Genomic DNA, 60948 nt, shown 5'->3' on the forward strand with positions numbered 1-60948 from the left:
AAAATTTCTCGAGTTTTATTTCTAGTAAATTTCTTGTGTACTGTGCTGCTTTTGAGAAATTACATTCCTTTATGAACCTTGATCCTTGGTACAAAGTTGGCTTTTTTTATTTGAAATGTAAAAATACCTTCTCTCTCCATTAAATATTAACAAATGATAACTGTCTATCAATCAACCTACCAACAAAGCTATAAAACTAAAATATACTGAGCCCAAAAAGAATTCAAATCAATTTACTAGAAACCTTTATTTTAAAGTCAGATGTTACTGGGATTCACCTCCTGAACTTAACAAAGCCTTGTCTGAATTATCTTGGTCATAGTGGAATATATAATAACAACATAGGCTGTATAATAATGTCTTCACACCCCAGAACATCTACATCTTAACACTTAAAACTCATAAATGCATGAATTTGTTAATTTACATGATAAAAGGGAGATTGTAGATGAGATTATATCAAGGGTCATAACATGGATAGATTCTACTATATTATACTGGTGTGTCCAATGTAATCACCAAGGTGTTTCTTTCTTTATTTTGGGGGAGTTTTTTTTTTTTTTTTTTTGGATACCAGATGTTGAATCCAAGTGTCCTTAACCACTGAGCCACTTCCTCAGCCCTTTACGGTTATTATTTTGAGACAAGATGCTTAAGGCCTCCCTAAATTGCTAGGCTGGCTTTGAATTTGTAATCATTCGACCTCAGATTCCTGAGGCAATAATCACAGGAGTATACCACCACACCTGGATTCAGCAAGGTTTGTGTAAAAGAAAAATGAGAGGATATGAGGAGAGAGCAGATGTGATCATGAGGTTGAATTGATGTGACAATTGCTCAGAAGTCCAGGGATGCTGGCAGCCTCTACAAGATGAAAAAGTTAGGAAAATGATCTCCCCTAGAGCCTCCAAAAGGAACCATCCCGGGTGACAGAATCATCTTAGCCCAGGGGAGATGACATTAGATCTTCAAACCCCAAAATAATAAGATAATTAATGTAGCAAAGTGCAAAGGCAGGGTAGAGGAATCAGAAGTTGATGGGGAAGGTGGTGGTGAAGGGAAGATTATAGATTTTGTTAAGATACTTAGAGTAGCATTATTGAGAAATTGCTGTTCTGTCAGGATATAAGGCTGCCTGTTGTTCCTCCTTTTTGCCAACACATGATTAATATATCTTCCTTTACTAACCAAGATTGTTAAAAAATGGATACAATGTAGTTTTCATTTGTAGTTTTTATTTTTTATCTACTTCCATATGTTTTTGGTTGACAAGTAGTAATCATATGTATTTGTGGGGTACACTGTGATATATCAATACATGGTAGGATGATTCAATCAGGATAATTAACATGGTAATTATCTCAAATACCTGTCCTTTATATGTGGGCAGGGTATTTAATGTCTTCCTTTTTAGGAATTTTCAAGTATGCAACACATTATTGCTAACAATGGGAACCCTGTTCTGCACTAGACCATCACTACTCACTTCTCCTGTCTACCTAAACCTTTGGACCTTTAACTACTAATCTTCGTTCCCCATTCACTCACAAGTTCTCACAAGTCACCACATTCCAAGTTCTGATAACAATTATTTATCACTACTTGCCGCAGCCCGGCTGCAGCAGAATAATCGGGGGGTGACGAATAACTTGTGTACGTTGATGCAGCAGGAATGAGAGCCGTTTATTGTAGGATCTGAGCGATATTTATACATTTTGCACAGCTTATCTTAATTAGCATAAACTAGATACAGCAGTCAACCAATCAGGAATCTCCACACTTAATGGCTCCCTTTTGTTACTTTACAAACCACTCCCTCTGGCATTTTGCCAGGCGCCATCCAGACTTGTTTACAGACTCTAACAACTACTCTAAAAGCCTGAATTTTTTTATATTCACATAAAAATAAAACCATGTGGATTTATCTTGTTCTGCCTGACTTATTGCACTTCCCATGATTACCCCCCAGGATTTTGTCAATTTTACAGTGATGCCATAGTAAAATCTCACAACAGTGTTAAAATACAGAATGGGTAATGCAAGAGTTACAGAATATGAATAGGAAGCATGAATTTGTGGAAATTCTCTCTAATGGGGGTTGGATGGTCACTGGATTTCAAAGAAATAGAATGGTGAGAAGCAGGTCAGAGAAGACAGGCCTGACAGAGAAGGAGATGGAGCATGCCCCAAAGAGAAGATTCCAGATGAGAGCACAGCAGCAGCCAAACAGACTGCTCTTCTTCAGATAGGAATGAAGCAGATTTGGTATGCAGGTGGCACAGAAACAAGTCCATTGAAAACTGGGGTGGTATCAAGATCCTTTGGGTCAATCAGAGATTTCAGATGAAAGTTCTGTAAAATGGTGGTCAGGAATAAGAACAATTCCATGCGGGCCAGAGCTTCTCCTGCACAAATTCGTTTTCCTGAAATAACCAAGAGAGAGGGTAAATATTCCTTGAACAGTACATTTATGACTAGCACACAAAAAAATGCAGAGTCGCTATTTGATGAATGATTGGAAGGATGGATGGTTGGATGGATGGTTGGATAGATGGATAGATGTTGGATGGATGGATGGATGGATGGATGGATGGATGACAAAGAGTAAATATGGAGCTGGTATTCTATCTCAATGGTAGAGCGCTTGCCTAGCATGTGTGAGGCACTGGGTTTGATCCCGAGGACGAAAATAAATAAATGGATACAATGAAAGTATTGTGTCCATCCATAATTTAAAAATGTTTTTGAAAAGAGTAAATAAAAAATATGGCTGATTAAACAGAAGGATGGACACAACTGTCATCTACCTAATAATTTAACAGCACTCATCATTCAATCAATATTTATTGAGTATCAGCTCTATGCCAAGAACTTCATTAATGATGTCCACATTAAAACTGTTCTTTTGACATTTTATGATTCCATCAATCTTTTCACAGAAACACATACTGATTACTTGTGTTCCCTGTTCCCAGTCTGATGTGCCATGATATTTCCTCCCATTCATCAGATCCATTCAGTCTCATCAGCCTAAACCATACAATGCAGTTTCAAGCTTTATCTCATGCTGTTCCTTTGAGGAGAATGCACTTAGTGCTTCTCTCAGATTCTAGATCAAATGTCGTTTCTCTGCTACACTCTTTGTGATTCTTCTAGGCTGTAGATTCTCATCCTCTTTGACTTTAATCAACAATGAAGCTCAGATTATTTGAATCCTTATTCTCTATTTTTCTAGACTGCTAAAACATAGTTCCATTAAGGCAGAGTTCAGTTCTTGTCATATTAGTATCCACAATGCAAGACCTAAAAGCAAGCCTGAAGAGCCAAAGAACAAATTTAGGCAATGATATGCCAGAGACTCAGTCAATACTTCAGTGTAAAGGGACCTTGTCCCAAGGAGGAACTAGATATAGGTAGATCAAGGCACTCTGTTTTCCTTAAAGGAATCTGCATCACTCCCAAGGTTTGCCAATCCTCATTGATCAGTCAGAAGGCTCTGGTATCCTTGATCAGGAACAAACACCCTGCTCCTATGGTTTACTGTGTCTCTTAAAATGCCCTGCCTCTCTTCAGTCCTTTTTCTTTGCCTTTTACCAGGCGGTGCTAATGTCCTTTCTTCTATCTGAATGTCACTCAATCCATTTGATGCCTTACCATGTGGTATGAGAGAACAGGCAGGAGGCATTTTCTCCCTCTGCCATCATGAACAGCCAATCCTTTCTTCCCTCTCTTACAGGACTAGACATATTGGATTATAACAATCTATGCATCTGCTTGGCTAACTTGGGTGTGACACCGTTTTGGTGGCCCATTCTGTGCTGTGAATACTTACCATACCCAGAGCTCAGCAGGGGAATGAGAGGCACCATGTGGAAGATACTCACCAAAGTGGTGGAGTTAGATAAATTTTGCAGAGATTTGAGGACAGTGGAGATTAATTAATCTTCTAAGAAGCATTCTGGGAGTGCAGTGTTGTATTCTGAGGCATGACTCAATCTACCCTCTCTGTAGCTTTCTTACTTTACCAGGACTAAGACAACTTCCCCAATGCCCCAGTAATCAGACCCAGTAACCATGTTGTGGCCTGATCTTGGACAGTTTATGGGCTCCTGACCTGTGGAAGAACATTCCTACCAGCCCCCAAATAATCATTGTCAAGTTTAAGTGATCCCGTGAAGCTGGGTTTTTTTTTTTCTCCTAAAATACCAATTGAAATAAATTTCTATTACCTGTTGAGAAAGGTATGAAGTAGTCACTCTTCTTGAATTTGCCACTCTTATCCAGGAAATGGCCAGGGTCAAACTTCTCTGGGTTGGGGAATTCTTTGCTGTCATGCAGCACAGATGTCAGTGATGTCATTATGGTTGTGCCCTGCAATGAACAGATAACAGATATGGATAAACCAAATTGTAAAGAAGTCATGGAGCTAGAGGAAATGTTGGAATTTACTGAGTCCAGATGCTATGATAAGAAACCCTTGTCCAAAGAAGACCACTAATGTTTCTTTTTTTTTTAAAGAAAGAGTGAGAGAGAGTGAGAAAGAGGAAGAGAGAGAGAGAATTTCTTTTTTAATATTTATTTTTTTAGTATTTGGCAGACACAACATCTTTGTCTGTATGTGGTGCTGAGGATTGAACCCAGGCCGCACGCATGCCAGGCAAGCGCGCTACCGCTTGAGCCACATCCCCAGCCCACCACTGATGTTTCCAGGTAGGCAACCAAGCAATAAAATGCATGAGTTTAAGGCCAGTGCCTTATTTAGAAGAGACAAAGGGGAATACTCTTTCACACAAGTGACACTTCTTTTACCCTCTTCCCTACGTATGTAACTGTGTTCCTGATTCTGCATTATGGAGCTTCATGACCTAGCCTGGTCCTGCACTGAGTCCATCAAGGTGTTACATGGATGAGTTTTGTACTCTCTCATCTTATTTTGGCTGAGGACTGAAACCATACTGAGAATATAGGAACTTCAAGAGAACAGAAGGGCAATGTGGGCAAAATAGTCTTACCTTGGGAATCAAGTAGTTTCTGAATTTAATGTCACAGGTCACTGCACGGGGCAGATTGATTGGAATGAGGTCAATGTATCTCTGGATCTCGTGCAGGACAGCCTCTGTATAAGGCATACTGCTCTTATCTTGCATGCAGGGGCTGCGGTGTCTGCCAATGACTCGGTCAATCTCTTCCTGGACTTTAGCTGATAAGGTACAAATAAGGACCAATGGAAAAGAGAATAACAGAATATTTCTTGAAATAATTCAAGGTTATATGAAGCATTGTGTGTGTAGCCAAAAGATACTAGAGACGTGACTTATATGCTACAAGTACTGCTGAACATATGAAAAGATCAGCATGATATTATTTATATCTATCTATATCTATTTATCAGTATCTACCAACAAAAATTGATAGACATACAAATACATACATAGATATACCATGAGTCATATACATTTATGACTGTCCTATAAGCTTGTTATTAAAATGTATCCACAAACTTATATGTCTAACATACTAGCATATATGATATCAAATATAAATAGAAATGATAAAATGTTTCAAATTTAGAAGTTGTCACATAATTAATTAAAGAATTATCATTGTAGAAAGAAAAGTAGGAATAAATAGGAATTTTATATTGAAATAATATGACTTTAGAAAATTAAATTCTAATAAATCTATGCATGTCTGTGTGTGTCTATGTGTTAGTGTACCAACGTGTGTGTGTGGTTTTTAGTGTGACCCTTTCCAATCTCTCATTCCTTAAATGTAAAATTTTTGAATCATACTAATAGTTTCTTCTGAAATGTTTACATTTATAAATAATGATCTATTTTGGTTTCTTGATTTATTTTAGAAAATTTCTAATGACTCTTTTAAGGAAGATTAAGATCCATCTTTACTCATATAAACTACACACTACAAATAAATATGCACACCCACATCCCTCACATACTTCCCCTATCCACTGCTTTTTATTTTGATCACAATTTTTGATTATATCAATATGCTTTGTTTACACCATTATAACCACATAACTATTGTTCACTGGTAAGTGTATGTTTCCTTTATTGCATATGTTTAACTTATATTTGAACAACTTATACCAATATCTAATTCTCTAGTATTTTATCTTATATTGTATCCAAATGCCTAGGTTGATGTCTTAAACTCCTTGCAATAATTTTCTAAATGCTTAAACTTTAGATTCTCTCTATCATTTTTCATTTGTTCTATTACAACTACTTTATCCACTTAACATGGACCATTATTTTCTTTCCTAGGCCTAGTGCCCAGGACCCTCCCTTAAACTCTCATCCTTATACATAAGGTCTTCTGATTCCTGGAACCTGTGACTGCCTCTGACTTGATTTCAAATATTTGGATGCATCATATGCTTTAGTGTCTTTCTGTAAAAATGAAAAAGGGGAATAAATTTTTTAGAAAGCATGGATCTAAAACCATGTTTCATTTTATTGATTTTTTTGTTTGTTGCTGTTGTTGTAGTTTGGAGTTTGTTTTTTGTTTGCTTTTGGTGTGGCTCTTATTGTTTTATTTTGTTTTGTTTTGTTTGTCCTGAGATTGACCCAGAAGCATTCTACCTCTGAGCCACACCCACAGCCCTTTTGTTTTATTTTGAGACAGGCTGGCCCAGGCTAGCCTTGAATTTGCCTGAACTTCCTGCTTTAATCTCAGAATAGCTGGCATTATAGGTTTATGCCACCAACCTGACTCTTACATTTTCTATCACCCACACAATAACAGTTGCTCTTTAGAATTCTGATGCCCTTCTGCTTCGTAATTCTTTATAAAAGACCCGGTTTATTTCTGAAAGTTTATGTGATTTTTAACTTTGCTTTGATGTTTTAAAATTGATCACAGCATCTCTCAGTTTGTCTAGAGAGTAAACTTCTCTTCCATTGAGATGAAAACACTTAACTGCTCAAAGAGGTTGTAGAGGGCACCTGAGCATAGAGGGACCCCTATTTTTGCCTCAGTTTCCCCCAACTTGTTTGACATGTGGTGCTTCTAAATGCTGACCATTTAGAATATTTTTAGGGACACACTTTGGCTTTCTCACACTAATACTTCTTCTGACATATAAGGTCAGATAAGCCATCTTCTCTGCTGAGTTCTGTCCCTTCCTTCAGCTCTCTGTGTTTCTGAAATTTGTTGAAGGTTTGTTGGCTGTTTCCTGTACTCATCTTCTCCCAGTTCAAAAGAAATAATTCTCATTTGGGATTACTTTATGATAGTTTTGAAGGGGTTCTGAAACAGGAAAAGGTGGTGTTTGCTTCTAATCAGAGTTGCATTACTGAAACTTTTTAAAGGGACATTTCTAAATAGAGTTGTTCATAAAAGATAAAATCAATGGAAACATACTTCTGGAATAACAATATTCCTTTAGGCAATTCTTCTATGTAGCAATACCTTCCTTTTGACTATAACCTTTTAGAAAACTTCTCAGACGCTAGTAATATCCCTGCCACCTCATTACATTTCTAAAGCTTTCATTTATACTCCAATTAAGAGTTTTTATTTTTCCTATCTAGCATTAGAGCATGAAATTTTCAGAATAAGGAGAGATTTCCACAGAAATCTTGCAAGAGCACACCAAATAATCAAGTATCTTCTCCTTAGGAAGTGCAGTCTTAGGCCAACTCATGCTAGCTGTTGCATGCTACAAGTCACTTCCCATTAGAATCCAGACATGACCAGAGCTCTACTGCTTTGCTCCTACCCATTCTGTCCTTCAATTCTGTCAGTCACTGTTCCCTACTGTGCAATGTTTCCTTATTTTTATTCCTTAATTTATTGTGGACAAATTATAACTGGCAACACAGAAATTTCAATAAAGTTTATCCTCAAGAGAAATAAGATGGAGGACACTAGCAGTGTCTTGCCAAGTTTCTGTTGTGAAATTCACCCTGCTCACCATCTGAAGTCATACCTGTGACCTCTGGGTGCTTCAACAGGAGCAGGAGACCATATCTCAGAGTAGTGCTTGTTGTCTCTGTCCCAGCTCCAAAAAGATCAGTCACAATGTTTATTAAGGCTTCTGTGGTAAACTCAGTCTGCTGATTGCCCTTTTCCTAGGAATAAATCAATGCATTTATTTCACAATTAATTTAGTATTTAATTATAATAATTTCAAAAGAAATCAGATGGTTATAAAGTTAAGCTAACATAGAAATAAAAGAATATAGTATCATAAATAGTTATTGTGTGGTATGGTAAACTACAAATTAATTGACCAAATCTTCATTTCCTACTTTCTTAGCCCTTGTCACCTAAATTTTGTGTTCACCATCCTTTTTGTACCTAGGAAGGACAAGGAATATATTACTTATCAATAAAATACAAGGGAAAGTCTGTTGGTTCCATTTCTCTTTCCTTCTGTCTACTCAAAATATAGACACACAGTGTAGGTAAGACAGAAATTGTTTCAAGATTGCAAAATTTAATCATGAAGATAAAAGCTAGTATATTAAGTACAATTTTTTTAGTTCGTTTTCTGTTGCTATAACACACAACCAGATTCGTAAAGAATAGTTGTCCCAGGATCTCTCAACACTGTTACATTGGGGAACAACTTTCAGCATAAATTTTTGAGGGGACACACCACATGCAACCCATACATATGGTGAAGGAAAATGGAAGGCACCTGAGTCTCTGTTATTTCTGGGTTATTGTACTAAATCTAGTCTAGCCCACCACAAGTTTTCCTTGTATGTAAGATGACTAAATCCATTATTTTAAGCTCTGGTCATTGGGTTTTTCTCTTAATTGAAAAAAATATGTTTTAACTGATAAAAAATGGGTAAAATAGGACCATATCATGGAAGATAAAATAACTTAAATCAAAAATATGCAATTTTCTTCTTCCAATAAAGAATTTAGTTGGACATAAGATTTTCTATGTATTTCTACACTCATTAGGAACTGGAAAATATGCAAAAGATAATATGACAGCACAGTCTAAAATAGAGTAAACAAAAAGTGAATGAATTGTAAAGACAGAACGTATTCCAGATGAGAGACAACAAATAACTTAGGAAAAAATTACAAGAATAAATTCACCATGAAATTCACCCTGCTTAAGACACAAATGGAAAAAGACACCGCAAACATGTGGACAGAGGGTTTAGGACTTAACTGTTCATTTAAAGGACAGAGTAGGGATAATGCAGCCTCTGAGGATAAGGGGCTGACTCATAAGAGCTTTCATTCATTGTTAATTAAGAAAATACTTGATAAAAACAACTAATGTTGTTTTAGGACTGAGAGCATTATTTGACACGGACTTGACATCAACAAAGGTTAATTTTAAACATTGACTAGAGAAGATTTGAAAATATAAAATAATGATAACACATGAATTACATATAAATTAGGTAATTTTATAACCAATCCATAGGCAAGAATTTATTTTGTGGGGCTTGTATAATCTCCAGGTGGACTATAGGCTCGCCAATAAAAAGTAATCAATATTTAGACACAGTTATCTCAATAGACATATTTCCTGGACAACGAAACATTGACTTTACCTAGTTTTTGTTAGGTTGGTGGTGGCAACTTGGTGGCGACTTAGGACAAAACAGCACGCAGGGGAAAGGAACATCAATCAGGCACCGGCAGAAACGCCTGTCAATCAACGAGATCTCTTGACTAACACCTGTCAATCAGCAGGACCCCCTGGCCAATCCTGGAGTTCAGCCAACTCCCCTGACCAACTCCAATGGGACAAGGGACCCTAAGAACACCGTTTTCTTTCCCAAGCCCTTTCCTTCCTGCTGTAAGCCCCATAAAAGTCCAGTCCAGTCAAGCTTCCGCGTGGTTTCTCCTCAGACCCTTCTCCTGTCCCCTCTGTGGATCTGATCGAGTTCCACCTGGGAGTGATATCTCAATAAAGCCTGTTCAGTGGCCCTTTTAAATCTGCCTCCTTTGGTCGCTACCTGCCTCACCTGATCTGACAGTTTTCTAAGATTGTCCAATCAGCATTTCAAAGAAGACCCAAATGGGAGCATATTCCATGATATAGAGGAAAACATTTAGTAAACTTAAGATGGAAGTGCTAAAAATAATGAAAGTGAAAGACCAGAGGAACCCACAATATTGTAGCAGCTCCCAAGCATGAATTAAAACATTAGTTCTACAGGGATAAACTGAGGTAAAAAACTGAAATTTTTTCACAGAAGTAGCAGAGAGGTGAATATCAAAAACATCAGGTTCTTCAGCAGAAAGGGAATTAATAAAAGCAACAGAAATGAGCAGCGTCCAGTGCGTGGTGACTCAGGGAGGGAGAGGAAGCTCTCCTTCCATGAGACAAATGAATCTTTCCTATCCAGTTTAAGAAAGATAGACATCATTGTCCAACAAGTCCCATTGTGAGCAGAAAATGAGCTCAGATCACATCATAATAGGCCCTGACTTCCTTAACCAGATCCCTAAAGTGCAAGAAATAAAATCAAGAATTAATAAATGGGATGGATTTAAACTAAAAAGCTTCTTCTCAGCAAAGGAAACAATCAAGAATGTGAAGAGAGTGCGCATAGATTGGGAGAACATCTTTACTTCATGCACCTTAGATAGAGCACTAATCTCAAGGATACACAAAGACCTCAAAAAACTTAACACCAAAATAATAATAATATTAATAACCCAATCAATAAATGGGATAAGGAACTGAATAGACATTTCTCAAAAGAAGATACACAATTGTTCAAAAAATATATGAAAAACATGTTCAACTTCTCTATTAATTAGAGAAATGCAAATCAAAACTATTCTAAGATTTCATCTCACTCCAGTCAGAACAGCAATTATCAAGCATACAAGCAATAATAAGTGTTGGCGAGGATGTGAAGAAAAAGGTACACTCATACATTGCTAGTGGCTTTGCAAATTGGTGTAACCACTATGGAAAGCAGTATAAAGATTCCTTAGAAAACTTAGAATGGAACCATCATTTGACCCAGCTATCCCACTCTTTGCTCTATACATAAAGGACTTAAAATCAGAATACTAGAGTGACACAGTCACATCATGGCTGCTCAATTCACAATAGCTAAACTGTGGAACTAACCTAGATGCCCTTCAACAGATGAATGAATAAAGAAACGTTGATATATTTACACAATGAAATATTACTCAGCATTAAAAGAGAATGAAAGTATGTCATTTGCAGATAAATGGATGGAGTTGGAGAATATTATGCTAAGCAAAGTAAACCAATCCCAAAAAATCAAAGGCTAAATGCTCTCTCTGATAAGTGGATGCTGATCCATAATGGAGGGGGAGCATGGGAAAAATGGAGGAACTGTGATTGGGCAAAGTGGGGGAGGGGAGGGAAGAGGAGGGGGCATGGGAGCAGGAAAGATGGTGAAATTAGATGAACATCGTTACCTTAGGTACATGTATGATGACTGCACATGTGATGTGACTCTACATCATGTACAACCAGAAAAATGAAAAATTGTGCTCCATTTGTGTACAATGTATCAAAATGCATTCTGCTGTCATGTATAACTAACTATAACAAGTATAAAAAGAAGAACATTAAGACCAATGATACAGTACAAAAGACACAGAGACATCTACATAGATGCAGTCATCTGGTACTTGACAAAACTGCCAATAACATATGTTGGAGAAAATATATATTATTTTTAACAAATGATGCTGATAAAACTGGATATCCATATATAGAAGACTGAAACTTGATTGCCATCACTCACCCTCCACAAAAGTAAACTCAAAGTGGATCAATGATGTAGGAATTAGATCAGAAAATCTAGAATGGCTAGAAGAAAACCTGAGTCAGGAATCTAACAAATTGACACAGGTTCCAACTTCCTGAATACCTAAAGCTCAAGAATCAAAACCAAGAATCAATAAGTGGGATGGCAGCAAATTAAAAAGTTTCTTCACAGCAAAGAAAACAGGAGCATGAAAACCCCACAGAATTGGAGAAAACCTTTTCCAGGTTCTCTTCTGAGAGGGGATTAATATCCAGAATATATAAAAACTCAGAAGATACATTCTTAACACCAAATAAATGAATAACCCAATTAGTAAATGGGCAAATAAACTAAACAGACATTTATCAAAAGAAGAAACGTAAATGGCCAACAAATATATTAAAACATGTCCAGTATCCCTTGTGATCAACCACATCAAAGTTAAACTGAAATATCATCACACTCCAGTTAGTATGTCACCCATCAAAAATACAAATAACAATAATTGCTTTGGAGAATATCCTGGGAAAAGTACACTCATACATTCTTGTTAGGTAAAAATTGGTATGACCACTTTGGAAAGCAATGTGGAGATCTGCAAAAACCAGGAATGCAACCATCTATGACCCAGCACTTCCACTCTTTGGTATTTACTCAAAAGAACTAAAATAAAGTGTACTGTAGTGATATATGCATACCCATGTTTATAACAATGCAATTTACAATTACCAAGTTATGGAAACATCCTAGATGTCCCTCAATGGACAAATGGAGAAAGCAAATATGATGAATATACACAGTGAAGTTTCAATCTATCATAAGAAGAATGAGATTTTGTCACTTGCTGGTCAGTGGATAAAACTGAAGAACATCACGCTAAAAGTAGCCAGAATCAGAAAGTCAATAGTTGAGTGTTTTTGCTTTTATGTAGAGAAAAGAGAGAGAAGAAATAGGAGGGAAAAACCATATAATGAAGGAAGGTGATCAGAGGGAGAAAAGAGGGGAGGGCACATGGGAATTACTGGAGCTCAAAATCTACCGAATTATGCCTATATATACATATATGCATATATTTGTATATGTATGTGCAGGACACAATGTAGTGTGTAATACATGGAAATAGCATTATACACAAACACACACACACACACACACACACACACAAAATCAGCAAGCTGAACTAGAATGGGAGAAATTCCAAGCATCCACCAGTGGAAAGAGTTGAAGTAGAGAAACCATAAACCATGAAGCTTAGAAAAGCTGTTGGAACTTCTTAAAAGGTTTCAAACTAGAAATCCCTGCAATTTACCTTTGTCTTTCTTATTGCACTATTTTATTTTCACTCAGTTGTTTAGTGCCCATCCTGTGAATCAGTCTGGACATAGAAGGGACACTAAAACAGAATGGGAAAAACAATCTTCCTCTTAGAAGATGTTGCAATTGAAACTCAGAATACAACAGTTACTAATATGGCATTATGTAAAAATGTGGATGTGTAACCGATGTGATTGTGCAATCTGTATTTGGGGTAAAAATGGGAGTTCATAACCCACTTGAATCTAATGTATGAAATATTATATGTCAAGAGCTTTGTAATGTTTTGAACAACCAATAAAAAAAGGGAAAAAAAAAAGAAACTCTGGGAAGATATGGTTTCTATTTCAAAAATCTGAGCAAGGAAAAATTTATTTCAATAAGGCCAATATTGCGTCGACCACTTGATACTGTTTCCTAGTGTCTGCTAAAATTTTGTGGGTTTTTTTCAGAATTATCTCTAATTTTATGTATTTTCTCAATTAATTGGGTCATCTCTTAATATTTTTTTTCTCCTTGATGTCCATTCCCTTCCCATGTCCTTCATTTTTTATATTCACTTCATTTTAATTGTGTCTCCATTCTCTCTACCATTCTCTTTTTTTCTTTTTCATTGTTATTCTACTTTCTTCATAATTTTTCTATTTTATCCCTTTTCCAATGAAATTTAATATACTACTATTAACACTTAATCTTCTCAGATATTATAAACCAATCCTCTGTGATCAATAGAGTCATAGTGGTCACTAATAATAACTTCTGTAAACATTATGTTAATATAAGTTTGCTTTTCGATTACTTTTGTATGATTGGTACTCTCTCTTTTCAAAGGGGTTCCCACATTTGAATTAAAGTTTTTAAATTCTAATAGGATGTGCTGAAACTAAGGTATATATCCCTAGTCAAGGTCTTATTATTAGAGAGAACTACTTACAAAGGACCCCACATATAAAACAGAAATCCATCTCAACAGGTACACAAAACAAGACCTCAGATAACATGAGCAAACAGTCCAACAAAACATCTACAAAATATTTAACTTACCAATAACTGAATCCATAGATTTAGATTCTTTAATGTCAAAGAATTAAAATTTTAATGGTTAAAATGTTAAATGAACTAAAAGAAGGTCTGAGGAATGAAAAGGGAGAAAAATATAAGAAGTGAAAGTAATTTTCAAGAAAGGTTCTGAAAAAAGAATATATAAAAATTCTGAAAATGAAAGGTTAAGTAAATCAAATGAATATTCAGTTAAAAGTCTCACCAATAAATTAAATCACATAGAAGACAGAATTCCAGGGCTTCAGGACAAGGTGTATGTACGTTAAAATTCAGTGAGCAATAAACAAAAGAAAAGAAGAAACCATGATCACAATATAAAGAAATCTGAGACAACTTTAAGAGATCAGACTTAAGAATCATTGGGATTAAAGAGGGAACTGAGATAAAAGCTAAGGACATAGATAACCTTTTCAGTGAAATATTTCAGAGATATTCCCACACATTTGGAGTGAGAAGGGCTCCCAATAGGAGACATTCAGAACTCCAAATAATCAGGATTAAAAAAAAAAAACTATCCAGGACACATCATACTTAAATACCTAACATATAGGAAAAAAAAAAAAAGAATTCTAGAGACCTCAAGACCACAAGAGATAACATTATGTCTCGTTTACTGGTAATCCAGCCAGAATTACATCTGATTTCTTAGCTGAGACTCTAAAAGATAGGAGGAATTGGAATGATGTATTCAGAGCCTTGAAAGAAAATAATTGCCTATCAAGATTACCATATCAAGTAAAAGTATTCTTCATAATTGATGGGAAATAAGACCTTTCCAGATGAGCAGAAACTAAAAGAATCCATGACTAATATGTCATCAACTACAAAGAATAAAGAAAAAAAATTCTATACACAGAGGTTAAAAACCAACTTCAGAACCAGCAAATAGATAAATCTCATTAAAAGACTAGATCACCAAATGAGAAACAGGAATAAATTAAACATTAGAAACAAATCAAAATTAAAGTAATTAATAAATACTTCTTTATAATAACTGTTATAGTTTAAATATGAGATGTCCCCCCAAAGATCACATGTGAAAAAGTGCAATAATTCTCAGAATTAAAATGACTATATTATGAGAGATATAGCCTAGACTATAAATTAATCCATTGATATGGTTCACATGGGTAATAACTGTATGCAAGTAGGCTATGACTGGATGCAGTAGATTACTAGGGGATGTGCCATTGGGTTTATATTTTGTTTTTGGTGAGTGAAACTCTCTCTCTCTGCTTCCCAATTGTCATCTTTTGAACTGTTTTACTCCAACTTGCTCTTCTGCCATGTTTTGCCTCACCTCAGATCCAGAGGTATGCAGTCATCCAACCATAGACTGAACCTCTGAAACCATGAGCCAAAATAAATGTTTTCTCCTCTATGTTCTTGTCAGGTCTGTGGTCACAACAAAGAAAAAGTTGACGAAAAGAGAAACTGGTATTGAAAGTGGGGACCATTGATGTGACTAACCATTCCATGTGGTTCAGAAGTCTTTGGAATTGGTTTGATGGGGGAAAATTTTTCAAGTTTAGATGTGCAAGATGAAAAAGCTTTAGAATGTTGTAAATGGAGCTTAATGGGTGATTCTGGTGGGAACTTGGAAGACCAGAATGCTGATAGGATTGTGGACAGTTAAGACAGGGCTCATCAGGTTTTGAAGGATGGAACTCTTGGAAATTAAACTGGAGGATGTTCATGTTATTTTTAAGCAAAGAAGTTTTCTACATTTTGTCCATGTCCTGAGATTTTCTGTGAGGCTGAATTTAACAGTGCTAAACTAATTAATCTGGCAGAAGAAATTTCAAGACAATACAGCATTCATGCTGTGTCAAGGATATTGCTAGTGACCTTTAGTGAAGGTCACTGTGACAATCAGAAGCAGAAAGCAGAAAGATATGAAAATTTGAATTTTTTACCAGAAAAAATCCAAGTAAACCTGGGGCTACAGAATTTGTGGTTGTTAGACAGATTACAGCCACTAAATAGATGCTAAATCCTTTAAAAAAGGACAATAAGAAAGTTGACTTGAGGGCTTCTCGGTAATTGGCAAGAGTACACTCCTCTCAGGCTTAAGGGCGTAAAAGTAAAAATTCCTTTGAGAAAGGACCATGGGAACACCCTACTTGCACAAGGGTCTTGGAAGATATTTCAATGTACAGGATAGTACAGACACAAAGATGGCCACAACCATGGTTCGTCGAGGCTTGGTTGATGCTCCAGATGGTGGCAAATCTTGGTGTCCATCATCTAATGCTGGTACTGCATTAATGTCAGATGCTACAATTAGGGGGTCATGGAGGCCTCCACCAAGATTTTAAAGGAAGGTCTTGTAGGCCAGGCAAAGTGCAGCAGAATCAGATTTGGGGCAGACAGCCCCTGAAAATGCAATGCATGAAAATGTGAGCAGAAAGCTGAAGCTATAGTGGAAAGCCCAGGGCTTAAGAAACGCTAATAACATGAAATATCTGCCAAGGAATACCACAGGAGTTAAGCAGAAACAAACCAAGAGAGAGGCCATGTGGACTGCAATCAGCAAAACCAGAGGGGTGAAGCTGCAAAGGCCCTTTAGAGATAACAGCATGATGCCACATGCCCTAGAAGTTAGACATGAAGCTATAGGACTTATTTGCCCAAATGGATTTTGTTTTCTTTTCATTCCATTCCTTCTTTCTGGGCCTCTATTTCTGCCTTGTGCAATGGAAATATTTATTCTGTTCCAATACATATTGGACATATATAACTTCCTTTTTATTTTTTAGGGGCTCACTCCACCTGTTGGCCCTTGAGTCTCAGAATAGATGTTGGACTTTGACTTTTAGACAATACTGAAGTTAAGTTGTAAAATTGTAGAATTCTTGGAATTAAAGTTTACGTATTTTGTACTGTCAAAGGGCATGAGATATGGGGGGACAGTGCTGGAATGTTATGATTTACAGCTGAGGGACTCCCCAAAAGGTCATGTATGTGACAATGCAAGAATTTTCAGAGATGAAATGATTCAATTATGAGAGGAATAACATAATCAGTTCATTAATCACTGATGTGGATTGACTGAGCACTAACTAAGCAGCAAGGTATGGCTGGAGGAAATAGGTTACTGGGGGCTTGCTTTTGGGATTTATTTATAGTTTGTCCTTGGTGAGAAGAGCACTCTCTGCTTCCTGCTTGACATGTCCTGATCTACTTTCTGCCAGTATATTCTGCCTTATCTTGGGCCCAGAGCTTTGGATTCAACCACCTATGGACTGACCCTCTAAAACCTTGGGCCAACATGGGCATTTCCTCTTCTATGTTGTTCTTATCAAGGTTTTGATCACAACAACAAAAATATCTGGCTAAAATACATGAGTGAAAATGGTCTCAACTCTCATATTAAAATTCATAGGCTGGCAGATTGGATTTAAAAATAAGACACCAACTATATACGGTTTGCAAGAGACTCATCTTACAGGCAAAGACATTCATAGGCTAAAAGGGAAAGGATGGAAAAATATATTTCATGAAAATAGAGAACCAAAACAAGCAGGAGTAGGTCCTCTCAGAACAAACAAAGCTGATTTCAAGCCAAAATTAATCAGAAGAGGCAAGAAAAAGGCAATTCATACTGGTAGAAAACAATTCAGCCAAAAAATAGTGATAGTGTTTATACCCCTAAACATCAGTGCACCTAATTACATCAAGCAGATACTATTCAACGTAGAGATTCAAATAGGCTACAATAAAATAATACTGGCTAGTTTAAACAGAACTCTTTCCCCCTGAGATAGGTCAGCCACACAAAAAATCACTAAAGATTTTTCAGATTTAAAAGTATTATAGATCAAGTGGACTTAGCATGCATTAATAGACTATTTCATCGAACAATAGCTAAATTCAACTTCTTCTCAGCTAACCATGCAGCTGTCTCCAAATTGACTATATTTTAGGACGCAAAGTAGTAAGTCTTAGAAAATATTCTTTTAAAATTATATAACCCCTTGCTTACATGTTATCAGGTCAACAGCAACAAAATAACCATAGAAATTACATAAGGACATAGAGATTCAATAATACACTTTTGAACAATGACTGGATCATAGAGGAATGAGGGGAGGAAATTAAAATTTCTAGAATCAAAAAAAACAATGGAGATTCAATGTTCCAGAATCTCTGAAATACTAGGAAGGCAGTTCTAAGACAAGAATTTATAAGCTAGGAATGGATACCTTGAAATTAAGAACAATCCCAGATAACAATCCTTAATAATCATCTCCAGGCCTTAGAAAATTAGAAACAATTTCAAATATTGTAGAAAGAAGGAAATAATTAAGATGCAAGCTGAAATTAATGAGAGAATAAAAAAGTACTAAAGATCAGTGAAACAAAGACTTTGTTCTTTGAAAAGTTTAAACTAGACTGGTAAACCTTAGCCAAACTAAGAAAAGAGACACAAATTATATATGCACATAGCACAAATTTGTCAATTTCTTTCCCGGTTCTTCCCTTTCCTTCTTTTCCTTTTTCCCCCCATTTCTCTTTCTCTACTGTTCTTGTCTTTTTTCAATTTTGATGAGATCCCTTTACTTTTTCATTTCTCTCTCACTACTACATATGAGATAAAACATCTGAGGTGTGAATTTTGTCTTTCCTTGAGTAGATTATTAGTTTCTATAGAAAAGGATCCAGGTATTCTGTCTATTTAGTAATTGGATTTTATTTCCTCTATGATAATTCTTACAGATCCATAAAGAGAAGATGTGCTTGAAAGCCTGTCAAAAATTTCTTGTACGACTACTTAACTATCACTAGGAACCATAGGATTAATCAGTGAATCACTAGGAACCATAGAACTAACCAGTGAATCACAAAATCTAGAGGCAATCAGATAACTGAGCTGTTGTTCACATCCTACCTCGTTCATTTTGATCAGGAAACAGTCGATGAAGTCCCGAGGATTGTTCATATCCAAGGATTCTTGGTGTTCTTGTATTTTCTCCAAAACATATTGTTTCACATCGGCAATATTCTTTAAAAGTTTTTTATGACTCCCTGGGAAATAATCAAGGAGAGCAGGAAAATTGTTGCAGATCTACAAAATAAAAAAAAATTTATTAACTAGAAACAGATAATAAAGACATGAATATTATGTGTAGTCTTTCTTAGAAATATAGATTTAAAAATTTTAAAAAGTTGGTGTTTCTCTTGATAGAGAAATTTTTACTGTACATATATAATAATTCCCAAGCTTATAGAAAGATTTGTGGGAGATAATTATGACCAGTGGTTATCAGAAATGATAATCATTTTCTATACTCATACGTCATCTTTAGAGATAAAAATAAGTTTATTTAAGTTCTCTTCTTTTTCAAACCAATTTTTCCCTACAATTTGGAAATACAGATTGGCATGAATTAGCGTAACTGATGCTCTGTAGATGAGAACAGAGATTAAGGGAGTTTGGGTCACCAGAGAAAGAGTACAATGCTTGGTAATAGTGAATTATGCTCAGTAGAGTAGAAGGAAGAGGAGGAGGAAAGAGGAGAAGGAAAAGGGGAGTGGTCGGGACTGAAATAGAACATATTATATTCCATGCTTGTATAATCATTTCAAAATGAATTTATTTTTATGTATAAATAAAAAGAACTAATAACATTTTTTAATTGAAAAAGAGCACAATGCTGTTTGCTGCTTTTTCTTATAAGAAGCAGCCTCATAAATAAAGTAGTTACTACAGGGGAGATTTTCAAAGTACATGAAATGCAGTTGGGCATTCTATGGAGAAGTAACTGTGCACAAAAATAGTTAGGAGATTTCTGAAGATCTGACTTTGTGAAGAATGCAGAACCTGCCAGCTAAGCATAGGGTAAAACTGTTTGTTCATTTCATTAGCCTAACCCTGATTTCATTTCAGTGTGCACAACCCTGAACAAACAAGCAGATTCAATCCATTGTCTTTTCATATCCCTTCTCTCCTCCCTTTTCTTCATTCTGCTTTGACTATTTTACTGATCTTTCTTCTATTCTTTTTTTAATGTGTGCCACCTTATTTTGGATTAGCTTCTGCATATCAGAGAAAACATTCAAACTTTGATTTTGTGGGACTAGCTTATTTGACTTAGCATGATATTCTTCAAATGTGCCCATTTACTGGAAAATGACATAATGTCATTCTTCTTTATGGCTGAGTTATACTCCACTGTGTATATATGTCACACTTTCTTTATCCATTCATCCTTTGAAGGGCACCTAGTATGTCTCCATAGCTTAATTATTGTAACTTGTGCTATTATAAATAGTGAAGTGCCTGCATCATTGTAGTATGCTGATTTTAAATCCTTTGGATGTATACTAAAGAGTAAAATAACTGGGACAAATTGTGGTTCCATTCATAGTTTTTGAGGAATGTCCATACTGCTGTCCAGAGTAATTGCACTAATTTGCAGTCCCACAAACAATGTGCACATTTTCCCCACATTCTGGCTAAAATGTATTGTTACTTGTATTCTTGATAATTGCTATTCTGACTGCAGTGAGATGGAATCTCAATGTAGTTTCAATTTACCTTTCTCTAAATGCTAGAGATGTTGAACATTTCTTCCATATATCTATTGGCCATTCATATTTTTTCCTTTGAGAAGTGTCTCCTTAGTTCCTTTACCATTTATTGATTGGGTTATATGGGTTTTGGGTGTTAAATTTTATGAGTTCTTTGCATATCCTGAATATAGATGCCTTACCTGAAGAACAATGGCAAAGATTTTTCTACCATTCTGTAGGCTCTCACTTTACATTCTTGACTGTTTCCTTTGCTGTGAAGAAGATTTTTAACTAGATATCATCCCATTTGTTATTATAATTTTTAATGTTCTTACTGGCATTTTAAGAGTCTTGAAGAAGTCAGTTCCTGAGCTAATGCTTTGGAGTGTGGGCCTACATTTTCTTCTAGCAGGTGCATTTTCTGGTCTAATTCCTAGGTCTTTGACCCACTTTGAGTTGAGTTTTGTGCAGGGTGAGAAATAGGGGTTCAATTTCATTCCATCACATACAGATTTCCAGTTTCCCGGCACCATTTAAAAAGACTATGTTTTCTCTAACATGTTTTTTGAAAACTTTGTCAAACACCAGAAAACTGTATTTCTGACAAGTAAAGTGATGAAATCTCTAAGTGGTGACTGGAGTGCAGCCCTTGATGATTCCCCCACAGGCCCCTGGATGCTCACTGAGGGTCATGACCTTTCTCAAAGGCAGTTACTAAAGTACTTTATAAATATGAGGCTTTGGGGGTTACTGGGAGAAGCACTGGCCAGAGAGCCAATGGGCATTTCCTATCATCTCTACATGAAGGCATTCATTTTCCAGTGCATAAAGTAAAGGCCTCAGTCCTAGTTTCCTGATACTCACTCCATGACATCCAACTCTGGACCAGACTGGTGTTTAGACTCACTTGACTGCTTGGATCACTAGAAGGTCTTACATATCATAGTAAAGATGGTGTGTTTTCTCAGGAAAGGGGGATGGGATTTTTGTCTCACCTGGATCCATGGGGAACTCAGAATCTTCACATTTTCATTAAATTTTCCCATAAAGTATAGAAAATGCTGATCTTTATAATCAAAACGATTATGGAAGATAACAGAGCAGATCACATTGCAGGGAGCAGAGCCCAGGAGAAAAGTAGGATCACAGAGTGAGGCTAAAGAAGTAGAAACATTAAAAATCCACATTAAATATTTAAAAATTCATACAAATGTACTTATTTTTGAGATAACAGGAAAAGGTAATTGTAGAAACTCTAAGCAATATCTATCTAGAAATTCCTTTCACATGAAAAAATATTCAGCATGCTAAAAATCAGTACCACTTTTACCTTAAACTCAAATTGAGTTTATCCTTGTAGCCAGTTTCATAGTGATTTTCCTAATGCTCCATTCAAATCTACTGCCTTTTTAAGCCATTCTAACCGAAAGTCACATTTATTTTGGAAAACATTTTAAAAGATCACTTTAAAAACACTTGTTAATTCAATTTCCATGCTGAATCATAGTTGTCATCAAACCTGTAGAAAATTAGGAATTAGGTAGAAAGGGAAAAAAGTTAAAGGACATTCATTTTATATCACTGAAATATTTGTGTGTAAAAACTGCAGAGGTAAAGAATAAATCAAGAGTAACTATGTACAGATTTGTATACCTGTGGAACAAATGAATATAAGCAGAAAACATTCATGTTTTATGAGGAAGAAAGGCAAACACATAAAGAATGACATTTGTTGACAAAAATAAAGGCAACGAAAATTTATTTTAAAGTAAATTCAAGGTAACACAAAGGTTTAGTTCATAAATGGAATCTATTTATTTATTAGACAGAAAGAGAGAAAGAGAGAAGAGAGAGACTGACTACGGGAAATTTTTTCACTTTAGGAAATAGAGCCATCATCTTCAAATACCTCATTATTTAATCTATTTGGAAATTCTGCCTTGTTGTGAAATTCTGGAACATTTCTCTGAATCATGTAGTCACAAGTATATTTTAGTAAATATGAATGCTTGTTGGGAGCTGCTTTGAATGAACAAGCCTTCAAGTCCTCATGCCCTGGGGGCTCTGACCAATTACTACATTTTGTAGTGACTTGGGCATTGTCCCAGCTGGGGAGCAAGGTGTGGCTCCAGGTGTAGGCATCACCCAAGGGGGTTCAGCTACACTCACCTGTTCCTTTGCAATCCTACCCCTTTCCTTCTGTGGGGATAGAATGTTCCATGGAAACTCTCCTTGTGTGTTTCCTGTATAAGAATAAAGAAGTCCAATGGCTCTCTCTCTTTCCAAGGACACTTAAGGTTGCAGAGCCATCTCTGGATTGCTGAAAAGATATTTCTGTGTGGTTGTGTGCTTTCTTTGTCATTTTCTTGGTTTATTGGAATAGTCAGATTTTGTGAACCCAGCACTAGATCACCAGCTAGGACAGATGGCAACAAATGCTGGTCATCCCTATAGTCAATACTGTCATTTTGTAGGTACAGAAATTAACATACAATAAGGTTTTAACTTTTGTAGGGATGTATAAAAATGAAATTACAATTAGGTGATCAATAAATATCATTGGTAAAAAATAAAGTATCCAAAGTCACAACTATATTTTTTAAATTACAGTTTACTTGATAAAACAAGTAGATTTTATATTTAATTAAACTTTACATGATAAAAAAAAATTACCAAAAAGGTAAAGGCATCTACAATAAAAAATTACAAAATGCTGATGAAAGAAATTGAAGAATATACAAATAAATGGAGGATTAATATTGTTAAAAGTATCATACTATCCAAATCAAATTTAGGCTCAATTTAATTCTTATGATAACACCAAAGACATTCTTCACAGAACTAGAAAAAATCCTAAAATTCATGTGGAAGCATAGATAGATAGATAGATAGATAGATAGATAGATAGATATTTCATATATAGACAGACTTGAAAATATATTTATATAGTCAACACAGCCTTGAGCAAAAGGACAAAGCTAGAGGCAAGACAATTCCTGACTTTAAGCCATACAACACAGCCACAGTAAACAAAACAGCATGGCATTGGCATAAAAACAGGAAAATAGAATAATCAAAGATAAAGGAGATCCTGGAGGAGGGGAAAATGCATCTATAGTCCACTGATTCTAAACAAAGTTACTAAAACTTATGGTGGAAAAAGGAGACCCTCTTCAATAAATGGAGCAGACAGAAGATTGTGACTTGAACCTCATCTCTCACCCTGTACAAAATCCAACTCAAAAATGACTCAGAGACCTTACTGTAGGTTCTGAAACACTAAATGAACTAGAAGAAAACATAGGGGGAATACCTCAAGATGAATACAAGTGATGATTTTTTTCTATATGACCCTAAAAGCAAAAATAGGCAAATAGATAACATCAAGTTGAAAAGCTCTTACACAACAGTCAATAGAGTGAAGAGACATTCTACAGAATGAGAGATAATATTTGCCAATTATTCATCTCACAGAGGATTAAAATCAACAATACATAAAGAACAAAAAATTAAAAACAGCAAACCACAAGTAATACAATTAAAAATGGGCAAATAATCTTAATAGGTACTTCTCAAAAGAAGAAATATAATGATCAATAAGTACTTTTTTAAAATTCTCAATATCATTAGGTATCAGGCAAATGCAAATCAAAACTACCAAGAGATATCATTTTGCTCAGGTTAAAATGGCTATCATAAAAACATGAAAACAAAAATAAGAAACACATATTACCACCACCACAACAACAATTAACAAATATTGGAAAGGTGTGACAAAAAAGTACACCTTTTAACTGTTGGTGGGAATGTGCATTTGGATAGTCATTATGTAAAAAAGTATGCAGTTCCCTGAAACATAAAGAGATCTTCCATATGATTTAAGTGTCCTGTTTCTTGGCACATAGATGAAAGAAATGAAATCAACATACAACATAGATTCCTGCATGTTCAAGATAACTACGACACTATTCACAATAGCTAAGATATCATATTTATGTGCTTATCATCAGATGAGTGGATAAAGAAAATCTGTTATAAATACATTATGTATTTGTATTTAGTCATAACAAAAAGGAAATCTTGTCATTTGCTGCAAAGAAGAGAGACCTGGGGGAACTTATGGTAAGAGATCAGAAACAGAAAGTCAAGTATTGCATGGCATCTCTCATGTGTGGAAGATGAATATGTTCAAAACGAATGGGAACCTGATGGTAAAAGAGTGATTACTGGAGATAGGGTGGTGAAGAGGGTAGAGAGATGCAGCAGATGAATTTTAAACAGCATATGCTTCACATATATGTATGAATATCATAGGGACATCATTAATATGAACTGATTACATGTCAATAAAAAATACAATAGAACAATTTTAAAATAAACAAATGAAAAAATGATGCAAAGAAAGTGTAGAGCATTGGGTAAAAGCAATGCTTTCAGATTATCCACTTCACCAGGCTCTGTGAATGTTGCAGTGTTCTAAGCTTTGAGAACAAAGGTATATTTTAGCTATGGAGTTAGAAGGTAATTAGGGAAGCCTGTGAATTTCTTTGTGTGTTTCATTCACTAGTAAAGTCTGATTCTTACTCTTTCCTCTTTTGTTAATTGGAAGAGAAATTGAAAAACAGAGCAATTGGGATCCAAGCTGAAAATCAGAGACACCGTAAAAACATTTCATGGGTTAGTAGAGAAGACAAGGAGAGGTAAGTGATTACCATACGCAAGATTAATGAGAATTTCCAGGAGATATGCAAATGAATGTAAACCCATTGATTATATAATTACTGCATATTGTAGGCACTGGCCTTGAAAGAAACCCTGAGAGAAGTCAGAAATCAAAAGTGACTGTACAACCACTGTCCAATTCAATGAAAGAACATATCACTTGCTTCAGCTCCACAGGGTCTATGGCTATGTCCAATGGACCACGGTGAAGGCTGTGGAGTGGGAAACTCACAAATGTGCCATGGAGAAACCCTGCTTTTTAACTCTTTAAGAAAAATGCATCTCTAAACTTTGTCTCTTCATGATGCAATGATTTGAAAACATCAATAAAGCTGGTCAGAGTAGGATTATACAACCTTTTACATCTACCATGCATGCCCACTCATGTCCGTGCACAGACAGCAAAGATAAACAAACTCTGACTCTCCGCTTAATACCATCACTCCTCTACATGAGTCTTGACAGGACCTATAATTAAAGGCCTGGCTGTTGCTGAAATGTATTCACTAGACCCAGAAAAGAGCAATCTGTTAAGAACAGTGATACCACAAAGCACTCACAGTTGGTTTTCCTCAACTCCTGCACAAGGCAGCGGGCTTCTTCTTGAATTCGGTCCTCAATGCTCCTCTTCCCCATCCCAAAATTCCTCAGAGTCATGACTGAGAAGCGTCTCATCACTTTCCATCTGTTTCCAGTACTTAAAATGATTCCTAAATGAAAGGGAGCAGAATCTAGAAGGGATATCCCTGGTGAGGTACAGGAAGTTGACGATTGGCAGCAACAGAGATGGCCAAGCTCAACCTGGCTTTCTCTTTTTCATGCTCCTCTTTCCCCTGACCACTGCTCACCCACCTCACATGCATGCCCACTTACCAAGCCCTTTCCTAGTTCTGTCACTCACTGGGAAACTGCCTCTTCCAGAAAATACTTCCCCGTGATCAACCAGGGCTTCCTTCACAGCTTCATATCCATGCAACACCACAGTGGGCCTCGTACCCAAATGCACAGTGAACACAGGGCCATAGACTTTTGACAACTGGAAATGGGAAAGAAAAATGCAAAAATTAGCTGAGGAAGATCAGCATTTGATCTACATGTTTGGAATGATTCAGACTGTTACAGATTATGAGTATTTTTTATATTTTATTGTGCCATAGAATCTTCAAATATTTCTCAATTTTTCTCATATAATGTGATGGCCATTAAGCTGTCACATATGGATGGGCTACAATGTGCTATACCTGGCTCAGGCAATGGATATCTGTATTATGATTAATTCTCATATCAATGAATTTAGGGGACTTACTTGTTCTGTTTTACATTCAAAGGAAACAAAGTCAGAAAGTTACAAACTCATTTGCAGTGAACCATGTATAATAAACAGAAGACCCAAATGTGAACCTTTATTTTGTCATCTTCTCAAATTTGAACAATTTTTTAGTACCCAGTGCTTATGCACCTTTGCGCCAACACCCAGAAATTTTTTTCCTTATTTTTTAAAGTGACCCCAGATGATCTTAACACTCATAGGTTGAGGCCACAGATATCACTAACACAGCAAGAGAGTGAGTACCAGGGAGGAGACAGCATCAGGCCATGTAGCATATCATGGAAGAACAATTTCTCTCACCCAGCAGTAATTCATAGGGTACAGACTGAAGTTTTATACAAAACCCACAAGGATTCTGTTACCATCCAGTAGACCCTAAATGGTTAATTCTTTCCTTCATTTTCTTATGCTGGTTCTCAGCCCAAAATCTTCATTTTATTAAATACTTTATTGAGGTCCAATTGAAAAATAATAAATAAATATATATATATACTTAGAGTATAAAATGTGCTATTTTGATTGATGTAGACATTGCAAATTGATTACCACAGCCAAGTTAATTAATATACATCACCTCAGTGTTAACATTGTCATGTGTGTCTGATGAATACACATTAATAAACTTCAGGTGTAAGACACTCGATTTACTCAAGTCACCATGCTGTGTCTTAGGTCTCCAGTGAATATTCACCAAGTAACTGAATGTTTGTACCCTGGGACCAACATCTCACCTTTTCTCTCACATCGAAGCTCTCAATAGCCATCATTCTAGTTTCTATTACTATGAGTTTGAGGCTTTTTGCTTTGCTTTGTAAGATTCCACAGATAAGTGAGGTCATGGAGTGAAGGTCTTTTTATCTGGCTATTTCCCTCATCCTAAAGTCCTCCAGGCTCTTTCCATGATATTATCAGTAGCAGGAGTTCTAATTTAGAACTCTGCACCATTTCCACTGCAAGAATTTACAACCTGTCAGCGCTCCTCAGAGGATCCCACCCTATACTGGAAGAATGGGACCTGAGCACTACTACAACAAATGGGCTCCTAGCCACATTATGTGGCAGCTAGCTTGTGAGGAATGCAAATGTGCTTGCTTCACAATGCCCAAACCTTGACCCTCGGGATACAAAGCAAAAAATAAACATGGAAAATGAAAATCCGTTCCTACCAACAATTTAGACCATACTCATGAGAAGTAAAGAGGGGAACCTTTTCTTCTCATGAGTATTTTTCCTTTGTTTACTCCATGTATACCCCATTGAAAATATATTGCTTTCCACCATGCGGCCAACGCAATGGTTTCATTAATGAGGTTCTTGGCATAAAAGTTAGCTAGTGAGATTGAAATAAACACACAGACTCAGTTACCTTTTTCTATGACCAGGTCTGAGACGGCTCCCCTCTTTGGTTCCCACATCTAACCGCCTGGCAGGGCAGCAAGGATTACTCAAGTCTAGCAGGAGAGAGAGAGAGAGAGCACGCCAGGGAGTAGCCTTTTATTGGGGAACAAGAAATTCAGGGAAGAATTCCATCCAATGAAGGTTGAGGGGGACCACACTCCAAGGTCAGCGTCAGTGATTGAGCCTCCAGGGTCAGTGGTCAGTCACACCCCCACACGGACGGGTTCTCTCAACAGGAGAGGGCCGGGAAAGCTCCGACACAGCCAGAGCGCCTCAGAACCTGACCGGGAGTCCACAGTCACATGTGAGAATGGCTCCCGACATATTCCCCCTTTCTTTTCTTAAAAATGAGGCGGCGGTTCACTCTCTGGAGTTTCTGCATTCTTGTTCTGAAGACTCGCCATCCAATGATCACAACACAATAGAGAATTAACAGCAAAGAGAATAATCCAATAATGTACAGACTGAGTTTTTAAGAATATTTCCAGGGTTGAATCCATTTAACTCCTTCAATATTTGGTTAGCCAAGGAAGAAGAATCTGAAAAATCAGCTTTATTATTTTGAATGTCTTGGATATGGTGATGAAGTTCCAGAATATCCAAGCTATTATTACTATTTTGCCAAATACCTAACAAATGGTTTTTAACCTTCTCCCAATCCCAGAGAGAAGGATTGTACTTGGCAGCTGTAACACACACATACTTATAATTAGCATGGCATTTAAGCCTTTCTTTAAATTTTAAGGCTGAAAGTTCATTTCCTATGTCTATAACAGTTGCCTCTAAGGCGTTTAATTTAGTTTCAATCTTTTCATCAATATTTACTTGATTACGCAGAGCCTTGGTAGTATTTTGGGCTAAATTATTAAGAAATTTTGCATGCTGAATATTTTGAGACAATGTCAGAGACACAGAGACAGTTGATGCAATAAAAGAGACTAGCGCCAAAACACCAACAATTATAACTCCAATAGCACGTTTAGGTCTTGCTACTTGGGCATGAATTTGCTAAAAGACTTGCAGACCAGCATCAGCATACCATGGCTCTGAAATATTAGCAGGTAATAAAACGAAAGAGGGCTGATGAAGTATCAGCACTCCTTTTCCTCCATTATACCTAGTAATACAATTGGTTAGGTTACATTTATTACAAGTAACAATATATCTGTCATCTATCCATTTAACTTTTACATTTCCAATAATTAAAACATAAGGAGATTGGACACAAGCTCGTAAGCCATAGCAAGATCCCTCTTTACAGTTCTTGCCAATAAATCTTGGTAAGGGTTTGTCTGTAAAATGTAAGAATTCTGAGGCAGCAATTAAACGCCAAATATCTTTTTGAACACCACCTTCACTATAAGTCAAAATATTACTAACAAATCCTGCAGGTGTCAAAGCAGAATTTCTTCGTAATTGTCTCTTATCAATTTTTGGAGACCAGTCTAAAATATACCCACTATCTTTAGACACCTTATGTTGTACAGGAAAGGGATTTATACAATCCATCCATTTAGGAAAGGTGCCAATCTCAATTGTAGAACTATTTGGACAGTGGTGTATCTGTGGAGGTTTTGCAGAAATGACTGACTTATTATGGGAAAGTCCCTTCTTAATTACTGATCTAGTATTAGGTTTTAAGTCTCCATAAATAGAATTATTTGTCAGTCTAGGTCTACCAATCGCTGTCTTTTCTTCGAATGATACTTTCAGACAGCCAGCATGTTTATCGTGTGACCAACACAAGGGTAATTGGGCACTGTAGCCGGAATAATTAAATCTAGTCACATGATTGGGAGTAATATGAGTATCTGTAAATCCTCCCATCATGAATGAGTCATTAGTAAATACTGGAATAGATTCTCCAGTCCACACAGCTGGGTGTACCAGGGGTGGATCTGGGAAATATGTCCAGTAAGTGTCTACTTGATCCCCCTTTACCTGACAGCCCAGTAGGGCAATTACTGTTGCTACCATCATCATTGGGGTCCTGTTTTCTCCTAGGTCTTGAAGTATTTGGGAAGTTTGGGTTGTTAGCTTCTTCACGTCTTTCCATGAAATCAGCTTTTCGGCTGGGTCAATCTGGTCTTTCTTCATCCTTTTCCGATATCTCCTCCTTCTGGATGGCGGCTCCTCGGAGTCCATCTTCAGTTGCTTGAATCTGGGTTCTATCTCTTCCATGTCTGATAGCACGTTCAGGCACCCAAATAGGATGAGAAGAATTTTCTGGGAAAATACAAGCATGCCCTCTGCCCCATATAAGCACCGGATCTGGGCCCTTCCACTGACCGGTCTGTAAATCTTTCCACAAAACTCTGCCTAAAGGGCCTGTTACTGAGGGAGACATTTGTCTCTCAGCAGCAGTGTGACCTTCTGCGTCACAGTTTAAAAAATTTAAAACAAACAAGGCATGATTAAGGCTATTTTGGGGAGTCATAACCCTATCCCCCCTTTTTAGTTTTTGTAATTGAAGTTTAATAGATAAATGAGCTCGTTCTACAATGGCTTGACCTTGGGGGTTATAAGGAATTCCTGTTTTATGATTAATTTTAAACTCTTGACAAAATTGTTGAAAAGAAGAGCTTACGTAAGCTGGAGCATTATCTGTTTTAATCTGTATAGGGCATCCTAAAACAGAAAAAACTGCTAGGCAATGAGAAATTACATGTTGAGTATTTTCCTTAGTACGTGCTGTGGCAAAAATAAATCTAGAATAAGTATCTACTATGACATGCACATAACATTGCTTACCAAATTGAGGAATATGAGTTACATCCATTTGCCATATTTGATTTGGTTTTAATCCACGGGGATTTACCCCTGATGGCAGAGATGGAGTGTGAATAACACATTTAGGGCATTGGCTTACAATCTGACGAGCTTGTTCTCTAGTAATATTAATTTTTTTACGTAAGCTTGAAGCATTTTGATGATGCAAGGAATGGGAAGCTAGTGCACAGTCATATGAAGACATCTGTTGACAAAAAGCTACTAACCTATCAATTTTGTCATTACCTGAAACTAAGAGTCCTGGAAGATTAGTATGAGCTCGTATATGTCCTATGAAACATGGATATTTCCGCATTAGCACTGTCTTTTGTAAATTATGAAATAATTCAAATAACTCTTGTGATGAAGTATACCCAATAACTGAAGTTTCAATATTTTTAGTAACTCCGACTGCATGTAAGCTGTCAGAATAAATATTAATAGGCTCATTTGCAAAGTAATTTAAGGCACAAATCAGAGCTTGAAGCTCTGCTCTTTGGGCAGAAGTATAAGAAGTTTGTATTACCCCTGTGTGAACACGACTATAAAAACCTGCTTTACCTGAACTTGATCCATCAGTGAACACCAATAAGGCTTCATCTATAGGATGTGCACATACAATTTTTGGAAAAATAAGTGACGTTAATGATGCAAATTGTATAATCTTATCACGAGGATAGTGACTATCTATCTGGCCAGGAAAATCAGCAAAAGTTATTTGCCATGAACTAGAATTTTGAAAAAGCCAATTAGTCTGTTGAACAGAAAATGGAATAATTATGATATCAGGCTCAGATCCAATTAATTGTAAAATCCTAGTTCTACCTTTAATTACTAATTGAGCTATAGAATCATGAAAAGGAATTAATGTTTTTTGAGGGGAATGGGATAAATAAATCCACTCAATAACTCCTAATCTTTGCCATATGGCTCCTGTTGGGGTATGTTCAGTTGGAAATATTAATAAATACACCATTTCCTTAGGATCAACTCTAGTAAGCTGTGCATTTTTAACTGCATGTTCAACTTTCTTTAAGGCTGTTTTAGCTTCTAAGGTTAGCTGACGTGGAGAGGTTGGAGAAGGATTTCCTTGTAATATTTGAAATAAAGGACTTAACTCAGAAGTAGTTAGTTTTAAGGATGGCCTCAGTCAATTAATATCTCCTAATAGCTTTTGAAAATCATTAGGGGTTTGTACGGAAACTGCTTGTTTTGCTCTGGTAAAATTAAAGATGGTGGCCCCCATGGTTGGCGCGATGACGTCACATTGCGCGACCATGGCCTACTTCCTCATTTTCGGCACGGGGGCGGGCCGACCGGAAGTTTGTGTTCCGGCCAGGCGGAAATGATGACAAGAAGGCGGGCTCATTTGCGCCATCTTGATCTTCCACGTGGGGTTGAGTCCTGTAATATCTATTATTGCCAGTAGATGGAGCCCTGAACTTAAAATTGCGCATGCGACACTACCGCGCAAAATGATTGTTTTTTCCACAAACGTAACATTTTCTGCGGGACTTTCGCCCTACATCGTGTGGCTTTAAGGTTTCTTTTAGCGCTGCGGCTAGAGCTACAGTCTGTAAATGCGTAGAGTCCACATCAGAACATAAGCGGATGAACTCAGAAACTGTGCCCTTTTTACGGTGTGGTCGAAGAATATCTTGACAGTACTTATTTGCGTTTTTAAATGCCAACTGTCTAACAATAAACTCACTCGCCCCTGGGTCTCCGATTGACCTGTTTGCAGCCTGGTACAACCGAGCTACGAAATCCGAATAATGTTCACTAGCACCTTGTCTGATCTTGGTAAGAACTAAATTGGATTGGTCCTTAGAAATTATCTGCCTCCAAGCACGTTTTGCACAGTCAGTTATTTGATTGTATACTACAAAGTCATAATTTAACTGTCTTTCTAAATCAGCAAAATCACCTGTCCCTAGAAACATTTCTACTGGCATTTCTATATTACGTTTCCTATTTAGTTCTGCCTGTTCAGTACAAAAATCAGTCCAATAAATTCTCCAGAGCAAGAAATCTCCCCCGCTCAGACAGGATCTGGCTACAGAAATCCAGTCGCTAGGAGGAAGGGGCTGGGAGCAAATATTATCTATCAGACTCTGTACGAAAGGCGAATTTGGACCGTACGTCTCACATGAACTTTTTAGTTCCTTGATGGTTTTAAATGGGATTACAGCATGAACTCTAACTCTCTGATCTTGCTCATTAACTTGCTCAAAGACTGGAAAAAGTTGGAAGCCACTAGTATCCTCCCCCAATTCCTGAGCCTTCTTAATACCTCGCTGGGACGGGGTAAGAAAAGTCATTGTTAATCCAGTGCACCTGTTAAACTTTGTCCTTTTAGCAGGTATTGGCCGAATTTGAATAGCCTGGGCAGGCGGTGTTAAACGCAGCCTGTTAAAATTTCTCTGTAAATCCCGAATTTCAACGTCTGATTCTTCTTCCTCTGACTGTGAGACATGGTCGGACTCTGCGCTACCGCCATTTTGAAATTGGGCTTCTAAGTCACGTGGCTGAGAGGAACTCTGAGCCCCTCTAGGAATCTCTTCCGGATTTTTCTTGTCTACCTCCTCTGGAGGACTCTCTAGGACCTCGGAGGTATCTCCTCTCTGATGTTGTTCTCTATAATTTCCCTGTGGAGTAGCCTGATTTTGCAAGTTTAAATTTACATTTTTAACTTTCGGCTTGGCCCCTAGTGCCTTCATTTTTAAATGGCTTAAGGGAAAGGAAATGAACTTAGTCTCAGGTGGATTTTCCATTTGAATAGACTTGATGGCTCCTTGAATGCCTTTTAGCAGGTCTTCAGGGGGCCACGAATTCTGGCCCATATATTCAAAAAGACACACTTCCAGAGCCGTCCAGGTTCTCTGAATATTATCTATGCCTCCAGGTAATTCATTAGAAAGACAGACCTTTTGTAACTTTCTTCCTAATTTCTCCCAAGTAAGTAAATTTGGAGACTCTTGTTCACAAAACCAAGGACAATATTCACCTACAATCTCTAAGAATTGTAATAACTGAGCTTTCTTTATCTGTTTTCCTTTCTGATTAATTATACTGTCTAAAATAGTCAGATACATTTCCTTATCCGTAGAAGTCGAATTTCCCATTTTAGTTAATTTAACGTCTCTTTCCTTCAATATCTTAAGGTACTTTTGTGACCCAAATTGTCACCACTTCCTTTATCTTCACTTTTATCTTTATCTTTATAGCACGCTCCCACTCAATCTAACTAATCTAGAATGCCCCCCTCGTGGGTGCCAATTCCACCATGCGGCCAGCGCAATGGTTTCATTAATGAGGTTCTTGGCATAAAAGTTAGCTAGTGAGATCGAAATAAACACACAGACTCAGTTACCTTTTTCTATGACCAGGTCCGAGATGGCTCCCCTCTCTGGTTCCCATCTCTAACCGCCCGGCAGGGCAGCAAGGATTACTCAGGGCTAGCAGGAGAGAGAGAGAGCGAGCACGCCAGGGAGTAGCCTTTTATTGGGGAACAAGAAATTCAGGGGATAATTCCATCCAATGAAGGTTGAAGGGGGGCCGCACTCCAAGGTCAGGGTCAGTGATTGGGCCTCCGGGGTCAGTGGTCAGTCACACCCCCACACGGACGGGTTCTCTCAACAGGAGAGGGCCGGGAAAGCTTCGACACAGCCAGAAGCCTCAGACCCTAACCGGGAGTCACCCAGTCACGTGTGGAAATGGCTCCCGACATTGTTTGCTTTTTCTTAAAATTAAAGAACTCTAGAAAACTTAACACTAAAAAAACAAATAACCTCATTAATAAATGTGCAAAGGAACTGACAGCTACTTCACAGAAGAAATACAAATGCTCAACAAACGTGAAAAAATATTCAACATCTCCAGTCATTAGAGAAATTCAAATTAAAACTATACTGATATTCCTTATCACTCCAGTCAGAACAGCAATTAGTAAGAACACAAGTAACAATAAATGTTGATGAGGATGTGGGGGAAATGTTTCCCTCATATATTGGTGTGTGTACAGCATATTGGTACAACCACTCTGGAAAGCAATTTTCCTTAGAAAACTTGGAATGGATTCACCATTTAACCCAGTTATCCTGCTCCTCAGTTTATCCCTAAAACACTTAAAATAAACATGCTATAGTGACACAGTCACATCAATGTTTATAATAGCTCACTTCACATAGTGAAGCTATGGAACCAACCTAGGTGTCCTTTAACAGATCACTAAATAAAGAAAATGTGGTATGTATATAGAATGATTAGAATATTACTCAGCCATAAAGAAGAATGACATTATGGCATATGCCACTAAATGGCTGGAACTGGAAAATATCATGCTAAGTGAAATAAGCCAGATCCAAAAAAACCAAAGGCCAAATGTTCTCTCTGCTATGTGGATGCTAAACCACAACAAGAAAGGGTAGTGTTATGGTTTGAATATGACATGTCCCCCAAGTAAAATAATGCAAGAAGGTTCAGAGGAGAAATTATTTAATAATGATTTAACCCAATGAGTGGATTAATCCCTGATGGAATTAACTGAGTGATAAACTAGAGGCAGGTGGGGTGTGGCTGGAGGAGGTGGTTCATCCGGGGTCTGGCTATGGGGTATGCACTTTGTATATGGAGCTGGAGTCTGTCTTTCTGCTTCTTAATGTGAGCTGCTTCCCTCTGCCGCACTCCCATCATGATGTTCAGCTTCACCTCACGCCCCGAGGAAAGGAGCCAGACTTGTATGGACTAAGACCTCTGAAGCCGTGAGCCCTCAAATAAACTCTTCCTCCTTACAGTCACAGCAGTAAAAAAGCTTACTAAAACAGGGAGGGGAAGAATAGAAGTTCATGGGATCCGACAAAAAGGAATGAAGGGAAAGGAGAGGGTATGGAAGTAGAAGAGCCTGTAGAATGAATCAGACATGACTTTCCTTGGCTCATAAATGAATACACGAGTTGCCATCTCAGGTCGCGTCCACTTCCGAATGAGGACACGAGACAGGGCCTGGAGATATATTGTCAGGGTATCTGCGGGTCTGGTTGTACCTGAGATCTTTCTGCTGGGTGTGCTAGTGGCCACCATCTGGCTGCCTCTCTGCGGTTGTGGGGGGGTTGTTTTTGTGTGGCTTCCCTGCGGGTTGAAAATGGCATGGAGATCTTGTGACTGCAGCAAGGCTGGGCTTGGGTAAACTGAAGCCCAGGTCCATCAGATTGTAGCTGGGCTTGTTTGGGTCAGTCTGGATCTAGCAAGCCTGTGGAATGCCAGAGACTAGGGGCAGTGCCCCAGGGAAATCTCAGGTTGAAGAAATTAGAGAAAACAAGGCTCTCTACATCTCTGGGAGTCCTGAGGTGCATGGGAACAGAGTGGGTCAGCTACAATGGTGGGAAGACTGGAAGAGGATGTGAGGGCATGTTGCTATCAGCTCACCCACACAACAAGTCTGGTACCCACCAGAGTGGAGCTACCATCAAACTTCAGACAACTCCACGTGTCAGCAGAGAAGGGAAGCTGATAAAATTTTTGAAAGCCCATGGAAACAATCGTTCAACTTTCCATTGAGACCTCTTTTTTTTTTTCCTTTTGTCCCCTCTCTCACATCTCTACCATCTTTGGATCCAAATATTATTCATGCATCAATTTATTGAGGAATGGGATGTCTAAATTGTATATTACAGTTTTGTTGTGATCCTTATATTTTTACATTTTTTAAAAATCTGGATATATTTTTTCTCTCTGTCTCCCTGGATTCTCTGTCACACTTCTCTCATACAAACAGCCCATCACTATTAATTCCTTCCTCAATCTCACTATAAATTTTTTCCTTTAACTTCTTTCCTTCTCCATCATAAATGTCACATCTTGCACTACTTCTGTTCCCTCATTGTCCATCATTAGAAACTGTAACCCCTTTTAGAAAACTTACTGTTTATGTTGTAGACAATAATTTAACATCATTTCTGTTTATTATGACAAAAATGTAGATGCCTTAATAGGAACTATTTGGTTTAAAGGTGTATCTTATTTGCAATGGGTGTTGTTAATATTCATCTCCCCCTGTAAGATGAGGTACTGGAAACCTTCAGGGGCACTATAAGACCACAAAACTGTGATGCCTCAGGTCTATATCACTAGGTGGGAAGACACACAAACAACATGGAAAACAAACAAACCATGATGTTCCTACAATAGAATCTGTAGACAACACAGAAAATGTCAGAGAAGGAATTTAGAATGTAATAGTTAAGCTGATCAATTAAGTAAAGGATAGTATAAGAAGTGAAATCAAAGAGAAAACTCAGGAAGTGAAAAATTCATTCAACAAGAGAGATTGAAAAAAAGCAGAAATCCTCAAAATAAAGAAAAAAAAAGCAAATTAATATTTCAGTGGGAAGTACTACTGACAGACTAGACCACTTAGAAGACAGAACCTCAGGCAATGTAGACAAAATATACACTCTTGAAAATAAAATCAACCACACAGAGAAGATGGTAGGAAACCATAAACACAACTTCCAAGAAATATGGGATAACATGAAAAGATCAAATTTAAGATTTATCACAATAGATGAAGGCATGGAGATACAAACAAAAGGAATGCACAATTCATTCAAAGACATAATATCAGAAATTTTCCCAAATCTAAAGAATGAAATGGAAAATCAACTCCTGTAAGAGGCTTACAGGTCCCCAAATGTACAAAATCACATAGACCCACACCAAGGCCCATTATAATCAGACTGACTAGCATACAGAATAAGGAGAGAATTTTAAAGGCTGCAAGAGGGAAAAAAGGTTTAATTGCATATGGGGGGAAACAATTCAGATTTCAGCTGATTCCTCAACCCAGAGCCTCAATGCAAGGAGGTCCTGGAATAACATGTACCAATTTCTAAAAGAAAATGATGCCAGCCAAGAATTTTACATCCAGCAAAATTAAACTTCAGATTTGAAGATGAGATAAAAACCTTTCATGATAAGCAAAAGTTAAAACACTGTACAACTAGAAAGCCTGCACTATAGAACATTCTTGGCAAAATACTGCACAAAGAGGAAATGAAAACCAGCAAAGGGAGGAGCTGTACTAAAAGGAAAGATCAAAGGAGAAACTAAGTCGAGTTTGAAAAACAAAAATAAACCAAAATGACGTGGATTACAAATCATATCACAGTAATAACCCTGAATGTTAATGGCCTAAAGTTATCCATCAAAAGACATAGAATGGCGGATCGAGCTTTTTAAAAAGACCAAAGAATATGTTGTCTTCAAGAGACTCACCTCCTAGGAAAAGACATCAGACTGAAGGTGACAGGATGGGGAAAAACATATAACTCACATGGAATGCGTAAACAAGCAGGGATTTCCATCCTCATATCAGACAAAGTAGACTTGGTGCGTGGGCTCCAGCAAGGAGGTCCATGGAACAGGGTAGAGGAGAGTGTGGCTGTGGAGTCACTAATCAAGGCCTCGGGAGACCAAGCAGGAAGCAGGTCTGATTTTATTGCACAGTTACCATGTATATATACTCAGGCAGTAGCTACGCAGATGACAGGCAGCCACCAATACAATTTCTTGCTAACTGTCCTTGTACCAACCAATCGAGGAGTGGGCCAAGGAGCAAGCACAGGGACTGCAACACGCAGCCTCATGCCCAGGGCTGTGCTATGATGTAAGCGGTTTGCCATTCACCCACCCAGCACAAGGGGAGTGGTTTGCCACTCAGACACTCTTAATGTATGCCATATATGCGGTAGTCCATGCACTTCTCCCCACAACTTGGAACCAAAGTTAATCAGAAGGTATAAGAAAGAACATTTCATACTGCTTAGGGGAATCATACATCATGACATTCATAAATATTTATGCCCCAAACAATGGAGCATCTACATGCGTCTCAAATTCAAGAATGAAATAGACCACAACACAATAATATTGGGAACAAGATAGGGATTTTCTCTTTCACCACTTTAATTTGACATCGTCCTTGAAACTCTAATCAGAGAAATCAGACAGATGAAAGAAGTAAAGGGATACAAATAGGAAAATAAGAACTCAAATGATCGCTATTTGCCAATGACATAATTTTATATTTCTAAGGTCCAAAAAGTTTCACCAAAAACTTCTATAACTAATAAATTAATTCAGCAAAGTACCAGAATGTAAATTCAATACCAATAAATCAAACAAATTTCTCTACTTTGGCAATGAATCCATTGAAAGACAAATTACAAAAACTACCCCATTCATAAGAGCCTCAAAAAAGATAAAATACTTGGGAATTAATCTAACAAAAGAGGTGAAAGATCTCCACAATGAAAACTATAGAACACTAAAACAAAGAAGATGGAAAGATGTCCCATGCTTTTGGACAGGAAGAAGTAATATTGTCAAAATGGCCATACTACCAAAGCTGATATACAGATTTAATGCAATTACTACTAAAATTCCAAGGACATTCTTCATAAAAGTATAAATAGCAATCAAGAAATTCGTTTGGAAAAATAAGAAATCCAGAATAGCCAAAGCAATCCTTAGCAAAAGGAGTGAGGCAGGAGGCATAAAATACCAGACATTAAACTGTACTAAAGAGCAATAGTAACAAAAATGGCATGGTACTGGCACCAAAATAGACATGTAGACCAATGACACAAAATAGAAAACACACAGACAACCCATATAAGCTCAGTTATCTCATACTAGACAAGGACACCAAAAACATACATTGGAGACAAGATAACCTATTCGACAAACAGTACTTGGAAACCTGGAAATGCATATGTAGTAAAATAAAATTAAACCTCTATTTCTTAATAAAAATCAAGTCAAAGTGGGTCAAAAACTTAGGCACTAGAATAGAGACCCTGCACCTAATAGAAGAAAAAGCAGGCCCAAATCTTCATGTTGGCTTAGGATCTGACTTGATGAATAGATAAAATGGATAAAAAAATATGGTACATATACACAATAGAATATTACTCTGCCTTAAAGAAAAAGGAAATTATGGCATTTGCAGGTAAATGGGATGGAAGTAGAGAACATCGTGCTAAACAAAGTAAGCCAATCCCAAATTACCAAAGGTCAAATGTTTTCTCTGATAAGAAGATGCTGATCCACAATGGGGGCTAAGGAGGAGGGAAAAATTAAGAAATTTGGATTGTACAGAGAGGAGTAAGTGGGGCTGCGGGGATGGGAAGAATGATAGAATGAGACAGACATTATTACCCTATATACATTCATGATTATGCTATTGGTGTGACTGTGCACTATGTATAACCAGATGAATGAGAAGTTGTGCTCCATCTGTGTACAATGTGTCAAAATACATTCTACTGTCATGTATTACTAATTAGAACAAATTTTGTAAAATGGAAGGGAGACCAGTGGAATAAAGTAAAAGCATCAGGGGTAGAGAGGGGAGGAAAAGGGGAGGTAATGGGAATAAAATTAATCAAAAATACCATTTTATCGGGGCTGGGGATGTGGTTCAAGTGGTAGTTCGCACTCCTGGCATGCGAGCCAGGGTTCGATCCTCGGCACCACATACAAACAAAGATGTTGTGTCCGCCGAAAACTAAAAAATAAATATTAAAATTCTCTCTCTCTCTCTCTCTCTCTCTCTCTCTCTCTCTCTCTTTCTCTCTCTCTTTAAAAAAATACCATTTTATTATGTGCACATATGAATACATTATAACAAATTCAACTGTTGTATATAATTTTAATGTGTCAATAAAAACAATGAATAAAATAAATAAAAATTTTAAAAAATTAATACACAATCTGTGTAACTCCACATAATGTACAACCATAAAAATAGGATCCTAATTGGAATGGGATGCATTCCATGTATATATAGAAAATCATGTGTATTTTTTTAAAAAAGACAATTTTTTTTTTCAAATTTCATTTCATTTTATTTTATTATTTTTTTATTTCTTTTCATTTTGTAAAATTTGGGTATGTGTGTTTGTGTAGACATGTGTATTCTCGCAGCAAAAATAAGTTCAATATATATATATATGCATATATTTTCTGTCTCTTTAACTGCTTTCTTCTGCATCTGTTTATTAAATAGCCTTGGTTTCACATAGGAGGGATATATTCTTATATGAGTTTGAACTGTTTTGATCTTACATTTGCTTGTTTGCTATACCTTAGTTTTTGTCCCTCTTAATGCCCCTTCTTCACTCTTTTCTCCCAAAAACCCTTTCCCAAAATATTTCCTATTCCAGCTTCCTCTTTTTTAATTTGTAAACTACTTACACTTAAATTTTTTATTTCTCTTTCTTTATAATCAACACTTGTGATCCATCTTCTGCCTCTCCTGTCTTCACTTTTTAAAACATTTCAAACTTTTCTTGCCTTCCTACTCTATTTTCTCTTCACATAACAAATTATAATTTCATTACATATAGAATTATATAGTTAATGTAGTTTGTACCTCATTCATCTTGTCAGGATTATCAACACAGCTGGCAACACACTTTTCCAGAGAAAAATGATAATAACTGATGTCGTTCACACTTTTTTAAAAAATATTTTTTTAATCGCAGATGAACACACACTCTATTTATTTTTATGTGGTGCTGAGAATTGAACCCAGTGCCTCCCACTTGTGAGACAAGTGCTTTACCACTGAGCCCCACCCCCAGACCTTTGTTCACACTTTTTATTGTTGATCCCACCATTCCTCTATAGGTGGCCATTAGTGTTACAGATGTCAAAATAGATACTGCACATTTGTCTTGAGGCTGTACATTTCTTGGTAACAATAGTGCAATTCCTGGCTGACTGCTTCCTCTAAGTGGGGTTGAAAAGTGAGTGGGTCATATCAGGTTCACAGAGTAGACATCCTGCTCCCAAGCAATACACACAACTCAGCCCCGTAACAATGGATCTCACCCCACACTTGTTGTAGTCCCACCTCCGTCTCAACATTACTTCAAAACATAAAATTAAGGAGAAAAAAATCTCAAACTTACAACCAGGTCAAAGGAGAATCAACCAAAGGGGACCTCAGGTCACACCTCTGGACCTACTCATATATCAAAAACAGAAAAAATAACCCCCAAAAAAAGAGATAACTACACACACAAAAGGCATAGGTGTAAAATAGAAAGTAGAATCTATTTCCATTGAAGTGCAATTTCATGAATTCTGAAAACTTGAGAAACCAAATGAATAAATCTTCCCTCCTAATTCACCATCCCCCTGTAAAAGATTCCACAGATAGAAAAGTGTGTGAAATTCTAGAGAAAAGTGATAGAAAATTGATTATTAAAATGTTCAGTAAACTAAAGGAAGACCTAAGGAATGAATTAAAAGAGAAAACTCAGGAGTTGAAAGATAATTTTGATAAAGAAATAGCAATATTGAAAAGAAACTAGTCAAAACTCCTGGAAATGAAAGACACCCTGAAAGTAGTAAAAATTCACTCAAAGAATCACAAGGAGATTAGATTGTGCAGAAAACAGAAAATCATAGCAAATGATGATGAAAAAATGAAGAGCAGGGCTACTCCAGACTTTTGCCATTTAAATATTGCCATCAAAATATTAAATATAAATTTTTTAATCCCAGATGCCTTGTTTCATTACACTACCTGTAACAATGAAAGACTATTAAAAAATGAAAACCTCAATGTCCAAAAGAGTATTTTCTGTGCAACAATCTCTTTTAATAATTTGCCTTGTGCGTATATTTGATTAAAAATAAAGAATTAATATAAATAAATAAATTAAATTAAATTAAATAAAGGATTGATATATTCACCACTGGAGAAGCATCGACAGACTTACATTAGTTAAGGATTTGCTGATGTTTTTAGTGTCTATCTGCAGGATATTCCCAAGAATTGGGAGAGGCATAGGTCCTGGTGGGAGTCTTCCCTTCCCAGATCTCTGTCTCCATAGTGAGAGGAGAAGAATACAGGAGAGACTGATCACCAGGACCACAACTGGATCCATTGAAGCCTTCCTCTTTTACTTAGTCAACTGTGAACTTGCAATCAATGTAAAGCTTTTATAGTTCACTCTGTTATAGTGCACTATCAGATTGTGTCCTATTGACATAAAGTGCTGAGCCAATCAACTAAATAAGTTCCAATCCCTTCTGAGTGTACATTCATCACCTGATAAGGATAAACAAACTGTTATTTAATCTTGCTCTCCTTTCCAAATCTCTATCCATGACAATCTAGTTTCAGGCACTCTGAGATCACAGGAATAGATATTTTAAAACAAAGAAGCAAACAAATAAACACACAAGCACACATCCTCTGGTGGTACCAATGTACAGCTAGGAATAAGAAAAAAAATGAAGCGTTTGATCCCAAACATTGCTTAACATGCTGGATTCTCAGACTGATCAGTGTATCTCTGACTTTTATATTGAAATATTGAACATGTAATACTTCATTAAAAAAAATAAGATAGTTTGTCTTTGAAAATCAAGTCTTTTAAACATTTTAAAGGGCTGGACTAACATCACAAGTGCCTATGCATAAATTAGGAAGTACAACTTAAACATTTTAAAATACCAAACATATATCAACATGTAACTAAGTAAATGTACAAAGCATTTGCTATTTAGTACCCCCAAATCCCAAATCCTGCAGAGCAGAGGGCAGATGTTATTATTTTTTATTTGAAAATTAGGAAACAGAGATTCTCTGAGCATGGGAGACCTTCATTAGAACTGGAACTTGAATGAGCTCTAATGCCCATAACGGTGTGCTATGAATTATAACAGAGCTGCCTCCGAAGCCACCTTAGAAAGTAAAGCAAACACTACACTGTCTCAGTTCATAGACCATCAAATTTCCCCTCAAATCAATACCCATTATTTCACTGCAAGGATAACTGGATCATTCATTGATTCTACAAAAGGAAGAGGGACAGAAGGCCTTCTCCCCACTCCATCAGTACAGAGGTGAAACTTACTCAGCAGAACTGTGGAAGAGACAATCTCAGAGAATTGTAAACTATGGCTCTGCCAATCTCTCACCTCTTCTACATGGGACTACATCTATTGCTCTTTAGTATGTCCTTGTCAGAGGTAATGGAAATAAAAATATTGGACCATAAGCAATAATATTAGTAACAGAAAAATAGGCATATGATTTAGAGGTAAATAGGACACAGCAAGTATACCAAACAAATTCCCAGCACAGAAGAAACAACATACAAATTGGAATATGAGACTTTATTTGGTAGTATGGAATTGAACATTACTGGATTGATGTTCACTAATGGTAATGCTGTACAAAGGTGCAACCTATAAAGATACATTGTATTTGTTTTAAATTGGCAAGCATTGTTGTTTACAATCAATTTAGTAAGAAAATTGCTGTCAAGACCCCAGTTACATAACGTTTAATGCTCATGTGTACTGGTATTCTTAAAATTAACATGCAATTTCCTACATATATTACTTTTTATTTTTTTAATTACCTTTAGTTAAAGTAAAAGTATTCCCATTTTAAAAATGAGGAAGCTGGGTCTTAGAGAGGCAATGCCTTAGTTGAGGGCACACAGATGGTATGTGGTAAAACTGCGGCTGGAACTCATATGCATTGAGTCTCAAATTTTTCCCTAAATCAAAACATACAGTCCAAGCAAGTGCAATATTTATTGAGTATATATTATTTAACAGTCTTCCATGATTATACTAACCAGTGACATGTGAAATAGTCACTGACTTAATAATTGCAACATTCATTGGCTAAAATAGTCAGTTATAAAACTTTTTATTTTTTAACTCAAGTCTTGATGAACTCATTATCCATGGAAAAGGGAAGCAGCAATTTATTGTGTGACTCACAGTGATGTGACATGTAATCCAACATGGCTATCAGGTTCTAAATACTGATAGAACCATACCTACTTATTTTGGACAAAGTTAATTTGATGAGTTTTTTCAGATCATTAGCTTTATTGTCTATGAGATAAACTTTTCTATTCTCTTTCTTCATTCCATAATTTTCCTGCCTGACCTTTTCAATTTTTGTAGAAAGAAAGAATCACACAACATATAAAAATTATGAGATATAGCAAAACAATTCTAAGAATGAAGATCATAGCAATGAATTTCTATGCTAAAAACAATCAACTTCAAATGTCTATCTAATTATGTATCTGAGGGACCAAGAAAAGCAAGAGGTAAGTAGACTCAAAATTAATAGAAGAAAAGAAATATCAAAGATCAGAGCAGAAATAAATCCAAGACTTAAAAACTACAAAGATAAATAAAAGATTTTTAAGAAAAGAAATTTAAAAATTGTTAGCTAGGCTATAAATAAAATAGAGAAAACACAAATAAATAAAATTAGAGATAAAAATAGACATTATAGTTGATATCACAGAAATACAAAGATTATTAATATTATAAAAAATTATAAATCAATCAATGGAAAACTAATAGAAATGGTTAAGTTTATGAACACATATAATATACAAAAAGTGATCTATGAGATATGAAAACCATAAACAGAACAACAATGGGTAGCAATATTAAATCAGTAATAAAATAATTTTTAAATAAATATGCTAAGTATAGAATGGCTTCACAGCTGAATTCTGTCAAACTATCATAGAATAGCTGACAACAGTTTTTGGACAAACAATTACAAATAATTGAATGGGAAGGTACTTTTCCAAACTCATTCTAAAAGACCAGCATCATAGTGGTTAAAATGCGGGTCAGAAAAGTTTCATTTTTTAACCTTTAGAATTTGCATAAACCCAGGACACAATGAACTCTTTTTCCAGGGCAAGCAGAAGCTAACTTGTTTTCTGACTCACAGAGATCTGAAGTCCAAATTAATCAAGTCAGGCTCTAATCTCTGAGAGAACCACACTGGCTTATTTCAAATAAAAGAAACCCTAGTAAAAGAAATCTTTGCATCATGAACATCATGAGTGTTTCTACTCTCCTTTTATAGAGGCTCTTGCATGAACTTTTCTCTTTCATAGAAAGAAAGAATTACACAGCATATTGTCCCCACAAGAAGACAGAAACTGGGCAGCACACTCAGAGGGGGAAAATGTGGGGACAAGTTCATGGAGTACTTCATACATGGCATACATTAAGGGCATCTGAGTGGCAAACCGCTCCCCCTTGCAAAGCATGTGAGCGGCAAACTGCTTATCCTGTAGGCACAGCCCTGGGTGTGAGGCTGCGTGTTGCAGTCCCTGTGCTTACTCCAGGGCCCACTCCTCGATTGGCCACTGCAGGGATAGTTGGCCAGAAATTGTATTGGTGGCTGCCTGTAATCAGCTTAGCTCCTGCCTGAGTATATATACATGGTAACTGTGCAATAAAATCAGACCTGCTTCCTCCTTGGTCTCTGGAGGTCTTGATTAGCGACTCACAGCCACACCCTCCTCTACCCTATTTCATGGACCTCCTTGCTGGACAGGAAAGAGCCCATGCAGCTGGTGCCCAAGCAGGGGTCTGAGGTAAGCCTATAATACAGGGTGTAGCCCCCCCACAGAGCAGTGAGGAAGGGGAAATGGGGAACCTATCAAGTTCCACCAAATACTCACAGCTGCAAGTGCTGCGCACTCTCTTAGATACTAGAGGTTTATTTAACTCTGAATAAGAGAGAAGCCCAGAGGTTCTGGGACATGGCAATTGATACCAGTCCATGGATAAGTGCTGCTGATCTTTTTGATCCTAGGATACGGGACAAGATAATGGCAAATGCGCAACAAGCTGAAGTGAGACAGGGGTATACTTTACCACTCCATTTTTTTTCCTATTGTGACAGCCATTCAGCAAAGTGTAGGGGGCCCTGCTATGGACCCTTGTCATATAATGATGGCCCTGAGGGAAGACGAGGCTGTGAAAGACAGACTGGGGGGAAAAGGCAAGGGCAACATCTTACCCCAAAGCAAGCAACTGCAGCAGGCACAGGAAAGTGGGGGTGAGAATCTACCTACTTCAAAGCAAGCTACCACAACAGCTACAAGAGGGAGGCAGACAGAAAAATGGTACCGCTAGCCTTTATGGTGCAGGAAGGGGTGACCACAAATGGTGCAGGTGTGCCTTCTACTGAGAGGCAAAGATTATATCCTTTATTGAGTCAATGGCAACTGCCTACTTATGAGGCAATGCAAAGCCAGCAAAGGACTATGACAGTTTGGAAAAGACCAGGCTACCAGTCAGGCCCGAGCCATGGTCTCCCAGAAACCCACTCCAGGAGGCCAGAGATCTTTTTGAAGATCTATGTAAGATAAGAGATGAGAAGTGGGGTAAGGGAATACAAGCCTTCCCAGTCAACACAGCCCCCACACCACAGTGCCCTGCCACTTGGTATCCACATGCATTGGGTACCCTGAAGGAGTTAAAGAAGGCAGCAAAAGAGGATGGGTGGGGGGGGCAGGCATTTGCAGAGAAAATCACTCAGTCTTTAACTTAATTGCCCTCAAGACTGGAAGGACCTAGCCAGAGCAGCTCTGGAGCTTGCAACACTTTTGAAGTGGAAGGCATTCTTCTATGATGAATGTGAACAGCAGGGGGATCACAACCACATCATGAATGTTAACCTCCCAGCTGACTGCTTGCAGGGAGAGGAAATCTACAGTTCCCCTGAAGTACAGGCTACAGGCCCACCAAATTGATCCGGTGTGACTCTGTGTGCTCTGAGGGCCTGGAGGAAGTTGCCAGCTGGGGGAGGCACAGTTTCTATACAGCGCTTAAGATAGAAAGCCACTGAGGGCTTGCCAACATTTATTACAGAGTAAACAAGGCGGTAGAAGGGAAGGTGTCTCATGAAGGAGCTAGGATGGCCTTGGTCAAGGAATTGATCTGGGACGGACTAAATAAGGAACATAGAGCAGCAGTGGTGCCAGTACAAAATGGCACACTGGATGACTAGATTTTGGCCACCCAGGATACAGGGACACAAGCAGCTCAAGCCTCTCTGCTGGCCTCAGCCATGGGCAGTTGAATAAAAGCAGGACTAAGGAGGCTTGCAGACAGCTAGCCAGAGACTACAAAAAATGTGCACCTTTTCTTCCCATTGGCCCTTTAAAACCTGCTGGAGTGAATCCCCAAGAGTTAAGATGTAATGCTTTACGAAAAATGGATGTCATTCATTTTGCTGCTTTTGGAAATTTAACATATATTTATGTAATTATTGATGTCTATTCAGGCTGTGTATTGGCCACAGCCTCCACAGGAGAAACCACAGAAAACTATCTCCCATCTACTTAAATGTTTTGGAGTTATGGATGTCCCCATGTCTATGAAAACTGACGATGGGCCAGCCTATACCAACAAGACATTTTAAGCAGATTGCAATGATTGGCATATACAGCACTTAACTGGGATCCCCTAGAACCCTTAGACTCAAGACATCATAGAAAGAGCACACAAGGAATTAAATGCCACGCTACAAAACAGAGTGGGGAAAGTATACCAAGTGCCCTCATGATGCCTTGCAAAGAATCTTATTTGCATTACATTTGTCTTTCCATTTCAAAATTTTCTACAGAAATGCAGCCCATAAGCATTGGGCCCCCTCTCAGGGCCCTCCCATCTACCTGTGGTCTCATAAAAGGATCCCATAACAAATGCATGGGATGGCCCCCGAGCCCTTCCTAACCATGGGTGGAGGGTTTACATATGTTAACAGGAGCCTCACCCCATCTAGGTGCCTGCTTGAAAGTCAAGCCTTGGACATTCAAAACCACCAAGAAGATGAAGAACTTACTCTGGAGAAGAAACCTCACAAGCAAAGGACTCAACAACATAAATGGACCTCATGTACAGTAACCTGGGGTGATATTAAAGGTCTTGTTGACTAAGCCACCAGACTGGCTCCTTTGCCTGGTGGCAATCCCATCCTTGGGCCTATGACAATGGTCCTAGTGTGTGCAATGCTCACTGCTAACAGTGAAGCCTACAAAGAGTTAAATTGAGCTTTGGTCACTAGGCCATTACCTTTAGCAGTGGCTAATTGGGAAGGGGCTTTACCCAAGCTCTTCTCCAATAATTCCATCCTTATTGATCCTGAGTTTTCCATCCAGGAGGTAACTGTACCCTGGAATACCAGCATTTCTATACCTACTCTGCCCATTTGTTTCTCCATAGTAGATAATGAAACCTATAATCCAGGCAGTCCTCTCTGTTTTGCTCTTGCCAATGAAACCCGTTAATCCTATAAAAACAAAACAAAATAACGGAATGATAATTTAAAGAAAAAAGTAACAAAAAAGAAAAAAAAGAACAAATATGTATGGATATATGTACCTAGGACACATGGTATGTGCTCACTAGTATGTGGCAATATTCACTATGATCTCCCATGTTCCTGTAACAGCAAGCTTCAATGTGAACTGTTAAGGATGGCCCCCCACCACAGCTCTCTGCTTAAAGAAACACGAACACTTTCAAACACCAGCTCACTATGCCACCTCTGATTTAGCTAAGTTCCGACTTCCTTTCTGTTTTACCAATGTTCTTGTGCCAAAATTTTCCATGTGCTTTTCTTCCTTTCTGTTTATGCAAACCCTCCCCTCTGTGGTGACCCAATACTGCTACTGCCAGTAATTTGGGTCCAATGTACCCTTTCTTTTCCTCTATTCAAAACACCAGAATTTTGGAATCTCTAAAAGCCTAATATTAAATTTCAGTGAAGTCCTTCAGTCCCTGAACTTGCTGAGAAGTAGTATGCCCACTGCTTCCTTTTTCTTTCTTTAAATTTATTTTGAATTGATACATAACATAGTTTTAATATTTATAAAGTACATTGTGATAATTCAATACATATAAAATATATAATGGTTATCACAGTGATTATCATTTCCTCTTTCTCCAACACTTATTACATCCATGTGTTGGAAACTTTTAGACTTTTCCTAGTAGATTTTGAAATCATTATATATTGAAAATGTTTACATAAAAGGAAATAGCTATAGTCATTAGAGATAGATGCATCTATATCTGTGAGGAGCTTCATGTAAAAGCCTCCTGTCCATTTATTTGGACAGTGATGAGAAATCGCTTTTTAAAATTTTTTAGTTATACATGGGCACAATATCTTTATTTTGTTTATTTATTTTATGTGGTGCTGAGGATTGAACACAGTGCCTCATATGTGCAAGGCAAGCACTTTCCTATTGAGCCACAACCTCAGCCCAATGAGAAGTCCTTTTGAGTGAGAATAACTGAAGTGGAACTTTAAAATCCATGAGACCTGGATTCTAAAAAAAAAGATTTTGTACTGAATTCTTGGTGACATTTGACCTTGCTATGTTACCAGTATCCTAGTACTAATCATAAATTAAGGTATTAGTCCAGTGGATCTCTGAAATTAGTTCTGTCTCTGTTTCAATTCTGTTTATAAATTTTAGCATGCATTAATTCTACATATTAGCATGGCTCAGGTGCTATTTCATCACTTGTATACATCATATACTAATCAAATTCAACTTTCATTTATTACTCTTTTTCCTTCCCACTGTAACTCAACCTTTAGTAGTCACTATTGTAAATTCTAATTGACTTTTTCAGGTTCAATATACAATAGTACTTATTTTTCTGTGTCTGGCTTATTTCACTTAAAACAATGTCTTGTGGTCACATCCATTTTACTGCAGTCATAGAATTTCATTTCTCTTTAAGAATGAATAGTATCCTATTGTGTACATATACCATGTTGTCTCTATCCACTCATTTGTTTAAGTGCACCTAAATTGATTCCATATCCTAGCTATTGTGAATAATGCCACAATAAACATAAGCACGCAGGAATTTCTTTGGTATGCTGGTATAATTTCCTTTGGCTACATATAGAGAGAGAACTGATACCTGTTGTTGTGGTTTAAATATGAGATGTTCTCCCTCTAAAAGTTCCTATAGTAATGTCAGTGTGTGAAATGATTAGATTATGAGAGTTTTAATTTAATTGATCCATCAAGTTTAAATGAACTGGGTGGTAATCGTAGGCAGGTGTAGGCAGGTGGGGCATGGATGGAGGAGGTAGTTCACTGGGTGTGTGCCTTGGAAGGGTACCTGTTCTCTGTGGCATCTCTCTTTAATCCTCCCTCCCCCACCCTCTTCCTTTATTGCTACCATGAAAGGAGCCTCTTCCTTTCATCACACACTTCTCCAAGCCTAGGTGTCAGTCCATGGACCAATGGATAAATAAAAAATATATGATGTATATACACATGGAGTTTTATTCAGCCATAAATAAAAGTGAAATTATGTCACTTGCAGGAAAATGGATGGAACTTGAAAACACTATTTAGTAAATTAAGCCAAACTCAGAAGATCAATGATCACCTGTTTTCTCTCATATGTGGAAGCCAGAGAGGAAAAAGGAAAAGGAAATTGGGAGGAGTATCATGAAAATTCAAGGAAGATCAGTAGAGAAAAGGACTAGGGAGGAGAAGATGACGGAAAGAGGAAAATCTAGTGAATGATATTGGCAAATTATACTGTTCTATTGTGTGTATGTACACATATGTAACAAATTTCACATTATGTACAACTATAAAACACCAATAAAATATGAAAAAAGCAGAAAATATTTTAAAGATCATTTGACCATTTTTTAATTGGATCACTTTGCTTTTTAGATTTTTATTTTTGAGTTTTTATATATTTTGGATGTTAAACTTTTGTCATGTGGATATATGGCAAATATTTTATCCCAACCTATATGTTGACTCTTCACTCTATTGATTGTTTCCTTTACTGTGTAGATCATTATAATATAATGTAATACATTTGTGATTTTTTTGCTTTTTTTCTGTGCTTTGGGATCATTAAAAAGAATAGCATTACCTCTGTCAGTTTCATGCAGAATTTTCCTTGTATTTTCTTCCACAATTTTAGAGCTTCCTTAGTTTTATGTCTTTGACACACAAAAAAATTGAGTTAATTCTGTGCAGAAGAGAGATAGAGTCAACTTTCAATCCTTTGCATGTGGATTTATAATTCTCAGAGCTATACTAAAAAGGGTGACTTTCTCCCATATATGTTTTTGGCTCCATTTTTCAGAACAATTTTCCAAAGATGCATCATTTCATCTGGGGGATCAATATTTTTTCCATTGGTCAATGTATCTGTTTTTATGCCAGCACCATTCTAATGTGCTCACTATGCCTCTGTCATGTGTCTGGAAATTAGGCATCAGGGTGCTTTCAGTTTTGTTCTTTTTGTTCAAGATGATATCGGCTATTTGGTATTTTTTTATGCTTCCATATAAATTTTAGGACTATTTTTCTCCATAATATAAGAAATTGAGTTTTCATGGAGATTTTATTTAATCTGTAAATTTCTTTGAATTTTATAACCCTTCTAACAGTAGTAATTCTCCCAATGAATGAACATGATACAGAGGTCTTTACATTTTCTCTCTCACACACACACACTGTTCTCTGTGACATCTGTGTGTGTTTGTGTGTGTGTGTGTTTGTGTGTTTGTGTGTGTGTGTATGTGTGTGTGTGTGTGTGTGTGGTCTTTATTTCTTTCATCAATGCTTTGTAAAGATGTAGAGATCTTTCACTTTCTTGGTTAAATTTGTTCCTAGATATTTAATTTTTTGTTGTAACTTTTATGAATGGGATTCATTTTCTGATTTCTTTCTCAGAAATCCTATTATTAGTATGTAAATTTCTCCTTATTTTAGTATTGATGGGATATTCTGCAAATTTCTTAATCAATTCTAGTAGTCTTTTGGCGGAGTCTTTAAATTTTTTGAGTTTGAGAATCATGTAATCTGCAAACTGGAGAAATGTGAAGTCTCTTTTTCCTATTTACAACTTTTATTTCTTTCTCTAGTTTATTACTCTGGCTAAGACTTCTATTTCTATATTTAATAAAAGCAGTGATAGTGTATACCTTTGTCTTATTCTAGATTTAGGGGAAATGCTTTAAGGTTTTCCCCCTTTATTTTATGTTGAATGTGTTTTTGCCATACATAGCTTTAATTATGTTAGGGTACAATCCTTCAATAGCGATTTTGCTCAGGATTTTTATCATGAAGTGAAGTTGAATTTTATGAAATGTTTCTTTCTCCTTCACTGTGTTGATGTGATGTGTTATGTTAATTGATTTGCCTATGTCAAGCCATCTATGCATCCCTTGGAAAAATCCAACTTCATCATGGTGAATGATCTTATGGATATAGTATTGGATTTTATTTGCTATACTTTGGGAAAATTTTTGCTATATATCAGATATTGATCTATAGTTTTTTGTTGTGTTCTTCTATGGTTTTTGTATCAAAATGATGCTGGACTTGAAGAATGAGTCTGAGTTTCCTCCCTTACAATTGTTTGGAATTGTTTGACAAACATAATATTGTTAGTTCTTCTGTGAGTTTAGTAGAATTTACCAGTGAAGCCATTCTATCCTGGACCTTTGTTTGTTGGGAAATATTTGATTACTTTTTCAATTTTCCTATCCACTAAGGTCTGTTTGTATTTTTTTTATTCATATATGTCAATCTTGGTAGTTTATATGTCCAGAAACTTATCTATTTCTTCTAAGTTTTCACCTATTTTAAGACATAGTCTCTCTAAAAATTTCTAACATTCTATTTTACTTTTCTAGTATCAGTTGTAATGTATTTTGTATTATCTCTAATTTTACTTATTTGTTTTCTTTCTTTTTTTCTTAGTCTAGCTAAAGGTTTGTTAATTTTGACCATTTTTTCAAAAATTAACTTTGTTTCATTGATTTTTCTTATTGTTTCGTCTTCTTCTGATGAAAAAAAATTAATTTTCTATTGCTTTACTATGTCTTTGAGATGCATCTTTAGGTTATTTAATTGAGTCTTTAATTTTTTGATGGCAAGCATTTATTGTTACTCCTTCTTAGTGTTACCTTTTGTTCCATAACTTTTGATAGGTTGTGTGATTATTTCTTCCTAGAAAAAGAGAAAAGTTCAGGCAAGGACATCAGTGGAGGGGAAGTAGAAACACTCATCTCATATAGAATAAGTTGAATGATGCAAAGAGATCAATCAGATTTTTTTATTTAAAATAAGTCAATGTGGATCTATCAGAGATTAGAGCCTTACTTGGTTGATTTGAACTTCAGATGTTAGTGATTCAGGAAGCAAGTTAGTTTCTGCTTGTCCTGGAAAAAGAGTTCATTGTGTCCTTGTTTATGCAAATTCTAAAGGTTAAAAAATCAAACTTTTCTGACCTCCATTTTAACTAGTATGATTTTGGCCTTGTAGAATGAGTTTGAATGATTATGATCACTTTCAATTGCTTGACCAAAAAAAAAAAAAAAAAACATGTTTTTAGTTCTTCTGTGAGAGTCTAATAGAATTCTGAAGTGAATTTTTATTTGACAAATGTAAAACAGAGATTCTGTGAGCATGGACAACCTACCCTGGACTTCTATTTATTGGGAAATGTTTTATTACTTTAAGTTCACTGCCAACTATTGATCTGTTTATGTTTTTAACGGCTCATAGTTCAATTTGTGTAGCCAATATGTGTTCAGAAATTTAACCATTTCCATTGAGTTTTCCATTTATCATCTTGTACTGTTTATAACACTTTGTATTTCTGTGATATAAATTGTAATGTCTACATTTTTCATGTTTAATTTTATCTATTCATGTCTTCTCCTTTTTATTATTAGTCTAGCTAAGGGTTTGTTGATTTTATCTTCAACATTTTTCATTGAACTTTTTTGTATTTTTGTGTCTCTACTTCATTTATTTCTACTCTGATCTTTGTTATTTGTTTCCTTCAATTAATTTTGAGTTTAGTTTCCTCTTGCTTTACTAGGTCCCTGAGATGGATCATTAAGTTATATATTTGAAACTGATTTCTTTATGGAGGCATTCATTGCTATAACCTTCCTTCTCAGTACTGCTTTTGCTATGTCCCATAATTTTGATATGGTACGTGATTATCTCTATAAAAAGAGAATGGTTAAGGCAGGAGTTTCATGGAATTAAGGAGAGGAGAGAAATTGATCTCATAGAAAATGAAGCTAATGATCTAAAGAGAATCATCAAGTTTATTTTATCAAAAATTTTTACAATGTGGTTTTCTCAGTTTTTAGGGCCCGAGAAGTTTAGATTAGAGGTCATAGTTCTGTTAGTCACGCAGCAAATTAATGCTTTACCTTCACATGGATAAAAAGTTCATCAAGATCTGAGATAAGGCAAATTCTAGAAATGAAAAACTCAAACTCTTCTGACCCTCTTTTAAGCAATGAATGTTGCAATTATTGTCAGTGACTGTTTCAAAAATCAATGATAAGTGTAATCAGGCAGTACTGCAAAATAAGGCACCTTCAGGAAACATTGAACTTGTTTGAACTGTGTTTCTACTTTAAGGAAATTCTGTGATACTAGGGCATATGTTTTCCAGTCTCACCTCTACCAAGTGCAGTGTGTATGCTCTTAGCCAAGGCATTTGGCCTCTGAGGCCCAGCTTCCTTATTTCTAAAATGGGAATAATTTCACTTTAGCTAAATGTAATTAAGAAAATCAAAAGTGAAATAATATGTGAGAAATTGCATGTTGATTTTGAGAATACCTGTACACATGAGCATTAAACATTATGTAGCTGTGGTCTTGACAGCAATTTTCTCACAAAATAGATTGCAAATAACAATGCTTGCCAATTAATAATAAATAAAATGGTATCTTTACAGGGCACATCTTTGTACATCATTACCTTAGTGATCTAGTAGTGTACATCAATCCAATGACATAATAATTCACAGGTGAAAGATAAAGTCTCATATTCCAATTTGGATATATATTATTTCTTCTGTGCTGGAAGTCTGGTGTAGTCCCTGCCTCCCATCTTCCCCTAAAGCGCAAGCCTGTGTTTCTGTCCATGATATCATTGCTTGTGATTCAATATGTTTCATTCTATTACATCTGACAAGGATATATTAAACAGCAACAGAAGCAGTGTCATCTGGAAGAGGTGCGAGGTTTGTAGAGCCATTGTTTCTCAAGCCTCCTTCAATACTCTGAAGTTGTCTCTTACTCAGTTCTGCTAAATAAATTTCACTTCTGTACTAATGAGGAGGGAGAAGATCTTCTGTGCCTCTTCCTTTTGAAGAATCTGTGACCCAGTTATCCTTGCAGTGAAATAGTGGGTACTGATTAGAGGAGAAGTTTGTTGGTCTAGGAGCAGAGTCAGTGTGGTGTTTGCTTTACTTTTCTAGGGTGGCTTTGGAGGCAGCTCTGATATAAGCCATAGCACACCATTATGGGCATTGGAGCTCATTCAAATTCCAGTTCTGACTCCTGTGAATGATGGTCTCCCATGCTCACAGAATCCCTGTTTCACATTTGTTAAATAAAAAATAATAATCTCTGCCCTCTACTTTCCAGGATTTGGGGGTTGGGGTGCTAAATATCAAATACTATGTACATTTACTTAGTTACATGAAGATGTATGTTTTTTATTTCAAAATGTTTAAGTTGTAAAGTTGCTCTACCTAGTTTATGCTTAGGCACTTGTGATGTTAGGTCAGCATTTTAAAATATTTTAAAGTTTTGATATTCAAAAACAAACTATTTTATTGTTTGATGAAGTATCACAAGTTCGATATTTTTATATAAAACTCACAGATACACTGATTTCCCCCAACTCATAAATTTCCAACCAGTCTCAATCTGAGAATCCAGCATGTTGAGCAATGTTTTGGACCAAAGGCTTCATTTTTTTTTCTTAATTCTAACTACACTCTGGTACTGTTGTATGTACAAAGGAGGCAAGGCACCGAAGATAGCAGGAAACAGTTTTATTTGACTGCAGCCAGGTTCAGAGGGCACAGCTTTTGCTGTAATCAATTAATCCCCTGAACCCCGAGTTCAGGGAGTTTCAGAGTTTTATACCCAGCGTGAAAGGGGAGGGGCTCAAAAGTTCACAGTCTGCAGAAGTTCACATAAAAGCAGCTTTTTCTTTCACTGTTCTGTGCAACTTAACCCTTCAAGGACAACACCTGAGAAGGGGAGAGCTTCTTCTCCCCTTTCTTTTCCTCCCCCTGCCAGCTGTTACATTGGGGCCCATTTGTAACTTATCTTAAAAATGTAGACATCTCTGTGAAGCCCAGCTCAAGGCCAGAGGACTTGTTTGCACAATTCTTCAAAGTACTATACTGGATACATTTGTGAAAAACTAGTAAGGGGGTGTCCAGCACCTGGAGTGCTGGTATCTTCTCAGCCAGTGGCCAAGTGAACAGGGCAACATGAAAATTGGAAGTTTATCTACATTGGACTCTTTCACAAAGACTCTTTTGCTGACAGTCCTAAAATCAGCCATGGTGGAGAGGGCTTTTCTGTGGAGAAAGGGGGTGCCACTTCAGTACCATTAGAAGTCATGTGCTTATTTATTTGTTTCTTTATTTGTTTTAGAATGTCTACTCCTTTAATCTATCCCAGAGTGGCTGAATTAGATTGTTAGGATAGTGGTTTGAAAAGGAGCAAAACACTAAACCATAGTTTAATTTTATCCTTACCAGGTGACCACTGTACACTTCAAGGTTGTTGGAATTTATCTAGTTGATTGGCTTCGCATTTAATGTTGATAGGACACATTCTGAACTAGCAGGGAATGCCACAAAAGTTTTACATTGATTGCCAAGCTCACAGTTATCTCATTAAAAAAAAAAAAAAAGAGGCTTCAGTGGATCTAGTTGTGGTCCTGGTGATCAGTCTCTCCTGTACATTTCTCCTCTTATTATGGGGAAAGAGATGTGGGAGAGGGAAACTCCACCATGCCTCTCCCAAAATTCTTGAAAATGTTCAAAACATCAGCAAATCCTTAACTAATGTGAGTATGTCAATGCTCATGGCTTGCTAAGGGTTAATAAATTGATGGTGGCTTGTAAGGCTAAATATATTAATCATTAATTTTTAATTAAATTTACTAATGAGGCAAATTATTAAAAGATTATTAAACAGAAAATAGGTGAATTTTGATGTTTCTATTGTATTTTATAGTTTTTCATTGTTAGAAGTTGTGTAATAAGACAATTCACCTGGGATAAAGGAAATATTTAAGTTTAATATTTGTCACAATTAAAAAAAAATCAAAAGTCTGGAGTACCCCTTCCCTTTATTGCTTCATGGTAATTTGCTCTTATTTTCTGTTTTCTGCACAATCTAATCTGTCTGTGATGCTTTGAGTGAATTTTTGTTTGTTTCAGTGTGTCTTTCATTTCTAGAAGTTCTGACTAGCTTCTTTTCAATATCGCTAATTCTTTATTGAAATAGTCTTTCAACACCTCAGTTTTCTCTCTTAATTCATCCTTAGGTCTTCTTTAACTTTATTGAACATTTTAATTGAAAGTATTTTTTAATCATTTTTCTCTGGAATTTCACCCACTTTCATATCAGTGGGATTCTTTGTTGGGGGAGTGTGAATTTGGGAGTAAGATTCGTTTCCTTATTTTCAGAGGTTTTTATCTTGCACATCAATTGAGATGGATTCCCCTTTCAGTTTTTTTACCTATGCTCTTTTTGTGTGTAGTTATCTCCTTTGTTTTGGGATCTCTCTGTTTTTTTTTTTTTTTTTTTTTTTTTTTTTGATGTATGAGTAGGTCCAGGAATATGACCTGAGGTCCCCCCTGGTTGATCCACCTTGGAGCCTAGTTGCTGGTTTGAGGTTTATGTCTCCTGAAGTCTATGTGTTGAAGTAATATTAAGGATGAGGTGGGGCTACAATATGTGTTTGGTGAGATTCACTGTTACTGAGCTGTTGTGAGTATTGCTTGGGAGCAAGATGTCTGTGAACCTAAAGTGATCCATTCACTTTCCAACCACACTTTGAGGAAGTGGTGAGCCAGGAATAGCACAATTGTTATCAACAGATGTACAACCTTAAGTCAAATGTTCAAGTCACTTATTAGACTGCAGGGGCCTCCATTGCCAGCTGTGTTAATAGTCATTACAACCTGAATGAGGTATAATTTGCATAAACTGTATTATTCTTTATTTAATGAAATTACGATTTCTTATGTGCAGAGAAAATAATGTATAAAGGCAAGAGAAAGTTTTAAATGTTTTAAAAATTGAAGACAGGAGAGGCAGAAGATAGACCACAAATGTAGACTCTAAAGAAAGAGGAATAAAAACTTAACTGTAAGTGGTTTACAAATTGAAAAGAGGAGAGGGAACTGTAAAATTGGACAGATAGTGGGAGAAGAGAGTGAAGAAGAGGCAATAAGAGGGACAAAATATAAAGAAAATCAAGAAGAGACAGATGTAAGGTGCAGAGGCAAAGTAAAAGGGCTGTTTGTCTGAGCTGCCAGCTTTACTTATATCCAAAGATTTCATTAGGTCATTGGCATCATTAGTACATATTGTTCATTGTATAAAGTTACTGTTATATGGACAGGTTTAGGCACAGTGACACATTGCTGTTGTCTAAAAGAGTTCCTTTATTCCCAGATCTGAGTGTCTGATAAGATCCTAACACAGAGCCTCCTCACAAAGGACTTTGCCATAGCAGCTAGGCATTGAGCATGTATTAATGCTCATTTAAAAACACCTTCACAGAGATACCCAGAAATTATGCTATTGGTTATCACTTAATCCAGTCAAGTGGAAGTCTAAAGTTAATTACATCTCCTTTGCACTTTTTTTTTTTTTTTGAGAAGGGTGTTCTTATAAACAAAAGAGAAAAATGAGACAAAGGAGAAGCTGAAAGCAGGCACATACTATAGTATGTTGGTCAAAGGGAAAATCTCAGAGAATATTAAAAGTTGGTCCTAAGAGGAGAGAGATGGGCTCTAGGCTTCCAGACCAAGTAGAGGGAGAGGGAGAGAATTTTTTGTGTTGCTTTTTATGTTTCTTACTAATCTACCAAATGGAGTGCCCTAAAACTGAAGCTGTTGAGGTAGCCCTCAACTCCCTTTTATTTTTAAAATTTTTTGTAAATTACTTTAATGTTTTTATTTATTAATTAATTAATTTTAATTAGGTATATATGACCTCAGAATGAATTTTAATTTATTGTACACAATTGCACCACAACTTTTCATTTCTGTGGTTGTACATGATGAAGCGTCATACCGTATGTACAGTCTTACATGTACCTAGGGTAATTATGTCCATCACATTCCACCATCTTTCCTGCCCCCATTCCCCCCATTTTTCTAATTTCTCTTTCAGAGGATTCATCACTGATGTACAGAAGTGCATTTGATTTAAGAGTATTGATTTTATATCCTGCTACTTTGATGAATTCATTAATTAATTCTAGAAGTTTTCTTGTGGAATTTTTTGGATCTTCTAAGTATATAATCATGTTGTCAGCAAATAATGAGAGTTTGAGTTCTTCTTTTCCTATTTGTACCCCTTTAATTTCTTTCTTCTGTCTAATTGCACTGGCTATACTTTCAAGGACTATGTTGAATAGAAGTGGTGAAAGAGGGCATCCCTGTCTTGTTCCAGTTTTTAGAGGGAATGCTTCCATTTTTTCTCCATTTAGAATGATGTTGGCCTTGGGTTTAGCATAGCTAGCTTTTACAATGTTGAGGTATGTTCTTATTATTCCTAATTTTTCTAGTTTTTTAAACATGAAAGGGAGCTGTACTTAGTCAAATGATTTCTCTGCATCGATTGATATAACCATATAATTTTTATCTTTAAGTATATTGATGCAATAATTCTATTTATTGATTTCTGTATGTTGAACCAACCTTGCATCTGTGGAATGAATTCCACTTGATCATGGTGCACTACTTTTTAAAAATATGCTTTTGTATGTGATTTGACAGAATTCTATTGAGAATTTTTGCATCTTTGTTCATCAGGGATATTGGTCTGTAATTTTCTTTCCTTGATGTGTCTCTGCCTGGTTTTGTTATCAGGATGATGCTAACTTCATAGAATGAGTTTTTCTCTCTTGTTTACAAAAACGCCCTTCTCAAAAAAAAAGTGCAAAGGAGATATAATCAACTTTAGACTTCCACTTGACTGGATTAAGTGATAACCAATAGCATAATTTCTGGGTTTCCCTGGAAGGTGTTTTCAAATGAGCATTACTCTACCAATGCTCATGCCCATAGACTTTAACTGAGTCACATCACTGGTTTTCTTTGTTCTACAGAGTTCAGATCACCTAGCAAAATTTTTCAGTTGCCACAAC

General features: G+C 36.7%; 1 protein-coding gene across 4 annotated transcripts; it reads right to left on the reverse strand.

Moving 5' to 3' along the window:
- Nucleotides 1–2241: 2241 nt before the first annotated feature.
- LOC143381336 (cytochrome P450 2C18-like) lies at nt 2242–42815 on the reverse strand. 4 transcript variants are annotated; one of them, XM_076834888.1, is made up of 9 exons: nt 42648–42815; nt 26232–26394; nt 25919–26068; nt 21632–21792; nt 19012–19188; nt 7955–8090; nt 5013–5200; nt 4230–4371; nt 2242–2423 (listed from the first exon to the last, which is right to left on the reverse strand). In XM_076834888.1, exons 1-9 carry the CDS (start codon nt 42813–42815, stop codon nt 2242–2244), a joined length of 1467 nt encoding a protein of 488 aa, XP_076691003.1. The 4 variants fall into 4 exon arrangements, with proteins under 4 accessions (XP_076691003.1, XP_076691001.1, XP_076691004.1 ...); XM_076834886.1 differs by having other exon boundaries at nt 7955–8096; XM_076834889.1 differs by lacking the exon at nt 25919–26068 and having other exon boundaries at nt 7955–8096.
- Between the last annotated feature and the right edge of the window lie 18133 nt (nt 42816–60948).

Source organism: Callospermophilus lateralis, chromosome 15 (assembly GCF_048772815.1).
Source record: "Callospermophilus lateralis isolate mCalLat2 chromosome 15, mCalLat2.hap1, whole genome shotgun sequence".
NCBI lineage: Eukaryota > Metazoa > Chordata > Mammalia > Rodentia > Sciuridae > Callospermophilus > Callospermophilus lateralis.

Excerpts from the sequence above, each read along its gene's own strand:
- LOC143381336 (XM_076834886.1), bottom strand. The coding sequence starts at position 42,815 with ATGGATCCAGTTGTGGTCCTGGTGATCAGTCTCTCCTGTATTCTTCTC. Across the intron at positions 21,793-25,918 it reads GGAGTTGAGGAAAACCAACT|CCTCACTCTGTGATCCTACT; the intron begins GTGAGTGCTTTG and ends CTACTTCTTTAG. Across the intron at positions 4,372-5,012 it reads GAAACTACTTGATTCCCAAG|GGCACAACCATAATGACATC; the intron begins GTAAGACTATTT and ends TGTTCATTGCAG.